General features: G+C 44.3%; 2 protein-coding genes across 2 annotated transcripts; one reads left to right on the top strand and one right to left on the bottom strand.

Annotated features, from left to right (window-relative positions):
* Positions 1 to 162: 162 nt before the first annotated feature.
* Positions 163 to 663, top strand: LOC123162004 (uncharacterized; the record flags this gene model as incomplete). The annotated part of the gene is made up of 1 exon (XM_044579810.1): positions 163 to 663. A coding segment is annotated over one exon (501 nt), but the record flags the coding sequence as incomplete, so codon positions are not given.
* A 32,363-nt stretch (positions 664 to 33,026) lies between these two features.
* Positions 33,027 to 37,246, bottom strand: LOC123161263 (OVARIAN TUMOR DOMAIN-containing deubiquitinating enzyme 1). The gene is made up of 10 exons (XM_044579115.1): positions 36,749 to 37,246; positions 34,755 to 34,838; positions 34,624 to 34,677; positions 34,462 to 34,521; positions 34,287 to 34,370; positions 34,075 to 34,191; positions 33,924 to 33,979; positions 33,799 to 33,854; positions 33,624 to 33,715; positions 33,027 to 33,386 (listed from the first exon to the last, which is right to left on the bottom strand). The coding sequence occupies exons 1-10, from the start codon at positions 37,178 to 37,180 to the stop codon at positions 33,162 to 33,164; spliced, it is 1,260 nt and encodes a 419-aa protein (XP_044435050.1). The 5' UTR covers positions 37,181 to 37,246; the 3' UTR covers positions 33,027 to 33,161.
* Between the last annotated feature and the right edge of the window lie 29,319 nt (positions 37,247 to 66,565).

The raw sequence follows: 66,565 nt of genomic DNA on the forward strand, positions 1-66,565 counted from the left end.
GATGAACCCCGCCAACAGAGCGCCGGAAAACAAAAGACTTTCCCAAAAGAAGTCAAAACAGTAAACTCACTTCATGTGATAATACGGAACAACAGTGCGGCACCCGCCAAAGTAGGTGTCGCACGGTCCACCCCGGCGGAACCTCGAGATTGGATGTCAAAACCAATTACTTTCGACCACCTGGACTATTCCAGAAGTATTCGAAACGCAGGATGGACTGTCCTAATATTGGATCCTACAATCGACGGACTACAATTTACACAAGTCCTAATGGATGGCGGCAGTGATTTAAACCTGCTATATCCAGACACAATCCACAAGTTGGGGATAGACCGTACTAAAATTCGCCATAGCCACACTTCCTTCAAAGGAGTGGTGCCAGGCCCTTGCGCCAAGTGCACGGGCTCCTTACAACTAGAAGTTGTGTTCGGGCCACCCGGCAACTTCCGACGCGAAAAGCTAATCTTTCACGTCGCCCCATTCAAAAGCAGCCATCAAGCGCTATTGGGACGTGAAGCTTTTGTCCGCTTTAATGCAATACCACACTACGCGTCTCTTACACTTAAAATGCCCGGTCCACGTGGCATCATCTTATTAAAAGGTCGTTCAAGACCCCGGACACGGCTAGACGAGTCCGGCATAAATAAGCTAGGGGCTCCCTAGCCGCACACCCCTTTACAAGGGGCTGTGCGTATGAGCAATAATGAGCCAATATAAGCTCAACTTTATTCATTCATTCATATTTCGATTTTTAATACATTTTTTTGCACGATTTCCTTTCAAGCTAAGTTCCTCTCTTTTTACAGATGAACAACGTGCACAGCCGTCCAGGATACGGCACAATGGAGACACAGGCGCACACGTGCAGCAGGGACCCGTCACAAGGATTCTTTTCAGATTAAGTCTCTGCGTAAACCTTTCTTACTGTCTTTTGTTGATTCACATCCCATGGTTTTTCACCATAACCAACGAGGAGGCTGGCGTTTTGGCATCGGCCGCGCCAGAAATTTTCGCCTGTACCTGGACACTAGGGGCTTAGGGCATTGTTCTGCCTGTTATTATAAAGACCGAATACCTTAGGGAGTGTTCGGCGTCTCGAGTTAGGCCTTATATGCATCAGCTCCGAGTCATGTCTTTGGTCAAATGTTGGGTTTGCCCGGCTCCTGTGTTTTGCTGCCTTACGTTCTGTATCATCGGCTAACGTGGCACCAGGAGAACTACTGCGATTGTACCCCGGTTCGGCTGGGTGAGCACCTCAGTAGAGAAAGCCGAAAACTGACTGTCATGATATAGCGAGAGACTGGTCAACCACTCGATCGACTATCGGAATGTTTAGAATTCCTCCGCTTTGACGAAGCACCGTTTCCCGGTCAGGCACATACGCGCCCCGAATTCGGAGAGTGCGGTGCCCCTAGGGGCTATATCGTAGCCCCACCTTCGAACTCCTATGGCTAAGTGAAAGTGATAAAGCATTATAGTCCGGTTGCCTCGTTTGCTACGCTATCACCTCCTTCACAGGACCAAGACGTTGGATTAAGTGTGAAAATGTGCTATTTCACAAACACCCCCGCACCATGTGCGTGGGGGCTGAAGCCGAAGACTGCCATCTTTCAGGTTATACACAAGTATACATTAAACGGCCGCACAGGAGATATTTCAGTACTGGAACGCACAAGTACAAAAAGCGCTTATATTATAAACATCATTTTACAAACCATAAAGTTCATTTGAACACGACATTTTTTGAGCACTGCGACTCTATTACATGAGCACCACGCATAACTTCCCCAAAATAGTGCTCGATGGGTAACCGGCTCTCATCCGAACCCTGGGTCGCAACAGCAGTGGCATCCATCTCCATCCAGTATGTCTTCACACGGGCGAGGGCCATCCATGCACCCTCTATGCAGGCCGACCGCTTCATCGCCTTAATATGCGGCACCGCCCCAAGAAATTGCTGCAATAAGCCAAAATAACTCTTTGGCTTGGGCCTATCCAGACAGACATGAGCCACGATATCTGTCATGGCAAATCCAGACAACCTATTCAGCTCAGCCCACTCAGCCAACCGATCGGTCAGCGGAAGTGAACGCTCCGGACTATGGAATTGAAACCAAAGAAAGCTCTTCCGTCTCGTGATCCTTCTGACTTCGGAAGTGCACAACGGCATCTGCCGCACTCGCCGCTAAATCCATACAAGGATCCTCCAGACCCCACAGCTGGCCAAGCTGAGCATACTTTGGATCTGTAAACCTCCGGCGTAGCAGAAAGGGCTTGCCAGCCACAATATCTCCGGCCTGGCGCAGCTCCTCCTTTATAGCCCGCATTGCAGAACGGGCATCCTTGGCTTCGGCGGTGGCCTTCTTCAGGTCTTCTTGTTCCGCCCGGCATTCTTTTTCAAGAACCTCATAGCGGTCGGTAGCATCTTTCAACTTCACGGCCATTTTGGCCATCTCCTCCCTGCTTCGGCAGTGTGCAGCCCTTTCGGCTTCTAGCTCTTCGGCCGCCCTCGAGGCAACCGCATCACTCCTTCTGGCTTGCTCCTTGGCTTGAGCAAGTTCGGCCCGAAGGCTCTCCACAGCAGCGGCACCATCTGCATTGAGCACACATGTTGTAAGGAGTGGGCTTCGGCTCCCTTATTAGGTGACCACGGAGAAGAAACCTACCTTGCGACTCGTCAAGTCGCCTGTTGACTAGCGCGATGTCTGCATCCGCAACGTCGAGTTGCCGCTTTAGTTCGGCAACTCCATCAGTCCGGCTAGCCACCGAACTATCCGCCACCTGCATAGGAAAGGCGAAAATCAATACCTGGGATTTTGATCCTCGGCACGCTGTCGTTCTCGACACCCTACCGAGTCTCAGGGGCTACTATCTATACAGGGCGCACTTTATGTGTAAAACTGTCAAAAGGTATGTCATTTTTACGTACCTCAAACCCCGCCAGCAAACTCCTGACGGCATCACGCAACCCGCCTTCGACGGATGAAATTCTTTCAATCACTGTACTCATCAGTGTACGGTGACCTTCTGAGATAGACACCCTCTCAAGCAGATCCTTCAGCTCCCCCGGCCGCACACTAGTTGGTGCCGAACTATTCGGCCCTGCCGGACTCAGGGATACCCTCCATGATGACACTTCAGGCTCGTCCGCCCTATCCGATGGTGCGGCAGATGGAGGCGTCTCGCTCTCCATCATCTCCGGACGAAGTTCCCCCGAAGACGAGCTCATCTGAGAAGGACGGAGATCCGAACTACAAGGTAAAAACTTAAGTTATCCTCAGAAGCACAAATAGGGATGTCCCTTATTACAAAACTCCCCTTTTTCTACTTACGGCTCGCTGGAGGGCTGATTCTTTAGGGGAGACTGTGCGGCCGGAGCCTTTTCGGACGCAGGACCCTCTGGTGAAGATCTCTTCCCCTGCTTCGGGGCTTTGGCCTCCAGGTTTTCAGAAGCGGTCCTCTTCTCCCCTTGGAAGGAGGGATTCTCGATCCCCCCTTCCTCAAAAGCCTCCTTGGTTGAGGCGGTAGTTCCTCTGTTCTCCCCTTCGCCTTCCTCTAAAGGCGCAACCTCCAGCATCCTGACCAGCACGGGATCCGGCGCGGTCTCTGGGAGGGGGACCGTATCAGTTTTGCTTGCGCTATCCACTCCTGTTTAGAGGATAGTTGGTCAAAAGGCGAATCATAGAAAGGCAAACAAACGGCATGTCCGGACACAGAGCTACTTACTTGTGTATCCGGGCGATTGCAGCTTAGGCCGGCGTCCTCGGTCAATTCCGGACACGCCTCTCGTGATCCGAAGAACAATTCGTACATCTCCGCGGGTGTAGTACCCATGAAGTGTTGGAGAATTCGTGGTACCTCCGGATTAAACTCCCACAGCCGGAGAGGACGGCGTTTGCAGGGCAGGAGACGCCTAATCAGCATGACCTGCATCACCACGACCAGATCGATCTCCCTCGATTGGAGGTCTCGAATCCGGCCCTGCAATAGGGGCACGTCCTTTGACGGCCCCCAGTTGAGCCCTTGGCTGACCCATGACATCGGCCGCTGCGGAGGGCCCGAACGGAAGATGAGCGGCGGCTTCTGCCTGCTGCCCCTGGGAGCGGTTATGTAGAACCACTCCTGCTGCCACAAGCCGAGCTCCTCCTGGAAAGAGCCCTCGGGCCATGGAGCGTCGACCCTTCTGCTCACAACTGCCCCGCCGCACTCCTCTTGACGGCCCTTGATCATCTTCGGCTCCACGTCGAAGGTCTTAAGCCACAAGCCGAAGTGAGGGGTAACGCGGAGGAAGGCTTCGCAGACGACAATGAATGAAGAGATGTGGAGGATGGACTCCGGAGCCAAGTCGTGGAATTCCAACCCATAGTAAAACATGAGCCCTCTCACAAAAGGATCCATCGGGAATCCTAAACCCCGACGGAGGTGGGATACAAACACGACATACTCGCCAGGCTCGGGGGTGGGAATGGCTTGCCCTTTGGCAGGCAACCTATGTGAAATCTCGTAAGTCAGGTACTTGGCCTCTCGCAGCTTTAGCACGTCCTCTTCCGTGACGGAGGAGGGCATCCACCGGCCTTGTAGGTTGGAGCCAGACATTGTTGAAGGTCCAAAGCGCTCGAATCTGGGGCTCTGGGTGTTGGAACTCAGGGCAAAGAGTAGATTCGATTGAGGATTGAAGAAAAGAAACGAGCCTTGGTCCCATTATAAAGAAGGAGAATACCAAGAGCCGTCCCCGTGACCGTTTGGGACTCGCCTCCGATAGAGGGGGCATGGCAACGGACACGGTTGGGTTACCCACGTCCGTATCAACGGGAATCCCGGAATAAGGGGAACACGATCTCTGCTTCGACAAGACGTGCCAAGGAAACCGCTTCACTACGCGCTGAGGTGGTATAATAAAAAACGATTCAAGTAAAGGCTTGGTAGTGGCGTGATGTCATGCCACAAAATACGTCAGCAGATTGAACTTCTGTACATATTATTCTCTCTACGGTGGAATGTGGAATTTATTTTGCAGAGCCGGACACTATCCTGTTGTTCACAATCTTCTATGAATATTTGAAGGAGGAACCCGCCTTGCAATGCCGAACAATATGCGCGCCGGACTCATCGTCATTGAAGCCTGGTTCAGGGGCTACTGAGGGAGTCCTGGACTAGGGGGTGTCCGGATAGCCGGACTATCATCATCGGCCAGACTCCAAGACTATGAAGATACAAGATTGAAGACTTCGTCCCATGTCCGGATGGGACTTTCCTTGGCGTGGAAGGCAAGCTTGGCGATACGGATATGTAGATCTCCTACCATTGTAATCGACTCTGTGTAACCCTAGCCCTCTCCGGTGTCTATATAAACCGGAGGGTTTTAGTCCGTAGGACGAACAACCATTACAACAATCATACCATAGGCTAGCTTCTAGGGTTTAGCCTCCTTGATCTCATGGTAGATCCACTCTTGTACTACCCATAACATCAATATCAATCAAGCAGGAGTAGGGTTTTACCTCCATCGAGAGGGCCCGAACCTGGGTAAAAACATCGTGTCCCTTGTCTCCTGTTACCATCCGCCTAGACGCACAGTTCGGGACCCCCTACCCGAGATCCGCCGGTTTTGACACCGACAGGTCTATGCCCATCTTTCGCACTGTGTTCTGATAAAGCAGGTTCAGGTTGCTGCCGCCGTCCATCAGGACTCTGGTGAGGTGAAATCCATCGACGATTGGGTCTAAAACCAATGCGGCGAATCCGCCATGGCAGATGCTAGTGGGGTGGTCCCTTCGATCAAAAGTGATCGGGCAGGAGGATCATGGGTTGAACTTCAGGGCGACTGGCTCCATCGCGTATACGTCCCTGAGTGCATGCTTCCGCTCCCTCTTGGGTATGTGGGTTGCGTATATCATGTTCACCGTCCGCACTTGTGGGGGGAAACCCTTCTGTCCTCTATTGTTCGGCGGTCGGGTCTCTTCCTCGTCATCGCTATGCAGCCCCTTGTCATTGTTTTTGGCAATTAGCTTGCCTGCCTGCTTGAATACCCAACAATCCCTGTTGGTGTGATTAGCTGGATTTTCGGGGGTACCATGTATCTGGCACGAGCGGTCGAGTATTCGGTCCAAATTGGACGGACCCGGAGTAGTTCTCTTGAATGGCTTTTTCCGTTGAGCGGATTTGGAGCCTCTGAATCCAGCGTTGACTGCCGTATCCTCGGTGTTATCGCCGTTAAAGCGGCATTTGTTCTTGTTGCGACGCGACCTGCCATTGCTGTCCTTATTATCCGGACTGCCAAAATTTTTGCTGAGGTTGTTACTGCGGGCTAGCCAGCTGCCCTCTCCCGCGCAGAAGTGGGTCATGAGTGATGTGAGGGCTGCCATGGATTTCGGCTTTTCCTGTCCTAGGTGCCGGGCAAGCCACTCGTCACGGATGTTATGCTTGAAGGTTGCGAGAGCCTCTGCATCCGGACAGTCGATGATTTGATTTTTCTTTGTTAAGAACCGTGTCCAGAATTGTCTGGCCGATTCGTCTGGCTGCTGAATTATGTGGCTTAGGTCATCAGCGTCTGGTGGTCGCACGTATGTGCCCTGGAAGTTATCAAGGAATGCGGCTTCCAGGTCCTCCCAGCACCCAATTGATTCTGCTGGCAAGCTATTAAGCCAATGCCGAGCTGGGCCTTTAAGCTTGAGTGGAAGGTATTTGATGGCGTGAAGATCATCGCCGCGGGCCACGTGGATATGAAGGAGATAGTCTTCGATCCAAACCGCGGGGTCTGTTGTGCCATCGTATGATTCAATGTTCACGGGTTTGAACCCTTCGAGGATTTGATGATCCATTACTTCATCTGTGAAGCATAGTGGGTGTGCGGTGCCTCTGTATTGGGCTATATCACGACGTAGCTCAAGCGAGCTTTGTCTACTGTGTTCGGCCCGGCCGGACTTGCTGTATCCGGCGCGACGATCATCGTCGCGAATCATGGGGCGCCCACGCGATCCGTAGATCGATCTTGATTGTCTTGCCTTATCCTCCAATATGTCTCGCAAGTCCGGCGCATTCCCCCGTGGCTTTATACTTTTCGAGCGATGCCGGGGTACGGTTTTAGTGGAGGGCCTAGAGGCCTCTCTGTCGCGGCCACGGGGTGGTCGGTCAGCCGTATTGTGCGCTGGTGATGCAGGTTTATATGCCTCCTCCTCTAATCGGGGGACCAGCTTGTGTTTGGGATAACTTTTGGAGGGGCGTTCGAGTTCATGCTCTTCGGCCGCAAGGACTTCAGTCCATCTGTCGGCTAGCAGGTCCTGATCAGCTCTAAGCTGCTGCTGCTTTTTCTTGAGGCTTCTTGCCGTGGCCATAAGCCTGCGTTTAAAACACTCTGGTTCGACGGGATCCTCTGGCACGACGAATTCGTCGTCGTCGTGGCTTGCCTCGTCTCCGGAGGGGGGCATGTAATTATCGTCCTCTACCTCTTTGTCTGCCGCTCTCTCGCGAGGGCTGGCTGCTTCGTCCTCCTGTGCTGAATCTTGCTGGAGGGGGTTGTCTTTGGCACTGTCAGGGGTGTTGTTGTCTCCGGTGCCGGAATCTCCATTCTTGTTGTGGCGGGATTTAGAGCAGCACCGCTGACGCCGGCACTTAGGCTGTTTCTTGGAGGGATCCTCCTCCGCTGTTCCATCGCCATTCCCGTCCTTTGGGGTGTCCACCATGTATATGTCGTATGACGAGGTGGCTTTCCAGTGCCCAGTAGGCGCTGGTTCTTGGTCGTCTCCGGCATCGTCGTCCATACCGTCGACGTCTTCGGATTCGAATTCTAGCATGTCGGTTAGATTGTCGACAGTGGCTATTAAGTGGGTGGTGGGTGGGCTTTGAATTTCTTCATCGTCCGCATCCCAACCATCCTGACCGTAGTCCGGCCAGGGCTCTCCTGATAACGAGACATACTTTAGCGAATTCAGGATGTCGCCGAAAGGTGAGTGTTGAAAGATGTCCGCAGCGGTGAACTCCATGATCGGCGCCCAATCGGATTCGATTGGAAGGGGCGCGGGAGGTTCGGAGTCCGGCGAGGAGTCCGGCACCTCGGAGTCACAAGCTTCACAAGGGACAAGGTCAGTATTCGGCTCCATCGCCATAGAGGTTGCAGCCCCCGAGGCGGTGTCTAGCCACCCATCCTCGATCTGCGCAGCCGGCTCCGAATTAAGGGTCGGAGCGGACTCGTGTGCGGCCTCCAGGGCACTGTCCGGCAGCAGAGCTAAATCATGCCCATCGTGACAGTGCGGCGCGCTCGGCTGTGGCTCGAATCCATCGAAGATCAAGTTTCCGCGGATGTCCGCCGTGAAGTTCAGACTTCCAAATCTGACCTCATGACCAGGGGCGTAGCTTTCGATCTGCTCCAGATGGCCAAGCGAATTGGCCCGCAGTGCGAAGCCGCCGAATACGAAGATCTGTCCGGGGAGAAAAGTCTCACCCTGGACTGCGTCGTTGTTGTTGACGATCGAAGGAGCCATCGAGCCTATCGGTGACGACACAGAGGAACTCTCAATGAAAGCACCAATGTCGGTGTCAAAACCGGTGGATCTTGGGTAGGGGGTCCCGAACTGTGCGTTTAGGCGGATGGTAACAGGAGACAAGGGACACGATGTTTTTACCCAGGTTCGGGCCCTCTCGATGGAGGTAGAACCCTACTCTTGCTTGATTGATATTGATGATATGGGTAGTACAAGAGTGGATCTACCACGAGATCAAGGAGGCCAAACCCTAGAAGCTAGCCTATGGTATGATTGTTGTTGTGTCCTACGGACTAAAACCCTCCGGTTTATATAGACACTGGAGAGGGCTAGGGTTACACAGAGTCGGTTACAATGGTAGGATATCTACATATCCGTATCGCCAAGCTTGCCTTCCACGCCAAGGAGAGTCCCCTCCGGACACGGGACGAAGTCTTCAATCTTGTATCTTCATAGTCTTGGAGTCCGGCCGATGATGATAGTTCGGCTATCCGGACACCCCCTAGTCCAGGACTCCCTCAAACACCTACACCATCCACGAGGGAAGCATGGAATAGAAGACGGAAGGAAATGGAGCTGCTACATGCTACAGCCACCGGTACCTGACACAGCCCAGACGGCCAGAAGAACTGCAAGTGACGAGTGCTACAGTGGCCGAACGACCGACGAACGCCGGACGTCTGACAAGTCCCAGTGCCCGGACGATCGACGCCCTCCGGACGTCCGGTGCCACCTTCATAGAATGATATTTACGGAAGTCCGAAGACTTCCGGACCATCCCGAGCCTCCGGACGTCCGACACTGACCGAACGTCCGACGCTTGTGTGCGCAGCCGCGGGCCTTTGGCCTTGTATCCCTCTCCCACTTACCCCTTCGTGGCTTACACTATGAATAGACCAACTCCACCTCCTATCTAGGGTTTGCAAATAGGATAGCTCATTCTTAGGTGAGCTTTTCTCCTACCTCCTCCTCTTGAGAGAGAGAGACCACTCCCATGGAGTTCAAGACCTCCATGTGAGAAGATCCTGCGGGATATCATCAAGACCCCCTCGTGGGAAGATCCGTCTAGGATACCATCAAGACCTCCTCTTGGAGATGAACCTTACCTTGTATATTTCCCTTCGGTGTTCATGTACCTTGTGATCTTGTGTGTTCGATTGTCTAGTAGATGTGTGATTGGACTTGTTCTTGAGTGTTTCCCCCTGTGATTTTTCTCCGTTCTTCCCCATGTTCTTCGTGTTCTTCGAGGGATCCCACTCCAAACATGAAAGATTGGCCTACACCGGGTTAGCCCCGTATCATATGGTATCAGAGCCACGTTGATCACGTATTTGGAGTCCCTCCCACCGTGTTTTCTAGCCTAATTTTGTTTTGTTCTTCCCAAAATCCGAAAATCCCCACCAAAAATAGCCCCAATTTTTTTTGTGATTTGTTGGTTTCATGATGTTTTGTTGATTTTGATCCATGGATTTGCTTGGTTTCAAGTGGATCTAGCATCTCCCCAAGTTTCCCCATCTTTCCTCCACAAAATCTCATCAATTTTGAGCTCGAAATCTCCATTTTGCGCCAAAATCGCGCCCCGGAACTCGCATCTCGCGTTGACCCCGACCACTGGACGATCGGCGTTTTACAGACGTCCGGACCCCCCTCAAAGCCCCGGACGTCCGCAACTCTCAGGACGACCGGAACCACCATTCCAGAACAGTTTTTACGGATTTCTGAGCCTTCTCGGGCGTCCGACGACCGGACATCCGTCCATTTACGGACGTTCGTAACGTGTAGTTTCAGACTTCGGCTGATGTTTGTTTTGTCCATAACTAATTCATCCGAACTCCGAGTTTGACGTTCTTTAGCTCGTTTTGAAGCTCTTGACATACCCCATCCTGCAAAAATACTACCAAAACCATTTGACTCCATCAAATGTTCCAAAATTTGACAAGTTTGCCTAGGACTTCCACCATATCATCTGCATAGCCACCACCGACTTCCGCAACCTAACCCATTTTGTTCACCATAGCATTAGTGGTTGCTTGAGTAGTGATTCGAGTCTCCTAAGGTGTTTCGGCTACTTAGGGGTGGTTGCTTCTTCTTCAACCACCACCACCACTTCCGCGTAACCTTTCCCACCATACACTTACCACCACCCCAACTTAACCCAATTGTTGTTTGAGCTTGTGTCTCCTAAGGTGTTTCGGCTACTTAGGGATGGGAACTTCAACTCCGACACGTGTATAGCCCATCATTCCACTTCCGCATTGCCAAGTGCAAACCAACACCGCCTTTCCGCTACCACCATTTGACATTTGCCTTTGGAGATTTTGAGTTTGCGGTTTTTCCGTTTCCTAGGGTGTTTCGGCTAACTAGGAACTGGCCGACATCGGTAACACCGCCTCTCATCATCGCCAAAGACGGTAACCTCGACGACGCCATTGTATATTACCCTTGCAATTGCATTGATAACCTCTAACCCATTTTGCGTCACTTGCCTATCGATACTAGCCATTTGAGTATTGCCGGCAACGTTACTTGTGCACATTAGTGATCATACTTCCCATAGCATACCTACCATATCATCGTGGTGCATATATTGGTATCATATCTTGTGTCACAAGTTTGTTCTCGCATATACACAATTGCTATCTTGGTTTGTGCATTGTGCAAAAGTGGCCATACAAAAAAAGAAATAAAGCTTTTAAGCAAAAGAGAAAGAGAGCAAAGAAGCTTGTAAGCAAGTGCCGTAGCATCATACCACATTGCACATAAGATTGTCATATTCGATCATCTTGGATCATCTTGAGAGAAACACCGGGAACCATACATACATAGCATACTTGGGATAGGAAGTTGCTATATTTTGCATCTTATAGGTTGTGCACAAGTGTCGTATCCGCCTATTGAGCAATCGTGCTAGCGTCTCTCTTGAGTTGTGCAACACGAGCGTTTTCCATGGATTCCACATTTTGTGCTCATTCCTTGGTTGCACGACCCCATACATCCTAAACTTTGGGAAAAGGTAACTTGGTATTGTTTATCTCATTTCCTACACACCTCTACTCGAGTCTTGTGATCGATAGGCAAGGCATTTCACCTTCGGTCTACAACAACAACGATGAGTTCGATGCCACGAATAACAACTCCGACGGAAAGATGCAAGCTCAAATGGAGGATATCAAAGCCCTCATCAAGTACTACAAGCGATCTTCCTCATCTTCGAGAAGACGCTCAAGAGCACATGCTTCCGAGCTACCATCTCCGGCAAGATCACATCGGCATCGACACCATCACCAACAAGAACATGAAGGTCAAGAGCTCTACACCAACAACTGCTCAAAGACTTCACCATCTCCCTTGGCATCTTCGCCAAGCGACTTCCTGGCATCTTCGCCTTCGGACATACGGCATGTTCACCAACAAGCACCCCAAGACTACGCTCAAGAGAAGCTCCCCAAGCTCAAGTCCGCGACTTCCACGAGCTATTATACAACCTCGACATCGACCATGCGATTCCTTTCTATGGGACTCAAGAACCCGAGGAGTACCTCGAGTGGGAGTGTTTGATGGACGACTACCTCAAGCTACATCAAGTCCCTTCCGAAGATCAAGTGAAGTGCTCCACAAGAAACTTCCATGACTACACCTCGACATGGTGGCTTCACACACCTTCGGAGAGCTACGAGATGAGTTGGCCCAAGACGAAGAGAGCTTTGTGGCGAGAGTTCGTGCCTCCAACCTACACGGAACAACTTCGACGCCAATTGGAGAACACCATCCAAGGATCCAAGTCCATCGACAAGTGCTTCAAGGAGATGAAGATTGCCTTGCGACGAGCCGGCGTGGACGACCCCATTTCGACGAAGTTCCACTTCATGATGGGATTGAACAACGACATCTCCAAGACTATCTTCCTCGAGAACTACAAGTCCCTCGACGACTACTACATTGGTGCTCTCAAGGCGGAACAAGAACTCATGAAGGCCAAGGCTTCTCCACCCCAAGCACACTTCATGGTGACCAAGCTCTACGACAAGCATGAGGCTAGTACCACCACAATGTCCAAGCCCGATGAGCTCCAAGACTATGCTCCCAAGTTCGACTTCACCGCCATCCCTCTTTGTGGCATTGATGGTGCCGAGTCTACTTCGACTCTTTCTCAAGACGGTGCGGCGATGAGTACGACTACGGAGACCCTCAAGGACCAAGCTTTGGAGGTGAGTGACAAGGTGGCGAGCAAGGATGATGCTTCCATCTTTGGAGGAGAGAGTGATGATGCTCCATCTTCGGCCTTCATCCACGGCGACGGTGACGAGATGATCGAGCATGGGTTTTCCCTTCGGTCATGGAGGATAGTGTTGATGTGCCATCTTCGGCCTTCATCCACGGCGACGACGATGAGATGGTTGAGCATGGGATTTTCCCTTCGACCACGGTGACGTATGATGACTTGAGTGACTTGTGCCACCATATGGAGAGTGAGAGTGACTTCACCACTAGCCCCATATATGTTGTGTTGCCACAAATTCCATGTGAGTAGAGCCACAACCCCCACCACTTGAGTGAGATGAGTGACTCCACCACATGTGACTTTGAGTGCACCTATTTTGAGGGAGTGAGTGAACCACCACATAGAGAGAGTGTGCTAGTTGATAGGTCTCATGAGGCCATTTGCAATTCTAACAACTCGACCTCTACCTCTATTGTGTCTTCTCATTTGGTTCTAGGTCCCATTTATGATGATGCGTCGATCCTCGACGACTTCGTCTTCCCTTTGGACAAGACGATTGCCATGGTGGTATATGATGCACCCCTCACATGGTTCCATCAATATGATGATGACCACTATTTGGTCTTTGCCACCTCACCTACACCACTTGAGTGGAATGAAAAAGGTAACATAGGTGAAGGCGATGCTCTAGTCCCACTAGTGGACATTCTTGACATTGATTGCTTGCATGATGTTGATCCACCTAGTACCATGCTTCATGCTAGTATGATTTCCCCATGCGATGATTTGCCCATTTATGAAGAATATAATGATTCTCATGTGGAGTCTATTAGCAGTTATGCCATGTTACATATGATTTCTTGTGACAATTCTTTAGGTCACATCATGTTTGATAATCCGCATGACTTGTCATATGCTATGCATGAGATCAACCATATGTCTTATTTGCAATCTCTTCATAGTGACTATGCATATGCCATTAAAATGAACCCAATTTGCGCATATGGCATAGATGACAAGCCCATGGTTATTGGCATTTGTTTTTCTTGTGATGATATTGATATGCTCCCTTTGCATCATTTGTCTCATATGCCATGCCATGCCAACCTAGCTTCGGATATGCATTGTTTTGGATGTTGTCCATTTTCTCCATATGATGTTTCCGATATTGCTCATGAGGAGACCCCCATAGTTTCCTCATACATGTTAGGAGAATTTGATCCATCCCATTCATTGCATGATCCCAATACCTGTGTACACCATATGCTCCCCATGAATAAACATGTTATTGATGTGCCATATACTTGCATTCTCAATTTGTGTCCCCATCGTTTCATACACAATAACTATTCTTTTATGATGGATGACATGTTCTTATACCATGCATCAAATTTCTTTGAGCGATGCTTATCCTGTGCTAACTCACACGTGCACATACACATCATGATGGATGATGTGTACATTTACCACACGCACAATTTCTTTGGTTTGTGTCTCTTTTGTTTAGGTACCCATGAATACTTGTCAACCTCGCAATCCCACGAGTTGACAAAACGAGTTCTAGAGAGCAACGATGACTTGGGATCACATGGATTGTCATTCCCACCGCTTTCTTCGCGCAAAAACTTTGCGCATTTCTTCTACATGGCCCTCACTTTGCTATGGGTTATTGTCCATTATATATCCTTTACCCATCTTTCCATGTTCACTTTGCATGATATGCTTATTCCTATGCCTTTGCCATGCATTTGTGACCCATGCTTTGTTTTACACATGATGATTGATTCTCATACTTTTATGTGTATTTGCAAGCTTGGTGGAGATATTGCTTGTTGTTGCCATGTTCCATTTGTGACCCACCCCTATGATGATACTATGATCTTGCTTTGTGTTCGTGCTTGTGATATGTCATGTGCATTGTCTATGCCTATTATTTTATCACATGACATGATTGCCATGATTTACTCTAGTGTGTTGCATCTTCGCTCCACTAGTTTGCACGACTTGATTGAGATGCTTGCTTATGTTGCATCACCAATGACTCATACTTTCTCATTTCTTGCGGTTGATGACAACCATCTATATGCTTTGCACATGATTCATATTGCTTCTTGTCATATATCTCCATGTGTTGCCTCACTCATGCTAAATGACTTGCCATGTAGTGAGTGCAACAATGCTTATAGTCTTGCTCATGAGATTACCCCCATAGCATTCTCACATATGTTTGGAGATTTTGACATATTCCTTGTGAAGCATGCTTTTATTACTTCTTTGCACCATATACCTAGTGCCATGAATATCGCCATTGTTGCATCATATTATTCATGCACCTTTGCTTCTAATGGTTATGTGTAAAAGATGAGAACCATCATGATGGATGATGTGTTTATCTTCCATGTGCATACATTCTTTGTTTTGTTGTGTGCATGTGTAGGATACTTGGACTTTGTGTCGACTTCCACTTCACGTGAGTTGACCATTCGAGCTCTTGAGAGCGAGCCTCATATATTCTACCACGACTCGCTTCTACACCGCATTTCCTACCACTTCGGCATTGTGAAGAATGCACAAGGACACGCTTTCAAGGTGACATCTTTCTTAAGAATGGATATTGAGGATCATACTACTTGTGTTGCTTGCACCATGAAGCTTATTGGTCATCTTGGACCACTTGATTGTGCACATGTTAGAGATCTTGCCTCGACTTGCCATTTTTGCATTTCCATGCCTCATGACATATATACCTTGTGTGTTGCATCCAATTCTTAGACTACTTGCTACTATCATATGGTCGGTTGCACCAATATCATTTCTTCACATAGGCCATTTCCCTTTACTTGTCACATGATTCACTTGATTGCCTCACACATGATGAAAAATTGCTCTTTCTGTTGTGTTGAGTGCCACACTATATTCACTACATCATATGCACATTATTCTTGGATTGTCTTGCTCTTGACCCATGTGTTTAGACACTTCATTTTATTTAGTGTTGTGAATGATTCTTATGCCTACCATAGACCTTTCATTGAGCAATTTGTGAATGCTTGCTATGACCTCGAGGATGCTTGTTCTCTTGTCACACATATTTGCATCAGTACCTCACAATTGCATGCTTGTCCCCATGATATCTTTGTTTGTGCTCAATTTATGTGCTTACATGCCATGTCACAATCCTTTGTCAAACCATATGGTATGCTTGATGATGACACTTGTTGGGTGAATCACCTCTTGAATGCTTGGTTTTGCACTAACGCTAACCACATTTGTTTTTCCAAGTGTTTGTTATACTTGCTCCTCTTGAAGGAATCACTAGACGGTGCGACATTGGAGAGTGCCCATTTCGAGCTTCCAGATGATGAGTGCTTGGTGTTCGACCACTTCGACACGGCGACGCCATCTCTTTCCCATGGTGATTTGGCTTTCGATCTATGGTTGGATCTTTTCCAAGGGGGAGGGGATGATGCGGAGCATCCTACGGACATCACCATGTCAACAGTTCATTTGGCAAGTGACACGTGCAACATCTACTTCTCATACATAAAGGTGAATCTTATCCTTTACACGTGTTCACTTGACCCCTTCGAGGATGGCATACTACTTGACACTCCACTCATGTGCATGCATAGGTATTGCTAGAGCTTCACGGACGACGAGGACGAGTGCAAGCGCCAAGGAACACCTACACCATCCACGAGGGAAGCATGGAATAGAAGACGAAAGAAAATGGAGCTGCTACATGCTATAGCCACTGGTACCTGACACAGCCCAGACGGCCAGAAGAACTCCAAACGACGAGTGCTACAGCGGCCGAACGACCGACGAACGCCGGACGTCCGACAAGTCCCAGCGCCCGGACGACCGACGCCCTCCGGACGTCCGGTGCCACCTTCACAGAACAATATTTACAGAAGTCCGAAGACTTCCGGACTGTCCCGAGCCTCCGGACGTCCGACACCGACCAGACGTCCGACGCCTGTGTGCGCAGCCGCGGGCCTTTGGCCTTGTATCCCTCTCCCACTTACCCCTTCGTGGCTTAGACTATAAATAGACCACCTCCACCTCCTATCTAGGGTTAGCAAATAGGATAGCTCATTCTTAGGTGAGCTTTGCTCCTAGCTCCTCCTCTTGAGAGAGAGAGAAAGAGACCACTCCCATGGAGTTAAAGACCTCCATGTGAGAATACCCTATGGGATATCATCAAGACCCCCTCGTGGGAAGATCCGTCTAGGATACCATCAAGACCTCCTCTTGGAGATGAACCTTACCTTGTATCATTCCCTTTGTTGTTCATGTACCTTGTGATCTTGTGTGTTTGATTGTCTAGTGGATGTGTGATTGGACTTGTTCTTGAGTGTTTCCCCCTGTGATTTCTCTCCATTCTTCCCCGTGTTCTTCGTGTTCTTCGAGGGATGCCACTCCAAACATGAAAGATTGGCCTACACCGGGTTAGCCCCGTATCACCCGGTATCGTACCACCATCACTCCTATCTTTACCGTTTTTCTTAGTTCGTTCCTTTTAGTAATATCTTGATCTAGTATAATAAATTTTTGGTATGATTTAGTTTTGAGTTTTGCCTTATGATCCCTCTATGTAATCGAGTCCGTGAGCTATATATAATAAAGATTAGTGTTGAGTCAAGGGATTTGCTATCTTACTATGATCTTGAGGGAATAAAAGAAAGAATAGAAAGAAATAAAAGAGATCATATTGATCTTATGGAGAGTAATGACTTCACATATAAAGAGTATGATGAATAAAAGTTGATGAGAGTTGACAAACATAGTTTTGGTCATTGCTGCAATTAATAGGAAGTAATAAAGAAAGAGAGGTTTTCACATATAAATATACTATCTTGGACATCTTTTATGATTATGAGCACTCATTAAAATATGACATGCTAAAGAGTTGATGTTGGACAAGGAAGACAACATAATGGGTTATGTTTTCTTATATCCAAAATAAAGTATATTGTCATGGATCATCCAACATGTTGACCTTGCCTTTCCCCCTCATGCTAGCCAAATTCCTTGCACCAAGTAGAGATACTACTTGTGCTTCCAAATATCCTTAAACCTAGTTTTGCCATGAGAGTCCACCATATCTACCTATGGATTGAGTAAGATCCTTCAAGTAAGTTGTCATGTTGCATGCAATAAAAATTGCTTCCTAAATATTTATGACTTATTAGTGTGGAGAAAATAAGCTTTATATGATCTTGTGATATGGAAGTAATAAAAGCGACGGGCTGCATAATAAAGGTTCATATCACAAGTGGCAATATAAAGTGACGTTCTTTTGCATTAAGATTTCATGCATCCAACCATAAAAGGACATGACAACCTCTGCTTCCCTCTGCGAAGGGACTATCTTTTATTCTTGTCTAATACTTTATGCAAGAGTCATGGTGATCTTCACCTTTCTTTTTTACATTTTATCCTTTGGCAAGCGCCTCGTGTTGGAAAGCTCCTGATACATTATTGTAAGTTAGCATGAACTATTATTGTTGACATTACCCTTGAGGTAAACGGTTGGGAGGCAACACTATAAGCCCCTATCTTTCTCTGTGTTTGATTAAAACTTCATACCCATAAGTATTGCGTGAGTGTTAGCAATTGTGAAAGATTAAATGATATTGAGTATGTGGACTTGCTGAAAAGCTCTTATATTGACTCTTTCCGATGTTATGATAAATTGCAATTGCTTCAATGACCAAGATCATAGTTTGTTGGTTTTCAATGAAGTTTCTGATTCATACTTGACATTGTGAATAGATTGTTACTTTGTCATAAGAAATCATATGACAATATCTATAAATGTTGCTGTTATAAGAATGATCATGATGCCCTCATATCCGTATTTTATTATATCGACACCTCTATCTCTAAACATGTGGACATATTTTTCAATATCGGCTTCCGCTTGAGGACAAGCGAGGTCTAAGTTTGGGGGAGTTGATACGTCCATTTTGCATCATGCTTTTATATCGATATTTATTGCATTATGGGTTGTTATTACATGTTATGTCACAATACTTATGCCTATTCTCTCTTATTTTACAAGGTTTACATGAAGAGGGAGAATGCCCGCAGCTAGGATTCTGGGCTGGAAAAGGAGCAAATATTAGAGACCTATTCTGCACAACTCCAAAAGTCCTGAAACTCCACGAAAGTCATTTTTGGAATTAATAAAAAATATTGAGCGGAAGAAATATCCGAGGGGGGCCACCCACCGTCCACGAGGGTGGGGGGGTGCGCCCTACCCCCCTGGGCGCGCCCCCTGCCTCGTGGGCCCCCTGGCAGCCCTCCGGTGACTATCTTCTGCTATATGAAGGTTTTTACCCTGGAAAAAATCATAAGCAAGCTTACAGGACGAAACACCGCCGCCACGAGGCGGAACCTTGGTGGAACCAATCTAGGGCTCCGGCGAAGCTGTTCTGCCGGGGAAACATCCCTCCGGGAGGGGGAAATCATCACCAACGATCCTCTCGTTGGGAGGGGGTCAATCTCCATCAACATTTTCACCAGCACCATCTCCTCTCAAACCCTAGTTCATCTCTTGTATCCAATCTTTGTACCAAAACCTCAGATTGGTACCTGTGGGTTGCTAGTAGTGTTGATTACTCCTTGTGGTTGATGCTAGTTGGTTTATTTGATGGAAGATCATATGTTCAGATCCTTAATGCATATTAATACCCCTCTGATTATGAACATGTATATGATTTGTGAGTAGTTATGTTTGTTCCTGAGGACATGGGAGAAGTCTTGCTATTGGTAGTCATGTGAATTTGGTATTCATTCGATATTTTGATGAGATGTATGTTGTCTCTCCTCTAGTGGTGTTATGTGAACGTCGACTACATGACACTTCACCATTATTTGGGCCTAGAGGAAGGCATTGGGAATTAATAAGTAGATGATGGGTTGCTAGAGTGACAGAAGCTTAAACCCTATTTTAGGTGTTGCTTCGTAAGGGGCTGATTTGGATCCACATGTTTCATGCTATGGTTAGGTTTACCTTAATACTTCTTTTGTAGTTGCGGATGCTTGTAATAGGGGTTAATCATAAGTGGGATGCTTGTCCAAGAAAGGGCAGTACCCAAGCACCGGTCCACCCACATATAAAATTATCAAAGTAACGAACGTGAATCATGAGTGTGATGAAAACTAGCTTGACGATAATTCCCATGTGTCCTCGTTAGCGCTTTTCTCTATATAAGAACTTGTCCAGGCTTGTCCTTTACTACAAAAAGGATTGGGCCACCTTGATGCACCTTATTTACTTTCATTGCTTATTACCCGTTACAAATTACCTTATCACAAAACTATCTGTTACTGATAATTTCAGTGCTTGCAGAGAAAACCTTACTGAAAACCGCTTGTCATTTCCTTCTGCTCCTCCTTGGGTTCGACACTCCTACTTATCGAAATGACTACGATAGATCCCTTACACTTGTGGGCCATCAATGACTCGAGACTCTTCTGGCCCAACTCTTTTTCTTTGGGGGCTTCTTCTGGTCCATAAAAAATCTCCGTAAATTGGCAGGTCAATTGGACTCCGTTTGGTATTCTTTTTCTGTAAAACTCGAAAACAAGGAAAAAACAGAAACTGGCACTAGGCTCTAGGTTAATAGGTTAGTCCCAAGAATCATATAAAATAGCATATAAATGCATATAAAACATCCAAGATGGATAATATAATAGCATGGAACAATCAAAAATTATAGATACATTGGAGATGTATCACACTCTGGTGCGGATCATGCTCTGGTTGACCTACGAGGTTTTGTAGTAACTTAATCTGAAGTTTCATGATCATTATCATTAGTTTCCTCTCCAGTTGGTGTAGACGTCACGGGAACGGATTTCTCGGATGGGCTACTTTCCAAATTGAGAGAAGGTACAATTACCTCATCAAGTTCTACTTTCCTCGCACTCACTTCTTTCAAGAGAAACTCCTTCTCTAGAAAGGTTCCATTCTTGGCAACAAAGATCTTGCCTTTGGATCTGTGGTAGAAGGTGTACCCAATTGTTTCCTTAGGGTATCCTATGAAGACACACTTCTCCGATTTGTGTTCGAGCTTATTAGGCTGAAGCCTTTTGACATAAGCATCGCATCCCCAAACTTTAAGAAATGACAACTTAGGTTTACTGCCAAACCATAGTTTATACGGTGTCATCTCAACGGACTTTGATGGTGCCCTGTTTAACGTGAATGCAGCTGTATCTAATGCATAACCCCAAAACGATAGTGGTAAATCAGTAAGAGACATCATAGATCGCACCATATCTAGTAAAGAGCGGTTACAATGTTCGGACACACCATTAGATTGTGGTGTTCCAGGTGGCGTGAGTCGTGAGACTATTCCACATTGTTTTAAATGAAGGCCAAACTCGTAACTCAAATATTCACCTCCACGATCAAATCGTAGAAACTTTATTTTCTTGTTACGATGATTCTCCACTTCACTCTGAAATTCTTTGAACTTTTCAAGTGTTTCAGACTTGTGTTTCATTAAGTAGATATACCCATATCTGCTCAGATCATCTGTGAAGGTTAGAAAATAATGATACCCGCCACGAGCCTCAACATTCATCGGACCTTATACATCGGTATGTATTATTTCCAATAAGTCATTAGCTCGTTCCATTGTTCCGGAGAACAGAGTTTTAGTCATCTTGCCCATAAGGCACGGTCCGCAAGTATCAAATGATTCATAATCAAGTGATTCCAAAAGTCCATATGCATGGAGTTTCTTCATGCGCTTTACACCAATATGACCTAAACGGCAGTGCCATTGCACTATCATTATCAACTTTGCATCTTTTGGCAACAATATTATGAATATGTGTATCACTACGATCGAGATTCAATAAACCGTTAACGTTGTGTGTGTATGACCATAGAAGGTTTTATTCATGTAAACAGAATAACAATTATTATCTATCTTAAATGAATAATCATATTGCAATAAACACGATCCTATCTTGTTCATGATCAACGCAAACACCAAATAACATTTATTAGGTTCAACACTAATCCCGAAAGTATAGGGAGTGTGCGATGATGATCATATCAATCTTGGAACCACTTCCAACACACATCATCACTTCATCCTCAACTAGTCTCTATTTATTCTGCAACTCATGTTTCGAGTTACTAATAGCAACGTAATAGGTATGAAATAGCCAGGGGCTACTATGAGCACTAGTAAGGTACACATCAATAACATGTATATCAAATATACCTTTGTTCACTTTGCCATCCTTCTTATCCACCAAATATTTGGGGTAGTTCCGCTTCTAGTGACCATTTCCTTTGCAGTAGAAGAACTCAGTTTCAGGCTTAGGTCCTGCTTTGGGCTTCTTTACGGGAGTGACAACTTGCTTGCCATTCTTCTTGAAGTTCCCTTTCTTTCCCTTTGCCCTCTTCTTGAAACTAGTGGTCTTGTTTAATCATCAACATTTGATGCTTTTTCTTGATTTCTACCTTTGTTGATTTCTGCATCACGAAGAGCTCGGGAATCGCTTTTGTCATCCTTGTATATTATAGTTCATCACGAAGTTCCAGTAACTTGGTGATGGTGACTAGAGAACTCTGTCAATCACCATCTTATCTGGAAGATTACCTCCCACTTGATTCAAGCGATTGTAGTACCCAGACATTCTAAGCACATGCTCACTAGCTGAGCTATTCTCCTGCATATTTTAGGCGAAGTACTTGTCAGAGGTCTCATACCTCTCGACACGGGCATGAGTCTGAAATACCAATTTCAACTCTTGGAACATCTCATATTCTCCGGTGTTCAAAACATTTTTGAAGTCCTGGTTCTAAGCCGTAAAGCATGGTGCACTAAACTATCAAGTAGTCATCATATTGAGCTAGCCAAACATTCATAACGTCTGCATCTGCTCCTACAATAGGTTTGTCACCTAGTGGTGCATCAAGGACATAGTTCTTCTATGCAGCAATGAGGATAAACTTCATATCACGGACCCAGTCCGCATCATTGCTACTATCATCTTTCAACTTTGTTTTCTCTAGGAACATATCAAAAAACATAGGGGAGCTACAACACGAGCTATTGATCTCCAACATAATTTGCAAATACTATCAAGACTAAGTTCATGATAAATTAAAGTTTAATTAATCATATTACTTAAGAACTCCCACTTTGATTAACATCCATCAAGTTATCTAAATGATACGTGATCCAAATCAACTAAACCATGTTTGATCATCACATGAGATGGAGTAGTCATCAATGGTGAACATCTCTATGTTGATCATATCTACTATATGATTCACGTTTGACCTTTCGGTCTCCAGTGTTCCGATGCCATGTCTGTGCATGCTAGGCTTGTCAAGTTTAACCCGAGCATTCTGCATGTGCAAAACTGGCTTGGACCCGTTGTATTTGAACGTAGAGCCTATCACACCCGATCATCACGTGGCTTCTCAGCACGAAGAACTTTCACAACGGTGCATACTCGGGGAGAACACTTATACCTTGAAATTTAGTTAAGAGATCATCTTATAATGCTACCTCCGTACTAAGCAAAATAAGATGCAAAAAGATAAACATCACATGCAATCAAAATATGTGACATGATATGGCCATCATCATCTTGTGCTTTTGATCTCCATCACCAAAGCAACATCATGATCTCCATCGTCACCAGCTTGACACCTTGATCTCCATCGTAGCATCGTGGTCGTCTCGCCAACTATTGCTTCTACGACTATCGCTACCGCTTAGTGATAAAGTAAAGCCTTACATGGCGTTTTTATTTCATACAATAAAGCGACAACCATAAGGCTCCTGCCAGTTGCCGACAACTTTTACAAAACATGATCATCTCATACAACAATGTATATCACATCATGTCTTGACCATATCACATCACAACATGCCATGCAAAAACAAGTTAGATGTCCTCTACTTTGTTGTTGCAAGTTTTACGTGGCTGCTACGGGCTTCTAGCAAGAACCGTTCTTACCTACGGCACAAAACCACAACGATGATTTATCAAGTTTGATGTTTTAACCTTCACAAGGACCGGCCGCAGTCAAATTCGATTCAACTAAAGTAGGAGAAACAGACACCTGCCAACCACCTTTATGCAAAACTAGTTGCATGTCAGTCGATGGAACCGGTCTCATGAACGTGGTCATGTAAGGTTGGTCCAGGCCGCTTCATCCAACAACACCACAGAATCAAAATAAGACATTGGTGGTAAGCAGTATGACGATCACCGCCCACAACTCTTTGTGTTCTACTTGTGCATATCATCTACGCATAGACCTGGCTTGGAAGCCACTATTGGGAAATGTAGCATGCAATTTTCATACGCCCACACAAGATCTATCCAGGAGAAGCATAGCAACGAGAGGGGGAGAGTGTGTCCACGTACCCTCGTAGACCAAAAACGGAAGCGTTTGCTTAACGTAGTTGATGTAGTTGAACGTCTTCTCGTTCCGACCGATCAAGTATTGGACGTATGGCACCTCCGAGTTCTGCACACGTTCAGCGCGATGACGTCGAAGGAGTAGATGAGTTCCGTCAACACGACGGCGTGGTGACGATGATGATGATGTGATCCGCACAGGGCTTCGCCTAAGCACCGCGAGAATATGACCGGAGGCATAAACTGTGGAGAGGGGCGCCGCACATGGCTTGGAACAATTGGTGTGTCCTCTAGGGGCGCCCCCCTATATAAAGGAGGGAGGGAGAGGAGGCCGGCTATAAGGGCATATTTATCCCTTAGTAGTTTTGGTGATTGATGACAATGCTTTTGCGGACTAATCGTGTGCATTGAGCATTTCAGATATATCATGTCTAAACACAAGACGATTTGGTGCCCCTCAAAGACTATTGAAGACGACGTTTCTCTATGTTTCTTTTCGGTGGATTTGAGTCGTAGGAAAGCCTTACTATTAAGAGGGGGTCCGCGTTGGAAAGGTTTGGGTGGAATCTCACGTACACATATGTTCCTTTTGCACCACCTTTCCTTTGGCTCTTTGGAGCATCCTCCGTCTTTCCATGTCTAGGCAAAATGAAGGACTCCTAATGTTGTTGTACTGAGGCAGACGTTAGTACTGCTCCCCAGAGCGGTACTAATGCATGCCTTTGCGGTAGTACCGGCATCCAGCATGGTAGTACCGTGAGTGCTCACGGTAGTACCGCTCCGTGGGAGCGGTAGTACCGTAGGCTTCAGGACAAACGCTGCTGCCCGAGCGGTAGTAGGGCGGATGTATTTTTTTACATCCGCGCCCAATGCGGTAGTACCGCGGCCTCGGCGCGGTAGTACTGTGAGCTCTGTCTTGGCACACCAGCATGAACGGAAGTAGGGGAGGATGTAATTTTTTACATCCGCGCCCTACACGGTAGTACCGCACCGGGCTTGCGGTAGTACCATGTCGGATTTTTGCATAGACCTAAACTCAGCGGAAGTAGTCACGGATGTAATTTTTTATGTCCGTGCCTTCTCTGGCTTGACTATCCCTGCCTTGCGGTAGTACCGCAAGGTGGCGCGGTAGTACCGCACCAGCGGTTCTACTGCTCCCTGTCTTAGCACAGCAGGTCTAGTCCTGGCCCCTGCCGTGCCAGCGGTAGTACCGCGGTCCCCCGCGGTAATACCACAAGCTCGTGCGGTAGTACCGCTTGTTTGGTGCGGTAGTACCGCATGTCGCAGGCTGAGTTGGTGGATAACGTTGGATTTGTTCTTCCACTATAAAAGGGGTGTCTTCTTCTCCGAGTTGACTATCTCTTCCATCCCCAAGCTCCGTTGATGCACTAAGCTCCATTCTCGCCCGATCTCTCTCCCTAGCCAATCAAACTTGTTGGTTCTCTAGGGATTGGTTGAGAAGGCCTCGATCTACGCTTCCACCAAGAGAAATTTGATTCCCCCCACTAATCCCTTGCGTATCTTGTTACTCTTGGGTGTTTGAGCACCCTAGACGGTTGAGGTCACCGCGGAGCCATAGTCCATTGTGGTGAAGCTTCGTGGTGTCATTGGGAGCCTCCAATTAAGTTGTGGAGATTGCCCCAACCTTATTTGTAAAGGTTCGGTCGCCGCCTTCAAGGGCACCAATAGTGGAATCACGGTATCTCGCATTGTGTGAGGGCGTGAGGAGAATACGGTGGCCCTAGTGGCTTCTTGGGGAGCATTGTGCCTCCACACCGCTCCAACGGAGACGTACTTCCCCTCAAAGGGAAGGAACTTCGGTAACACATCCTCGTCTCCAACAGTTACACTCTTGGTTATCTCTTACCTTTACTTGTGCAAGTTATATTGTGTTCTATCCTTCACTTGCTTGTGTGCTTATTGTTGTTGCATCATATAGGTTGCTCACCTAGTTGCATATCTAGACAACCTACTTTGATGCAAAGTTTAATTTGGTAAAGAAAAGCTAAAAATTGTTAGTTGCCTATTCACCACCCCCCTCTAGTCAACTATATCGATACTTTCACCGGCCTAGGCGCGCCCCAAGTGGGAAGGAGTCCCACTTGGACTCCTAGTTGGATTCAGCCCCCCTTTCCTTTTACTGGAGGGGGAAGGGGGAAGGAGAGGGAGTAGGACAAGGAAAGGGGTGTGGCGCCCCCTTCCCTAGTCCAATTCAGCCTCCTCCCTTGTGGGGGGTGCGCCAGCCCCTTGTGGGCTGGTTAGCCTCCCTATTATGGCCAATATGGCCCATATCTTTCCCCGAGGGGTTCTGGTAACCCCTTCGGTTCTCCGGTATGTACCCGATACACTCCGGAACCCTTCCGGTGTCTGAATACTACCTTCCAATATATTGATCCTTACCTCTCGACCATTTTGAGACTCCTCGTCATGTCCATGATCTCATCCGGGACTACGAACAACCTTTGGTCACCAAAACACATAACTCATATAATACATATCGTCATCGAACGTTAAGCATGCGGACCCTACGGGTTCGAGAACTAAGTAGACATGACCGAGACACCTCTCCGTTCAATAACCAATACCGGACCTGGATGCTCATATTGGTTCCCACATATTCTACGAAGATCTTTATGGGTCGAACCGCAATGTCAACATATGTTATTCCCTTTGTCATCGGTATGTTACTTGCCCGAGATTCGACCGTAGGTATCTTCATACCTAGTTCAATCTCGTTACCGGCAAGTCTCTTTACTCGTTCCGTAGTGCATCATCCCGCAGCTAACTCATTAGTACCATTGCTTGCAAGGCTTCTTATGATGTGCATTACCGAGAGGGCCCAGAGATACCTCTCCCATACTCAGAGTGACAAATCCTAATCTCGATCTATGCCAACCCAACAAACACCTTTGGAGATACCTGTAGAGCATCTTTATAATCACCCAGTTACGTTGTGACGTTTGATAGCACACAAGGCATTCCTCCGGTATCTGGGAGTTGCATAATCTCATAGTCGGAGGAATATGTATTTGACATGAAGAAATTAGTAGCAATAAAACTGAACGATCATTATGCTAAGCTAACGGATGGGTCTTTTTCATCACATCATTCTCCTAATGATGTGATCCCGTTCATCAAATGACAACACATGTCTATGGCTAGGAAACTTAACGATCTTTGATTAACGAGCTAGTCAAGTAGAGGCATACTAGGGACACGGTGTTTTGTCTATGTATCCACACATGTATCAAGTTTCCGATTAATACAATTCTAGCATGAATAATAAACATTTATCATGATATAAGTAAATATAAAATAACAACTTTATTGTTGCCTCTAGGGCATATTTCCTTCACGTGCCACATGTCACTTTTTCATAGGCCCGTGTCGTCCATTGGATGAATGACATCTGTCTCGACGTCGAGCTGACACATGATACCTCTGGCCAATGACAATTTTACACGTGGGAAATCCCCATTGGTCTGGGCTATTAACGGGTTATCGGATCCAAACTGGAAGCCGATAACTTAACGACGACCTGTTATGGTGGATGCCACATGTCGGTTACCCTTGACGAAATCAATTCCATGACACATCATTTATCTTCATGGAAGTGGACACTTCCTTGATGATAATTTGAGTATTGCCATGGAACACTTCTACGACAACACAAGTATGACTATCTTGATTCTGTCATAAAATCTTCATGGATGTATAGGCATGACAAAAAACATGACCTACTATGACAAACATGTATCGTCACGGAAGTGTTTTTTCTAGTGTATAAGCGAACGTATGACACCCTCGACCAGAAGAAGAAAAAGATTAAAATGTTCAACGGCGTTCCATACGGGTGCTGCCAGTCGTTTTAGCGATCGCATGAGGTAGGCACAGACGCAGCTAAGCTATCCGGGTGAACGACGACCTTTCATATGGGCGCTCCTGCTCGCATGGCTGGTCATATGGAACCCTGGAGGCCACAAAGAGCCCGAGGAATGAGGTATTTCGCAGCTCCCCCCATCTCTCTCTTTTCTTCTTCTTCTTCTTTCTCAAAATCTCTTCACACCCTAGCAAACATTTGCCGAATCTCCCTACTCGCTCGATTTCAGCTCAAATCCTTCTGTGTGACCGATCTACGGTACGTTTCTCCTCTGATCCCCAACTTATTTTTCACAAATCCATGTTCTACATGCCTAGCATTGTCGTCGTTGGTCGCCTCCTCCATTGGGGCGTCCGCAGTAACACTAGCCTCCATCTGCTTGTCGGCTGCAATGGCAACGATCTCTTTCTGCTCGGACGAGAGGCTGTCCCAAATGGCTTTGGAGTTCGAGAAGGCCATGGTAGGCGTAGTGTCGAGAGGAGAAAGGGAGCGGAGGAGGTTGGATGCGGCTATGGCCGGGACTAGAGTTTAAATAGCGGACTGATGGCACGACAACCGATGACATGGTTACTAGTGGGCAGCAGACGAACAAACAGGTGGCACTGAAGCATGTTCCTCGGCATCCGCATAAGTTTAATGTAGGTAGACGGATGAACGAGTTACCGTTTGAACATGGAGAAATTGCATGCACCGGGAAGCGGCACTCTCAATCGGCGAGCCGCTTCAATGTCGAAGCGACGTGAGAGGTCGCGTCCGCCCTGGGCGACACTGACCGCTTCGGGCGAAAAAAGGCGTGGGCGAGGGAGAGGGGTTTAGGTGGGCGGGTTTGTTGGACGCTTGCGTGGCAGCGGTCTGAACACCCGCAAGGCCCCCCCTCCTATTGGGCGCGCACCCACTCCCCTCCCGCGCGCCCCTCATGGGCCGACCCATAGACGGGGTTGGGCGCCCTAGTTTTTTTATTCTGTATTTTTTGTTTTTTTTCTATTTATTCTTCTTTAAAACAATTAGGAATATAAAGAATGTTCAAAATTTAAAGAAAACAACGAATTTTGGGAAAATGTTCTAGAAATCATAACATGTTCGTGGTTAAAAAAATGCTCAGTCCACGTATTGAAAAAATATTCATAATTTCAGAAAAATGTTCGCTAATTCAAATTCGGATGAATATTTTTTGAACTTGATGAAATTTTTTTATTCAAGAGCATTGTCTTTTGAAAAATGGATGAACATTTTTTGCAAAAGCAGTGAACCAATTTTGAATTTGATGCACACTTTTTGATAAAAAGTTGAACATTTTTTGAATTTGATGAACAAAATTTGAATTCAATGAACATTTTTTTTACATTTTTTGAATTTGATGAACAAAAATATATTCATGAATTTAAAATTTTTAATGATTTATTAAAATGTCCATGATTTAATAAAAATTAAGGAACTAAAATATTTTTGCAAATTGAAAATACAAAGAGTAAAAATAAAAAAGGAAAATCAGAAAAGAAAATAAAATCAAAAAACAGAAAAGGAAATATAAAGAAAAACAAAAAATAACAAGGAAGAAAAACCCGAAAGAAAAAAATGAAGAAAAACAAATATAACTAGCTCAAAGAATGTTCTAGAACCTTCCCAAAACCGGATTGGTTGAAAGCCGAAAAACTAGGCTGGCCCATACAAAAACCAGCTCCTAGGGTGTACGTGCTACCTCGCTAGCGCGCCAAATAGGAATCCCCTCCCCCGATTTGCGGGGAAAATGACGTCCGAACCGCTGAGCAGATCGATATAAAACTTTGTTGGATCTCAAAATATGTCCAGACCGCACGACACAAACGATTGCGGACGGTTTGAGGGTCAGGCGTTGGAAGCACAGTACTTCCTCCGTTCGTGAATAAGTGTACATCTAGCTTTTGTCTTAAGTCAAAATTTTAAAATTTTGACTAATTTTACAGAAAAGAGTAGTATCATAATATGACATCGAATTGATACATTATAAAACTACATTTCAAAACGAATCTGGTGATACTAATTTAGTGTCATAAATACTGCTATTTTTTTTATAAAATTGGTCAAAATTTTAAAGCTTTGACTTAAGGCAAATCTAGATGTACACGTATTCAGGGACGGAGGGAGTACTACTTTTCTTTTTTTATTATTACCAGACTAACCCTCGTACTATGCCGTATCAGTGTAAGATACTAGCATCTGACAGGACAAAGGACGTGGAAAATTAAATCCGAGTCGCACGTGGCCCCCCGAACCCGATCTGAATTGGAATTGGGCGCCGCCTAGCGATGGAATCCATCAACATAAATAGCAACGACGTGCCATACAAAAAAAATCGCACAAACAAGACTCACGACTTGTCGACTAGACGAGACGCATCGATGGCAGATCAAGCCATCACAGCGATGTCCGGTGAGGCGAAGCGAGCGGAATTCGAGTCTGACACGGCGGCCGACCCGGGGAACGGCGAGCTGTGGCGCCGCTTCGTCAGGTTCGAGCTGGAGGAGGGCGGCGGAATCGAGGCCGCCCGCGCCGTCTACGAGCGACTTCTCGCCGCACTTCCCGATGGAGAGACATACATGTGGGACTGGTTCTGGAGGGAGCGCGAGTTCGGCGACGTCGACAGCCAGCGGCGCGCGCTCCAGAGGTGGGCGCGGTGGGCGCAGGCCCAGGGAGGCGGCTTCCTCAGGTCCAAGTCAGGCTGGAGTACTTACTTGAAGTTCGAGATCGACAACGGCGGCGGGGTGGAGCGCGTCCGGGCCGTCGGCGAGGCGCTCCTCGCGACCTTTCCCATGGATCCGCATGCGTACGCGATCTACATCAGGGCTCTGGCCGCTCTGTCCCGACACGTTGAAGCCCAAGCCCTGGCACGCCGTGGCGTCAAGGAGCTGTCCGCCTTCTGTCGCGGGCATGATGAGTTCATTTGGAGGTTTATGGCCGTGTATCTGAAGAGGCTCAGGGAAGGGCGGAGCACCGCGTGGGACGAAAATATGTTCAACGATTAGCTGTTTTTTGTTGAGATATGTTCAATGATTAGTCTTTTTTCAGGGAACTCTTGAATGATTAGCTGTTATGAGTATATATATATACTATATATGCACAAGTAGTAATAGATTGTCGCAGTGTTTACTGTTTGTCGCTTTTTTTCTCCTTTGCGATCTCATTGTATCTCTATATATTGACAGACTGAAGCTAACGGAGTCAAGAGAACATTTTATTTTCCTCAACCTTTCACACCATGAGACATAACTCGATTTGATGCCATGTTTTGATCAATATTGGCAAGCAAACTTAACTCTTGAGTAATAAGCTGTACAATGGAAAATGATGTTGTACCTACTTGCTGCTCATTCCAGCAGAAGTTTTAGCAGCATTTTAGCATATTTACGACATATGTTTCAACAACGATTAAACGGCAAGATAACAAAGCAGAATTACCGCCACAATTTTTTTTCGAAACGGAGGCAAAAGATTTGCCTCGTCGATTAATTACGGAGAAGAGAGTTGCCCAGTTAATTAATGGAAAATTGAGTGAAAACCGATACAAACCTACCACACGAGGACTACTGACATAACATGTAACCCTATAAGCACACAATCAGCCCGACAATCATATCCAACACATAACGACCACCAACCTCCACACAGCTACATCGCATAGACACCCCTAACGAGAGTACCTCGGCCGGAGACTGTTAGAGTTGTGTCGAATATAGTGTACAAGGTAGGTTACAGTTGGACTTGTGGTTGTATTGTGTTTAGATAGGATCTGGAGTCGTGTCCTAATAGGACACTTGTATCCTAGGCCTCTCATATATAGCGGGAATAGACACACGATGTAACCTATGCCAACATAATAGCACTGGAACGCAGGGGAAGCCGGCGGCATGTGCCGGTGTCCAGGACGACCGGGTGCGGTATTGTAGCGGTGTCATCGGGAGGAGCACCCATAGTTAGGCCCCGGGGATGTAGCCATATCGGTGAACCTCGTTAACAAATCTCGGTGTCGTGCTCATGTGATTGCTTGGTCCTCGGATGATCGACGGTATGGCTCGGATTTATTCTAACAGAGACCACGAGCACCACCAAGACCACAGAGACAAGTTAGGTCATATGGACAACTGAAGAGACTGATGACCATACATCAAGCAGCTGCAGACGCCTTTCCTGCGCCACCACTCTTCTTACTTTTGCTCTTGATGAGAGCCTCCTCCACAATCACCTTGCCGGATCCAGGACAAGCCGCCTCCAAACGCTTGAACCTCTAACTCGAAGAGAATCCCATCGACCTTGTCACGCACAGACACCACCTTCCCGACGGCCACCTCCGAGTGGGTGACCGCAACGTCGGAATCTCCGCGGTCCACAAAGGCGAGCGGCTGGCTGGGCTCCCAAGAGTCAGGCGCCAACATATAGACCGCTTCAACATCATCAGCCACAGAAACCACCGGCACGACAACATCGCCCACAGGAACCACTGACACTGACTCAGGCACCTCCAGTTGCTCACATGACATACGCCTCCACGCGCTCCACAGACAAAGGCGAAACAGGGCACAGACATAGCTCTTGTAGGTCGGGCATAATCTGCAGAACTGGAGCCTCGGGCACAGCGATGGGCTCACCCTCACTAGTACGCAACACAGGAGACAAGGTCAACAGTGCCGATGAGATATCTCCAACACGAGGAGAGAAACACCCACCATATTACCGCCACAATTAGTTTGCTACAAGGATCAGACTTCCATAAACAACCCATGGATAGTGGATCCATGTCCAGAGTTGACTAGCACAATGAGTTGAAAACAAATGTAAGTGTTTTTTTGGGGAATATTAGAGAACTGAGTGGCATTCTCGAAAGAGGTCATTTGCTAGTGATATTTTTAGAGAATATTGAAAAAAACAGTGGTACACCAGTACCAATGCATATGTGCAGCTGATGTAACATTTTTTCACCACACATATACAAGGAAGGAAAACAGTAATAGTGCATATGTGCAGCTGATGTAACATTTTTTCACCACACATACATAAGGAAGGAAAACAGTAATAGTGCATATGTGCAGCTGATGTACACAACAAGAGTTATTTACATGTATAGAGTATATCGCAACGCGGCCAGCAACTCTCCCGCGACATGTCATATGATATCTGTTACTACAATCTACAGCTATGACTTCTCGTAGATGATATCATAATGCCCTGGTCTATACAGTAGTGTCACAGTAGGAACCGAGGAATCTGGTGACTCGTAGATGATGTGGATGTTAGGCTCCTCAATCAGTGAAACGTCAATGTTAACAACTCGGAGTGGCACCTGTAGGACATTGGTGAGCACAGTGAGATTCACTTGTTGTGCATCTTTCTTCACTGAGAGAACCTCCTCCAGGCAGTACTGCAATTCAAAAACACATAAGGCGTCTGACAGTGAGGACTTCACATCATTTTTTTGACATACAGTTCCAGTTGCTGGTACAAGTATTATGATGAAATTTTGCTCCAACTATGCAGTTCCATCACACAGACAGATCATAACTAGCAGACAAGAAAGGCAATACCATTTGCTTCTAATGTACATATGACACTCAATTATGCATAGAAGATTACTGCACTATCTAAAGGAAATACTCACCCCTATTGCATCAGGTTCGGTTATGTATGGCTTAAAAGTTTCAACCTCAGTGCATATCTCAATAGCTGTCACAAGTCGAAGATACAAAAGTACTAAACACAAAACAAAAATAGTTGGAGTCAGAAAATTAGAGTAAGTTGGCAAGATAACTAAGAAAATTGTTGTATATTCTCACCGTTCGCAAACTTCTGCTCATTTTGACTCTCCTGGAAAAGCCACTCTTGATAGCCACTGCAACAAAATTTATAACATAAGTACGCAACACAGTTTATTCTTGCGAAAATGTTAATGCAAACCCACCTTACTGACAGTTTTTGTTTTTGTTCCATACATTCCAGTATGAAGCCTGCAAAAGCCTGGACGAATTACAATATTATTAATATATAACTTAAGTGCACTTGGCGGTTCAAAACTAAAAAATTGGTGGATGAAACAATGCAGGAAGCCTTACATCATGGAGATCTGAATATGAACCAGGCAAATGAAGCCTTTGGAATTTCTCCCACATAGGTTCAAGTGCACCAAGTAAACGTAGCTCCTCCTCGTGAGATACTTTCACAAGCTGCTCCTACAGACCCAAAGGACAAAATGTAAGCATCACCAAGCACCAAGAACTTTAAGGTGCAGAACTGGAAGAAATTTAGCAACAAGATACTAGTGTACCAGGTATGAGTATATGAACGATCTGTAAAAGCAACTCCCGTCTCCAGGTACTTTCCGATATTCAGAGTAATTAGCCGAAAGTTTCTGCAGAATCGCACACAATAGATGAGAATATATAACAAACAAGTGAGGACACAAATCAAGTAGAAATATAACAGCTCACAAGTCATATTACTTTTGCCTTATCTTTCATAATTTCATTTTCAAACTCATGCGGTAGAGATGATAAAGGTTCCTGCACCGAAACAAGATTTCAATTAGTAAAACAAATGTTATTTACCAAATTGAAATCTCTAGCCTCAATGATAAAATCAGAGAATATCCTATTAAAGTTAACCTTTTGAAGAATTTTTTTGCAGCCATTTTGTGATGTCTGCAAAACCATAGAAAACTGAAGGTGCAGAGAGGTTAAGAAAGGAATGTTGAAGCATAGTAAATTAAACTAAGCATTTGAAAAGCAACCCTTACATCATCACAAGCCTCGTACTCGTCTCTCCAAGAAGCCTTCACAGCATCAGATGCCTCGTGACTCCAGAAAGGAGCTTCCAGAATCTGAAAACAAAACAAACGTAAACTTTTGTTTTATTTACAGAAGAATTGTGTACAGTTTGCAGGATGCCTAGTTTCAATCTGAGTTGGATTGTAGTCACTGTTTACATTTGCGGCCTTGGCTGTAGGAGACCCAACACTTCTATAAGAAAAGCGGAAACTTCAGAAAGCGAAGAACTGTAAATATTGGTGTGCTACAAACTTATGTTTGAGCAAAGCGAAACTATTCATTAATAACACACAACTCGACAGATAGAAGTACACACATTTCAATATGGAATATACTGGGGTGCAGAAGCAAGACAATTTTTTTAATTTTTTTCCACCTTATGCCTGAAAGAGGCGATCATGTGGGACTTTAACAGCCCTAAGATTTTACAAGCCTTGAAGTTGAAGCAAAGAAGACTGGTCATGTAAATGAAGAGGCACCATTGACATCCCCAATGGACTAAGCAAGAAATTACAGAAACCACCAAGCGTAGCTGAACTTATAATATCTGGTGTGGACTCACATTTTGTTTAGACATCTACAAGATGGTGAATTTTATACAGCCAACAAAAAAATTCACCTTATACCTGAAACTGAAAGAGCCAAACATATGGGACTTCAAGAGCACTAAGTATTTCAAGCATAGAAGAGGGTTCACCAAGAAAGTAAGCAAACCATTGTAGAGTAGCTTATCTTATAACAGTATCTGTTATTGATTCAGATTTCGTGCTGGTGACCTAAGAATCGACTGTAAACATCGGCTTTGTAAAAATGCAACAAAAAATAAGTAGCCATTGCATAACTGGGAAAGACATGTAATATTTAACAAAGAAATTGGTTGTACAATTCATATTATTCATATGGTATAATTTTTTTGGATAATAAATATCTGACATCTAAATTAGCAAGATTTGTGACAAACAAAATTCTCAGCTAGCGAGTCTAAGAAACCTTCACAGGTACAACATTTTCATGGGGCCGGGGAATTGCCCCCTTTTTGAAAAGAAAAAGGTGCAGACTATTCATGTTTCTGCTGCTGCCTATCTATGCCAATATTCTATTTTTCTACACTTGGCTAATTTATAATGCTAAAATTCATATAAAGCCAATAACATGGACTGCTAAATGTGAAATTCATAAAAGAAGTGACTATGAACAAATGCCATTTAGCATTAGTACAACTGCTACACTCTAAAGACGACCCGGGCTATGTACACTTCCAAGAAAAAGGATGCAGAGATAGAAGTCATGGGTTTGCTCGAGCAAAGCCAAAACTTTTCATGGATAACACAACTCCACACACAGAAGCACGCAAATTTCAATATGGAATTTTTTCGTTGGAAATTTCAATATGGAATATAATGAGGTGCAGAAGCAAGATTTACTCCCTCCGTCCCACAATATAGCTTGGAAAACGATATTATATTTGGGATGGAGGGAGTAAATTTTAATTTATTTTCCAGCTTACGTCTGAAAGAGGCAATCATATAGGACTTTAACAGTGCTATGATTTTACAAGCCTTGCAGAAGACCGACCATGTAAATCATTGGCATCCCCAACAGAGTTAGCAAGAAAGTAGGGAAAGCATAATATTTGCTTTCAACTCTCACATTTCTTTTTGTTATCTAAGAGACAGTAGGTTGTATATTTGCAGGGTATTAGACAAGTATAAGGCGATGCAGAAAATCGAAATTGACGAATCTTTCTAAGCATGGACACCTACAACCTACAAGAACCTACATTCGTGAATCTTTCCAAGCCTGTGCACTGTTAAAATTGCAACCATAATCAAAGATTCAAACACACAAGTCCAAGATCAATCTTTCTTGGTCAAAACATCCACAGAAATGATTCCCAAATTGAGAACGTACTAGGTTTCTTGCAAATTCCCAAATCAAGAACGCATTGGATTTCTTGCAATACCTGATTATACATCCACTCAGAGGGTGGATCCCTGTAGAGATCCCTGTAGTTGGAGGCGTCCAGAGAGCTGGAGGTCGAGGCGCCGCCGCAAGTACGGTCGCTGCCGATCCAGCTGTCCGAGGAGAAGGAGGACGAGGAGGATGACGCTCCCATGGTGCTGCTCGACGGTCCCAAGAGGAAGGAAGCGGAGGCCGGGTTCTTGTATCTGTCTGCGGGCTCGTCGTCGTCATCAGATCCCCAGGCAGAGGACGAGGTGGAGCCCTCGTTGGCGACGACCGAAGTCCCCGGGGGCTGACCGGACGGGCGAGTACTGAGAGGGGAGGCGGGCGCGGAGTAGCGGTCGTCGGATTCTTGAGGAGTGCTGCAGGGCTCAGCCCCATCTCCGCCGCAATTGGGATCGTCGGCGTCGGGAGAGCCGCCGGAGCCGGCCATTCTATGCGGTTGGGGGAGGCGGGAAGCGGAAAGGGCAAGGGGACGGGAAGGTAGGTGAACGGGAAAACAGCGCGAGATTTTGTGAGGGTGGCAAGGGGGGAGGCCCTATATGACGCTCTCAGCGTCCCAACAGAGCCCCAACGCACCAACGGCTGGGCCGGCCCATTTACAAAGGACTGTACCAACGGGGTCCGTTCTGTAGCACCGATTCACTGTAGCGGTTTGCGCTTGCTGTACCAGCGGTTTTCCTAAAAAAATCGTTCGTTTTCTTGAAGGAACATCGATTCCATTTTTTATGAAAAAAGATAAAATCAGCTTTAAAAAAAAGAGAACATCTTCAAAACTTCAACTTTTTTTAAGAAACATGGAGAAGTTTTCAAAACACAAACATTTTTTGAAATTCTTGAATGTTTTTCAAAAAATGAGATTATTTTTTATTTGTGAACAAAATTTGGTAATGAAACGAAAATTTGAAATTCCAAACAATATTTTAAAGACACGAACATGTTTTAAAATTCCCAAACATTTTTCGGAAACGTGAACATATTTTTAACTTGTGAAAAAAAATTAAAACAGAACATTTTTTGACATCTGAACATTTTTTGAAAAACAACATCTCTGCACTGTCACTTCGTCAAGCTAATGTCAACCACGTTGCATCATCACCTCGGCTGGCCGGCTTGGAATTCACATCACCATGCCAACATCGTTGCCTCATGGATTTCGACGTGTGCCTGCGTCGTCGCGCTATCACTTGTTTGGACCAATACCGACAACACCACATCATCACCTTGTCGGGTTGACCTCCTCGCCCGCCACCCGACTTGCTTTGTCACGTTGCCTGGCCTGGAGGCTCCGACATTATCGCCTCGCGGATTCTGGCCAAGCATCACTGCGCCATCACCTCATTGAGCCAACCTCCTGGCTCTGCCACGCCGGCGTGCTCCGTCACGTCGGCTGGATCTGGGGCTCCGGTGTCATCACATCGACCTTCTCCGGAAGTTCCACCTCGCCACGTCGACTTGCTTCACATATTCTGACCTGCGCCGACATCAACGCATCGTCGCTTTATCGAGACGGCATCGCCATACGGAACTGACTTGGAGCTGGGACCTTGTCCCTCCACGGTCCCGGACTAGGCACTAACGCCTGGAGCATAAAACCAGCAAAGTCGCTTTCATTCTTACACTTCTTCAGTTTTAATTTTTTTGTTTGGTTCGATCAAACATTATATGTGCGTTGAATAAAGATCTTTTGCCTTCGTTCCCTTTTGATCTTTCTATGCCAAGTCTAGTTTCACGCCTAGTAGTTTGATTTTGGTCCCCCAGGCCAGACTTGGGGGCTGTAAAAGCCTCTACTTTAACATGTGCCGCTAGCGGACCTATGTGTTCTTTCTTAGTCATTTTGCTATATTGTTCTTTGCTATGGTCTTCGGCTTGTGTCTTTGGTCAATATCTGGGTTGTCTAGATTCTTTGTTTGTCTCTTAGTTTCTGCTAGTTCGGCTAAGATTAGCCTTTGAAGCACTCCTCATTTGCCTTATGGCCGAGGAGGTTGAAGCCGAAAGCTGGCTAAGGCATGTGAAATTGGATGCAAGCAAATTTAAAGCACGATGGAAGCACTAATCATAGTTTTAAGACCAGCTTGGTTAGCACATAAAAAGGCTTGACTTAGTTGAAGCATGATATTTGTTACTTAAGCTTTTCGGTATTTCCGAGCTCACGATACTTCTAACCTGCTCTATGATTTAATCTAGGATGCAGGACTGCTTCACCAAGTTGGATGGCTTGAGGGATCAATCTCGTGTGTCCAGCCTGGTGCTCCGTTTTGCCATGTTAGACAGCTTGAGGGCTCAACCTCGCTATGTCTGGCTTGGGGGCTATTATATCCGCGTCACTGATCGGCTAAATTATTTTCGAAACCGACATCTGGCAGGTTGATCGACGGACCCCGTGGAACCGGCATGGGAGCTATTTCCCCGTGCCACTGGTCGGCTAAATTATTTTCCAGGTCGGCATCTCACCAGGTTGATCGATGGATCCCAGAGAACCGACCTGGGGGCTACTGCACCCGTGTCATTGGCCGACTAAATTATTTCTAGGTTGTCGTCTGGCAGATTGATCGATGGATCACACAGAAACGGCCTCGGGGCTATTGCGCCCATGCCGTTAACCGACTAAATTATTTTCCAGGTTGGTGTCTCGCAAGTTGATTGACGGATCCCGTAGAACCGGCCTAGGGGCTATTGTGCTAGCGCCGCTGGTCGACTAAATTATTTTCTAGGCTGGCATCTCGCAGGTTGATCGACAGATCCCCTATATTTGGACAAGGAGTTTGATCCGCCCAAATGCAGCTACTCGGTTGAGCGAGTGCCCGACAAGTTCCGATCCTCAGGTCGGTCATTTCTACCCGACCTGATTCTCCGGGGCTACTGCATACCAATTTTGATTTATTCAAGTCCCGCAAGGAAGATTGCGATCTTCACGCCAGTCGTGATGCCCAGCCTAAGTCTTGAAGGCTACTGCATTGATGTTTCTCATGAAGGGTTTTAAGTGCAATATGGGTTTTTGAGGAGGATTTCGATCCTCACGTCGGCCCGCCAGTGGTAGTCCATAAGCAGTGGCGGACGGATTGGGCTGCTCGCCAAAGCAGTTTTGTGTAGCAATGGCAAGCTTTCTCCACTGCTCGCCACTGTTACTAACCAATGCATAATTGATTCTATTACAACATATTTCGCCTGGATCAGATCATGAGATTAAATTCTTTTTTAAGATTGATCCACATACACGCACCACATTACAATGATGGCTGATTAATGAAAAGTAGTTACAAAGAAAATATCACAAGTGCATTATAATGATAAACATATATATGTCGCTCATCACACATAATTAATGGTTTCACGAGTTGTTTAGGAGTGAAAAGAGTGTCGGGCGATGTTCAACACATACAACGTCAGTAGAAACCGCATATACTGCATGAATTACTATTGGACGGAACGAACGGGGACCAACGGGCCGCTTGCTCTGGAATCAGAGATTTGGCCTCTCGAAAAGCCCATTGAACTACCTCACCCGGCGTGCGTATAGTGGTTGGACTCATACCCGGCCAGATCCTCAGCCTCTCATTCGGGGTCGCCTCCATCAGGATGCACACCGCGAGGTCATTGAACCGCCTCTCTGCTATCTTCTCCATCTCTCGGAGAGAACACTGGGCCATTGTAACATTCCAAACTTTCAATTTGGAATGTTTTACAATTATTAGCTAAGCATCTATGCATTTTGTTTGAACTGAGTGGCATTTCAAAATTTCAGAGGCATTTGAGTTTTATTTGAATTTGGATTCAAATTGGCATTTGAAATTTATTTCACAAATACCTGACAAATACTTTGTTCAAAAGTATGAGAGGAGCTAACATGACACTCCACAAATGTCAGATGAAAACAATGCCAAACGAAATGGAATCCAAATTTGGTTTTAATTGGATTTTATCAAAAACATGTTTTTATTAAAGTTTGAATTTTTCTCTGAAAAATAGTTCATATTATAGGTTTTATTTTTCTGGGTATTTTTGTAACGACCCGACCTCAGACGGTTAAGTCTCTGTGCTTAAGTGTCATCCCTGGATCAGTATGCTGACACACACAGTACTCGAGGATTTATAACAGAGGTAAATCACATGTATAAAATAATATAAATACTATTACCTCAATCCAAATAGCGAAAGTAACAAGGTTGTGGATTCCCATCAACACCAATGGCAAAGTTGATTATAGGAATCGTAACCCTAACGTATCACTTACTCGTCGTAAGATCCTGCAACATGAGACGTTGCAGCCACAAAGGGTCAGTACATTGAATGTACTGGCAAATTCACACCATAGGATAATGATGAATAATAATTATCACTACATGCATATTTGGCTGGTGGAAAGCTTTATGGTTATAGTTTTTGCGAAAAGCCAATTTTTCCCTACTGCAAAGGAATATAATTTTAATTTAACTATCATGATGGTTGAAACATCATTTGAGAAGGTAACCCCAACTCAATGATCCCAATTAAAATAGTTAACATCCCAGCAATATTAATTTAGAGTGTTGAGATACATGTGAATACTCAAGTACTAGATACTCAGAATTGTCCATGACCGGGGACACAGCTAACCATGATTAGATTGTACACTCTGCAGAGGTTTGCGCACTTTTCCCCACAAGACTCGATTGCCTCCGTTGGTTTCTCGCACTGCATGGTGTTTGAGAGACGGATGACCGAGACACAGTCTTTCAGAAACATTAACTCTCTACTCCGGGCAGACCATACCAAACCTACAAAACCCACTACCTGCTGATCCACCTCTTCAAGAGCTTCATGTAACTTACTCAACTATGCTAGAGCCCATAATAGCTTGTGGCTGCACACGGAAGTTTCTAGCATGAATAATCTCAGTTCCCTTTGAGCCTGGGTGGCGGTCCATAGGAGAATCACACGGTAACCCCGGGATTTCCAAAAATAAAAGAGGCAATCACTGGATACCCCAAGTGCCTCAATCCACCCAGATGTGTATTAAAGTTGCCACCTTAAGTAAATCATTAATTAACAATCTCACATCTGTCATGGAAATTCACTCACCCAATCCACGTCTACTAGCATAGCATGGCATAATAAGCAAACATAGAAGTAACTCCCAAGGGTTTGAAAATAAAACAGGTAATAGGTGCTACCTCAATCTACTTCCCAAAACCCACAATTTAATTCAGATCCTAATCATGCAATTGTTTGAGGATCGAAACTAATGCATAAAAACTGGGTATGAGAAGGGATATGATCAAAGTGTGAACTTGCCTGCAATGTTGATGAAGAGGATTCACACTCAAAACCCTTGATAGTTCTACGCGTCACACTCCGGTCAATCTATCGTAAGCAATCAATAGTAACCACACTTAAGCAATCACTCAAAAGACCAGAAAGAACGAAGAAGACGATTCGGAAAACATCAAAACCAAGCAAATAACTCTTGCAACATAAAACAATTTCTAACAGTACCAAAATTATGTGAATTTGGCCTTATCAGAAAGTTTAGGTCAAGAGCTTTGATTTGCAAAAAGAATCAACTAAATCGGAGTTACGAAACTCAAATTAGGATCAAACGAAGTTCAAATTCAAATCTGATCTAATTCAAATTATAAACTTTCAAAAACATGTTTGAGTTGTTTTATTGGATAGAGGAGATCATAACGAAGAAGTGGGCGTTGGTTTCGTTGGATTTGGACTAACGAGTAAAAAGTTGTGGTCATTTGAAAAACAGGGACTAATCTGTGAAGAAAATAACTGCAAATAGGTCCCTGGACACGTGGCAGATTTATACAGGACGAAACCATTCGTTACAGAGCTTATCGAGCGAACTTTTACTATATAATGAATACCGTATTGGAAAAAACGCGATCTAATCACGGCCGTCGGATGTGGATCAAACGGGCGAGCGACTCACCGCGGCGGTGATCCTCGCTGTCGCCGGAGAAGACAGCGGCGGCGGCGGCTTCGAGCGGGCGGCGGCTCCGGTGGTCAGGGGTGACGGCGGAGCGGTCGGGGAGGGGCGGCACGGAGCTTCGGTTTTGTCGGTGGGGCCGTCGGAGGTCGAGGGCCACAGAGCGGAGCGGGCGACGGCGGCGGATCTCGTCGGAGTTTGCAACTCCGGTGAGGGGGTGCGGGGCATCGACGGCTGCGGCTTGAGGGGAAAACAGGGCCGGGGCCTCGGTATTTAAAGAAGGAGCGAGGCATTGGCTTGGGCGACGGGCAGAGCGAGGGGGGAGTCCGGGTCGAGCTCGGCAGTGGCCGGTGACGGCGTGCAGGAGCGAGACTCCTGCTGCCTTGTGGGAGGAGGAAGAAGACGCGGGGCCCACCTGTCGGCGTCCGCGGGAGAGAGAGGGAGGGAACGGGCGACCGGGGCGGAGGCGGTTAGCGTGAGGGAGAGAGGCCATGGGCCGATTCGGCTTGCTGGGCCGTGAGGCAGAGAGAGAGAGAGAGCAGTGTTGGGCTGTGGCCTGGCCTGGGAGCTGGGTCGTCCCAGTCGGCGAAGAGAGTTTTTTTTATAAACATTTTTTCCCAGACAAGCGAAAATAATAAAACCAAATAAATAATAAACTTATATAGGCATATTATATATCAAAATCTTCAGAAAAAGATTTCCTACAAGATGAACATTATTATAGTTTCAAATAAAGTCCTCAATAATTCAAATAAAGCAATGAGTGCTACAGCTCTAGTAAAATCCAATAAAAGTCATTTTAAAAATACCAAAATTAATTCAAATTTATTTCTCTCCAATTTTCTGATGTAGGGAATCATGTTACCCTATTTTCTATATATTTTATTTTTGGAGAAAAATAATTTGAATAAAACTCAAATAACTCCAAATTGAAAATAAATTCAAAAGAACTTTGAATTTAATTCTTTGAAACTCCCAACTCATATTTCATGTGTTTTGAAGAAGTCATTTTATCTTCTCTCGTGAAAATCATTGAGTTGCATAAAGTTTCAGAATTGAAAATATTTTCCAAATGAAATTCAAATATTTTCAACACCCCTTGTCATTTAAATAAATGGAAGAAGTCATGTCATCTTCTCTCCAGGGTTTTGTGGTGAAAAGAATTTGAATTCATGGAGATCACGAATGCAAAATGAAAGTTTGGGAAAGTCCTTTTATTCCCTCTCATTTAACTTTCAAAAAGTTTCGAATTTCTCTCAATTTCAGTCAATCAATCAAACAATCAATCAAATCTATCTATTTGTTTATAACATTCCAAAATTTAGAATTTTGGGATGTTACAAACCTACCACCCTTAAAATGAATCTCGTCCTCGAGATTCGGAGAGGCTAGCAAGAAATAGGTTAGGTTTGGGGTCTTCTAAAAAATCCATCGATCGTCTCCGGGGTCTCGGGTGCTACCACCCTTAGAAGCATGGTTACGGTTCCATCAAAACTCATATATTCCATCCTTATTGTTGATAGTGTCGGTCTTTCCAGATCTCGGGAAATTCCATCTCTGGGCTCTTTTGGTGGTGGCATAACCTTTACCGCAATTTTCTGTCCTTTCATCTTGGTAAGGTTATTCCATGACTGGTTCTTCTTAGCTGACGGGCCTGGCGCCAATACTAATTAGCTATCGATATCTCCTGGTGGTCAACAATTTATGGTTTCTCCTGCAGAAAATCGGTCTGGGTTGAACCTCACCGTATGACCTACGATTGGCAACAACTGCCTTGTACAAGGAAAGAATGCTTATACCATTCTAAGGTTCAAACAAGGTTTTGATCGTCGTCTCTCTACTATAGGTAAGTCACTCAGATTTACCATCCCGTATAGCAAGGCGAATAATAAGAGTAAGTCGGTATGGTGATCAATCCATCCCGCACCCAAATCATTACCGTGTATATGGTTTAGTGAATCTCGCATTCTAACACTCGGTCATCCTCACAAGCATTGCAGAATTTCTCTTGTTGACGAACCAAGTTCGGATAAATCCATTGATTCTGCAAGCCAAACAAACATCTATCGTTCCTTAACAACTCTCAGGTTTTGCGTAAACTCCTATAGAATCGTCGGTTGATAAAATCGTAACTTCTTCCAGGGTTTCCTTCAACAAGAGTGTGCTTGCTTCTTGGCAGGTCCTGGGGCCTGTGGGTTATGGCCCATCTCATCACTTATAAACCTTGAACTCATCATCGCGGGCAACTGATCGTTATTCCAACATTCAACTTCCAGCTTCCTTAAATCCATCCAATTGTAATGTCTTCCTTCCTTCTATTGGCACCAAACTAGGACATGATTACTCAGACTCATCATGGAATTTCCATTGATCCATATTTCCAACATCATACCTCCTTTATATCCAATAATACTTTTTTTCCTTCATGCTCTTGGGGGTATCCAACATATCAAGATGAAACTCATGCTTGTTTAGTCCAAAATCCACTCCGTGGAATATCATTATCCTTTCCAGGGGTCAAATCTCCTCACAGGGTACTACCACCCTTAAAATGCTCCAATCTCATCCATAGACCATATTTCTCATATCCTCGAAAATGGTCAGAATCTTTCTTCATAGAGTAACAACTCATAGAATCCAAATCAATTCCAACGATGATAACTTTATTGATTCTCAAATGATTACAATCTCTTGCCTTTCATACATGCCTCAACTCAACATCTCAATATAGAGGAGATGTTCTCACTACTACTACTACATTTACATTGCTGCTAACTCAAATATTTAGCACAAGTCTCGTTCCTCTTGGGACAATCCCTGGCAAAGTGCCCTGCTTCATTACAACGAAAACATAACACTTCTGACAAGTCTCGAGGTTTCCTCATGATCACATAGCCTCCTTGGGTTCTCGGCTTCCTTTTTGGGCAACTGCTGAAGTAGTGCCCTGACTCCTTGCACCTAAGACAGGTGATATGACTCAGGTCCTTCCTGGTATCCCATCTATTTCTCTTCCTGGATTTTTCCGTTCCAATTAGGGCTTCTATTTCCTGTGGGTCATACTCTACTTCCTCTGTCGGGAATTCTACTAGATCTCCATTCAGACAATCTTGGGAGATGTGTCCTTCTTATCCACATGAATAGCATGACTTGGTGCAGGCTTTAATTCTGTTTCCTTTGTGTGTGTGTCCTTGGCATCTTCCTTGATCACCGGTTCTTCTAAAATTTCCATGAGGGCTCCTTTAATTGCTTCTTTCTTCTGCTGGATGGTTCTCTGTACCATAGGGTAAATGTGACACTGAGCAGGGTAGTGGGTAGTTCCTTCACACAAGAAATAAGTAATCTGCCTAGTTGGGCATTCTTCAGCTGGGTGACTTCCTTCACAATTAGGGCATTCATCCTTGTGCTCCTTATGGTTGTGTCCTATTTCTCCACAAAGCTTGTATGCACAAGGTTTCTTCATATCCTTTCCATAAGGCTTCAACTTTTGGGACACAAGACGAGATCTTTGTAGAGTCAACTTAAATTCATTCCAAGTGGTTACTCCTTGCCATCCATGGATAGTTTGGTATATCCTCCATCAAGTTTGCAGCACCTCTTTCAAAGCATTGAAGAGCATGCTGGGCCATATCCTTTCTGGCTATAGGGTTATTCTCCATGTTCTGAATCCATCGGTCCGTATCCAATTGACTCATCGGTCCAAAAAATTACAAGCTCATCTTCATTCATCCTCTATTGGGTCCAGGGGTTTTGGGGTGGGATAAGAGAGAGAGAGAGAGAGGGATGCACACAATACAAACAATAGTTTTGAAAATACAGATTTTATTGTGGTTGTCAAAAAAACATCAAACAAATGACAGCTCACAAACGTCACATCTAACGTAGGTATAAAACAGGGGTTTGGTCTTCTAATGGTCTATAGATCTCAACGTCATCAAACTCTTCAAGTCTTGGTCATGTCTCCGATGGCTCCTTCTGATCATGTTGGACCTTCTCAAGTTCTTTTGCCAGATCATCTCTGTTGACGCAAAGTCTCTCGTGGCGTCTTTCAATATTTCTGGAGTTGCTTTCCAAAATTCTGGGTCTCAACATCCTTGGCATGAACCATGTCCTCCTCTCCTTCAGTTCCCGACGAATCTCCTGTATCTCGAGGTTTTGCTCCTCCAGTTTGGCTACTCTCATCTTTAGGGTCCTGAGTTCTTCATGAAATATTTCCTTGTCAAAATACTGCTTCTTGTAGGTCCATCTTAACTTCTTGATGTAACACTCCAGATCCTGGTGATAAACCAGCTAAGGTTAAAGCTACATCCTTTGCTGACAGATGCTCCATCAGCCTTCTACCATACAATCCTTCCATGCATCTGCATGCTTAACTCCACATGGTGACAATAGCATAACGGGTAAATACACCATGGTCAGTCGTGTCTATGCTCATGTTACAGCCATGAGCTTTCATTCCATAATTGATATCTCCTGTCTTCGGGTTTTCCTGACAAAACTTTGAGTTCTAATGCTCCATGTTCCGATCTTTCTCCGATACACCTTGATCTCGGGTATTGACAACTTCCATAGTCTGCCAAGTTCCATAAGGGTAGCCTTTCTAGGTTATACTAAATTTGGAAATTCTTCATAGCCTCCAATTCCTCATAGTCTTCGGAGTTTTAACTGTTGCAGTTTGCCAATTATAACAATTGCTCGGTAAAATACTCTTCATTCCAAAGTGGTCTTGGTTGTCCGATATCTTGTACTTCTTGGAGTGGTATCATCAGTCGAATCTTCGAGTGGTCAAAAGGAAAAAGGGGTATGGTCTCACTAAAAGGGAATATTTGAATAAGCTCAGAAGAGAGGAGAGGTAAAAGATTCTTTTGAAAAGAAACTTGTAGAGAAAAATCTTTCCTATGGGCTTGCCAGTTTCTAGGGTCACGTCCTACAGTCAACATGTGCTCTGATACCATCTTATAACGACCCGACCTCAGACGGTCAAGTCTCTGTGCTTAAGTGTCATCCTTGGATCGGTATGCTGACACACACAGTACTCGAGGATTTATAACAGAGGTAAATCACATGTATAAAATAACATAAATACTATTACCTCAATCCAAATAGTGGAAGTAACAACGTTGTGCATTCCCATCAACACCAATGGTAAAGTTGAGTATAGGAATCGTAACCCTAACGTATCACTTACTCGTCGTAAGATCCTGCAACATGAGACGTTGCAGCCACAAAGGGTCAGTACATTGAATGTACTGGCAAATTCATACCATAGGATAATGATGAATAATAACTATCACTACATGCATATTTGGCTGGTGGAAAGCTCTATGGTTATAGTTTTTGCGAAAAGCCAATTTTTCCCTACTGCAAAGGAATATAATTTTAATTTAACTATCATGGTGGTTGAAACATCATTTGAGAAGGTAACACCAACTCAATGATCCCAATTAAAATAGTTAACATCCCAGCAATATTAATTTAGAGTGTTGAGATACATGTGAATACTCAAGTACTAGATACTCAGAATTGTCCATGACCGGGGACACGGCTAACCATGATTAGATTGTACACTCTGCAAAGGTTTGCACACTTTTCCCCACAAGACTCGATCGCCTCCGTTGATTTCTCGCACTGCATGGTGTTTGAGAGACGGATGACCGAGACACAGTCTTTCAGAAACATTAACTCTCTACTCCGAGCAGACCATACCAAACCTACAAAACCCACTACATGCTGATCCACCTCTTCAAGAGCTTCACGTAACTTACTCAACTATGCTAGAGCCCATAATAGCTTGTGGCTGCACACGGAAGTTTCTAGCATGAATAATCTCAGTTCCCTTTGAGCCTGGGTGGCGGTCCATAGGAGAATCACACGGTAACCCCGGGATTTCCAAAAATAAAACAGGCAATCACTGGATACCCCAGGTGCCTCAATCCACCCAGATGTGTATTAAAGTTGCCACCTTAAGTAAACCATTAATTAACAATCTCACATCTATCATGGAAATTCACTCACCCAATCCACGTCTACTAGCATAGCATGGCATAATAAGCAAACATAGAAGTAACTCCCAAGGGTTTGAAAATAAAACAGGTAATTGGTGCTACCTCAATCTACTTCCCCAAACCCACAATTTAATTCAGATCCTAATCATGCAATTGTTTGAGGATCAAAACTAATGCATAAAAACTGGGTATGAGAAGGGATATGATCAAAGTGTGAACTTGCCTGCAATGTTGATGAAGATGATTCACACTCAAAACTCTTGATAGTTCTACGCGTGACACTCCGGTCAATCTATCGTAAGCAATCAATAGTAACCACACATAAGCAATCACTCAAAAGACCAGAAAGAATGAAGAAGACGATTCGGAAAACATCAAAACCAAGAAAATAACTCTTGCAACATAAAACAATTTCTGACAGTACCAAAATTATGTGAATTTGGCCTTATCAGAAAGTTTAGGTCAAGAGCTTTGATTTGCAAAAAGAATCAACTAAATCGGAGTTACGAAACTCAAATTAGGATCAAACAAAGTTCAAATTCAAATCTGATCTAATTCAAATTTTAAACTTTCAAAAACATGTTTGAGTTGTTTTATTGGATAGAGGAGACATAACGAAGAAGTGGGTGTTGGTTTCGTTGGATTTGGACTAACGAGTAAAAAGTTGTGGTCATTTGAAAAACAGGGACTAATCTGTGAAGAAAATAACTGCAAATAGGTCCTTGGACACGTGGCAGATTTATACAGGCCAAAACCATTCGTTACAGAGCTTATCGAGCGAACGTTCACTATATAACGAATACCGTATTGGAAAAAATCACGATCTAATGAAGGCCGTCGGATGTGGATCGAACGGGCGAGCGACTCACCGCGGCGGTGATCCTCGCTGTCGCCGGAGAAGACAGCGGCGGCGGTGGCTTCGAGCGGGCGGCGGCTCCGGTGGTCAGCGGCGACGGCGGAGCGGTCGGGGAGGGGCAGCACGGAGCTTCGATTTCGTCGGTGGGGCCGTCGGAGGTCGAGGGCCACAGAGCGGAGCGGGCGACGGCGGCGGATCTCGTCGGAGTTTGCAACTCCGGTGAGGGGGTGCGGGGCATCAACGGCTGCGGCTTGAGGGGAAAACGGGGCCGGGGCCTCGGTATTTAAAGAAGGAGCGAGGCGCTGGCTTGGGCGAGGGGCAGAGCGAGGGGGGAGTCCGGGTCGAGCTCGGCAGTGGCCGGCGACGGCGTGCAGGAGCGAGACTCCTGCTGCCTTGCGGGAGGAGGAAGAAGACGCGGGGCCCACCTATCGGCGTCCGCGGGAGAGAGAGGGAGGGAACGGGCGACCGGGGCGGAGGCGGTTAGCGCGAGGGAGAGAGGCCATGGGCCGATTCGGCTTGCTGGGCCGTGAGGCAGAGAGAGAGAGAGAGAGCAGTGCTGGGCTGTGGCCTGGCCTGGGAGCTGGGCCGGCCCAGTCGGCAAAGAGAGTTTTTTTATAAACATTTTTTCCAAGACAAGCGAAAATAATAAAACCAAATAAATAATAAACTTATATAGGCATATTATATATCAAAATCTTCAGAAAAAGATTTCATACAAGATGAACATTATTATAGTTTCAAATAGAGTCCTCAATAATTCAAATAAAGCAATGAGTGCTACAGCTCTAGTAAAATCCAATAAAAGTCATTTTAAAAATACCAAAATTAATTCAAATGTATTTCTCTCCAATTTTCTGATGTAGGGAATCATGTTATCCTATTTTCTATATATTTTATTTTTGGAGAAAAATAATTTGAATAAAACTCAAATAACTCCAAATTGAAAATAAATTCAAAAGAACTTTGAATTAATTCTTTGAAACTCCCAACTCATATTTCATGTGTTTTGAAGAAGTCATTTTATCTTCTCTCGTGAAAATCATTGAGTTGCATAAAGTTTCGGAATTGGAAATATTTTCCAAATGAAATTCAAATATTTTCAACACCCCTTGTCATTTAAATAAATGGAAGAAGTCATGTCATCTTCTCTCCAGGGTTTTGTGGTGAAAAGAATTTGAATTCATGGAGATCACGAATGCAAAATGAAAGTTTGGGAAAGTCCTTTTATTCCCTCTCATTTAACTTTCAAAAAGTTTTGAATTTCACTCAATTTCAGTCAATCAATCAAACAATCAATCAAAACTATCTATTTGTTTATAACATTCCAAAATTTAGAATTTTGGGATGTTACAATTTTGATATATATGTCCTATGTAAAAGTATTTTACTTTTCTCTATATTATTTATTTTCTTCTCTGTCTATTTCAAAGAAAAAGGCGCAAGGCCAGCAGCGCCGCGCCGGCCCAGCCACCCGCCACCGCAGCCTGCCCCAGCGGCGACTGCACCCGAAGCCCTCTCGCTCGATCGCCTGATCCCCCTCTCCTTATCTCCCCCGCTAACCAGGGGACCCCACCGTTTCTTCCTCCTCCGCAAGACGTGCGCCCGCGTATCTCGCCAGCCCGACGCCAGCCGCGTCCGCGCCTCCCCAAAACACTACCCAAAGCTTTCCCCTCGCCCAAGTTTGATGCCCTATATAAATCCCTACTCCTCCTCTCCCGAACCGCCTAAAAAAACCTACCCCAACTCCCACCGCAGCTCGCGCACTCACCGACCGCATCAAGTTTCTGCCACCGCAGGTCATCGCGTCCACCATCGCCGGTGAGACACCCCTGCCTCCAAGACTCGCCAGCCGCAACCACTCTCCATACCGCACCTTTCTGACATCTTCTCGTCGCCCAGGGACCACCGACGCTGCGCGTCGAGCATCGCCACCCATCACCGAAGCTGCAGCTCACGGGACTCTGTACCGCCTTGCCCTCGTCGTCTCTGCCGTCCCCGAGCCATCTCGACGTCACCACCGCCTCCACCTCGATCCACCGCGTCGCCTCGGACCACTGGAGCACCTCCACCACCGACGCCCGAGCCCACCTCGCTGTCGACCACTGCTGTAAGCCGCCGAACTCCCCTCCATCGTCCGATCTCCTATCTGCGGTCTAGATTAGATCACACGAAGAGTTCGGTTTTTTTATCAGATCGATTTATTTTCCGGTTTAGTTACAATTTTCTTTGGTTAGATCGAACCGGTAGGTTTTCTTTTATTAGATGTACGCGTTTAGTTATATAACGCCCGAGCGCAAAATAGTTGCAGATTGCACACCTTTCGGCCCAGTAGCACCCATTGTTCTTTTATTGTTATTTCTGTTCTGTTTTAAAAGTAGAAAAGTTTCAGTTTTGTAAATTCAGTATCTCTTAGGTTATTTAGATTTTTTGATTGATTCTTTTTGCATTCGGTTGGAAATTTTGTGAACTTCCTGTAGATACCTATTTTGGACATGTTTGAAGTTTTGAAAATTGTTTTGCATGAATTTTGTTCAAACTACTGTTTTTGCAATATCTAGAGCTAGGAGTAATATTTTAGGAGATTCTTTTTACTACGGTTTTTTTGTGACCTTAGCTACCAGTAGGTTTAGATTGGTTATTTTTAGAATTTATTAAAATTAATATATCTCAAAAACAGTACTGTTTTGCTTTTTATCACCTTTGTTACTATTTCTTTTCTTTTAAATAGTTTTAAAATTATTCTATTTTTTTTGTTCTTTTGATATGTTCAGATTGGTTCTGTAGATCAACGGTAGCAAATTCATTTTAATTTTATTTTTGTTTTCTCTAGTTTTATTAGGAAACTCGTTTTAAGCTTATTAGGAGTTTCGTACATGGTTTTAATGTGATTATTTTTGCATAAAATTTCTTTGTTCTTTTTCTTTTTGTTTTATAGCAAAAACTTTATTTTGGTTCTATTAAAAAATTATTAATGGAAGAAAGTTTATTTTAGTTTGTTTCACTTGTAGTAAAACTTTGCTTTGCCTTTCTTTGTTGGTTTTATTCATTGCTATATGTTGTAGTACTTTTGTTTGATGAATGCTTATTATATGTTATTTATTGATTCGTTAGACTATCCGGAGTGCGAGACTTGTGTCTATGAAGCGTTAGAGTTTCAGTATCGTCAACAAGGCAAGTTCACTTTGATCATGTATTTTCCATTATCCATGTTTTATTGCATTAGTAGTTTCTTTCTACCATGAATAGTAGGATATTGAGCATTGAACTCGAGGTAGTATCATGAGGTAGGAGAAACCCAACACCCTGTTACCATTGCCCTGGAAGGGACGCACTTGATATTTGCTACGCTTTAGTAGATGGGGTCTGGTTGTGAGATTAAATAATTCAAGACCTGCATGATGATCAAGACTTTAAGATTTCAAGGACTCAATATACCTCTGGGTGGAATGGAAAGCATCTGGTAGCCTGATATCTATCATGGTTATACCCGAGAATCCTGGTATCTACTTGTGATCATCCCGATGGAATGCCACCCAGGCTCAAAGAGATGGATGTATATTCAAGGCCAGAAAGCTTACGTGTGTAACCGCAAGCCATTATGGGCTCTGGCTTGGTTGACCTTAGTCGAGAGTCTGCTTGGTCAGATTGCTAGCAGATGTAGACAAACGGTAGGATTGGATGAGCACTGACTTTCAGCCGGAGGACCGCTTTGGAAGACCATGTTTTGATCGTCCCGTTCTCAAACACCAGGCAGTGCGAGGACATAATAGGAGGGATCGAATCTTGCGGGTAAAGTGTACAAGACTCTACAGAGTAACAATCTAATCGATTAGCTGTGTCCCCGGTTACAGACAACTTGAGCACGGGAGATGATACTATAAGCCAGTCTCAACACAATTAATAATAATGAGTGGGTTTATTAATAATTTTGGGATATGAGAATTGGTTGGCGGAACCATCTCATTAACAAAAAATATTTTGTAGTAATTTACAAGCAAGTCCTTTTGTTGTAGGGAAAAATTTTCTTTTCGCAAAAACTTAAACTTAGAGCCCCACAGCCAAAACTGCATATAATGATAGCATCTTATTATTGTTTTCCTCTTTGTGACTTGCCTGCATATTCAAAATGCTGACTTACACGGCTGCAACATCTTATGTTGCAGAGGTTTATTCTGACCAGGAGTGAGGCTACAATCTATGCTTGGTGATTGCCCTATGGAGTCGGATGGACTCGCTTATCATCTATTCTTTCCCAGTAGTTTATCTCATGAGTTCGCCTTCGGCCGAATTTATTCTATTTTAATAAAGACTCTATATGAGATTCGATGTAATAAAGCATGTGTGATTGCACTTTGATATATTCATTGATGTACTGTGTGTGCCAGCATGATCTTGGGATGGTACAAATACACTGAGACTTGACGGATTTCGGGTCGGGTCGCTAAAGAGATGGTATCCGAGCACACGCTAATCGTAGGACGTAACCCCTAGGATCAGAAAGCCATAGGAAAAAAAACTATTTTACAATTTTCCTATATATATCCTTTGGTCTATACTCTTCTCTATTCATTTCTATCTCTTCTCTGATTCACTAAAATAATTGTTGACCCCATCACCGAGTCTGCTCAATCTGACGAGACCTTTCCCTATGAATACGACACTGACGAAGAAGAAGTTGGAGCCGACGTTGATCTGCTGAAGTCTTCCACCGATGAGAACTAGCTTCAGACCACCATGTAAACATTAGAAATTCGTTAGACGGTTGGATTCTTGATTAGTTCATTACGATCGATGTGTGAAACTTGATTGAAGTGATTGGTGTGTTATTGATTGTTGCATACATGTGGGTAGTGTTATTTCTCTTTAGACCCTTATTCTATTCTAATTTCTCATCCACTCCAAAACATCAGATGCCTCCGAGACATGACCCCGAATTCACTTTCCCATCAGAAATCACCCAGCTGATCCAACAGCAGAATGCCTTGATGCATATGATCATCCAAAACCAAGGCAACAACAACAACAACAATCCACCGCCACCACCCCCTGTCGACAAACTGACCTGTTTCTTAAGGCTCCGCCGGTGTTCTCTAGCAGCACCGAGCCGATTGTCGCTGATGATTGGCTCTACAAGATCGGAAGGGAGCTAGACACTGTTGGATGCACAGATACTAAGAAGGTGCATTTTGCCGCACATCAACTGGATGGACCCGCAACATCATGGAGGGAAAACTACACTGCCACCTACCCCATGGCCACAGTTACATGGGGTCAGTTTCAGCAGGCCTTCCGCATCGCTCATGTCTCAGGTGGAGCCATGAGTCTGAAGAAGCTTGAGTTCTGCAACTTACGCCAGGGGAATCGTACTGTGGGGCAATACGTGGATGAGTTCAACCAGTTAGCTCGCTATGCCCCGGGTGATGTGGTGATATGTCTCCAACGTATCTATAATTTTTAATTGTTCCATGTTGTTATATTATCATTCTTGGATGTTTTACAATCAGTTTATAGTCATTTTATATCATTTTTTGTACTAACCTATTGACATAGCGCCCAGTGCCAGTTGCTGTTTTCTGCATGTTTTTTATATCGCAGGAAATTAATATCAAACGGAGTCCAAATGCAACAAAACTTCTTGAGGACATTTTTTGGTCCAGAAGACATCCAGTGGGCCAAGGCTGCACCTGGGGGTGCCTAGAGGAGGGCAGCACCCACCAGGGCACGCAAGGAGGCCTAGGTGCGCCCTGGTGGGTTGTGCCCACCTTGGGTGCCCCTTGAACCGCCTCTTTGCTCTATAAATACCCCAATATTCCAGAAACCCTAGGGGAGTCAACAAAAATCAATTATAGCCGCTGCAGAGTCCAGAACCACCAGATCCAATCTAGACACAATCACTGAGTGGTTCACCACTTCCATTGATGCCTCTCCGATGATGCGTGGGTAGTTCTTTGTAGACCTACGGGTCCGTAGTTAGTAGCTAGATAGCTTCCTCTGTCTCTCTCTCTCTCTCTCTCTCTCGATTATCAATACAATGGTCTCTTGGAGATCCATATGATGTAAGCCTTTTTACTGTGTCTTTGTTGGGATTCGATGAACTTTGAGTTTATCATCAGATCTATGTTTTTAGCCATGAAAGTTATTTGAGTATTCTTTGATCTCTTGTATGCATGATTGCTTATAGCCTCATATTTCTTCTCCGATATTTAGGTTCTGTTTGGCCAACTTGATCTATTTATCTTGCGATGGGAAGAGGTGCTTTGTAGCGGGTTCGATCTTACGGTGCTTGATCCCAGTGACAGAAGGGGAACCGACACATATGTATCGTTGCTACAAAGGATAACAAGATGGGGTATATATATCTAAATAAATAGATAAATGGATCTTGTCTACATCATGTCATCATTCTTATTGCATTACTCCATTTTTCCATGAAGTTAATACACTAGATGCATGCTGGATAGCGGTCGATGTGTGGAGTAATAGTAGTAGATGCAGGCAGGAGTCGGTCTACTAATCTTGGACGTGATGCCTATATAATGATCATTGCCTGGATATCGTCATAATTATTTGAAGTTCTATCAATTGCCCAACAGTAATTGTTCTCCCACCGTTTGCTATTTTTCTCGAGAGAAGCCACTAGTGAAACCTACAGCCACCGGGTCTCTTTTCATCATATTTGCCTTTGTGATCTATCTGACTTTGCATTTATTTTCAGTTCTATTAAACCAAAAATACAAAAATACCTTGCTGCAATTTATTTATTCCGTGAACTATTTATCCTATCTACCACTTTTACCTCACGTTATTTGCCTATCTTGAGGCGCCGTACCCGAAAGGGATTGACAACCCCTTTAACACGTCGGGTTGCAAGTATTTGTTATTTGTGTGTAGGTGATGTTTACGTGGTGTGAGGAGGTTCTCCTACTGGTTAGATAACCTTGATCTCATCACTGAGGGAAATACCTTCCGTCGCTATACTGCATCATCCCTTCCTCTTTGGGGAAATACCAACGTAGTTCTAGCAGACATCAAAAGGAATTTCTGGTGCCGTTGCCATGGAGGATCTTCAACATCAACCAGGTTCCTAATCAAAAGTCTCATCTCCTTGCAATTTAAATTATTTGCCATTTACCTCTCGTTTTCCTCTCCCCCACTTCACAAAAAATTTGCCATTTTATTCGCCCCTTTTTTTCGTTCGCCTTTTTCTTGTCTGATTTGTTTTTCGTGTGCAATCCTTTTTATCAATTTTTGTTATTAAGGATTTTTCTTCTTCTATTGCATGCACCCCCGAGAATGAGGTTCTCAACTTTAAACAAGGGGGGGGGGAGAAAATTTAAAATATGCTTGGTATAGGATTTGCAATGCTCATAATAGATCTATCTGTAAGGAATCTACCGTTGTTCTTCTTCGTTGTTTTTATGTGGGCATTGCCACTTGGTACAGATTCGTCCTTGATACGATTACCGGTGGGAATTTCTTGATGTGTCCTTCTCTTGATGCTTTTAGTGCTTTCGAAAAATTAGTGGGTTCACCACCACTCGTGATCTATGAAAAAATATTGATTCTCGAGCATATTATGGAAAGAACTTACTGTAGAACATATTGAAAACTTGGATAGAAAAATGCAAAGTTATGCTACTAAGGTTGGTTCAAAAGCAGGAGACGTTTTTAAGTTGCTAAAAGAAAAGGGAACTATAATTCAGGAAAGAATCGAAGAAAGCCCGTCTAGGATTGATAAACTAGAAGAAATCTTTTCTAATCTAGGAATGGCTTTTGCTTCCGCTAAAACTCCGGTGAAAATTAGCAAGACTACTCAAGTCACTAAAAACAAAGGTACAACTTCTACCAATGATAAAGGAGAACTTAAGATGATTAGTATCCATCCCAACTTTATTGAAGTCATAAGAGACCCTTTTTGCCAAAATAAGTTTCTCAATCTCATGCCTAGAAGTATTGTCGCCGAGAATTTATATGCAAAATCCTTGAAAAATCCCAAGTGTTCGATCAAATAATTGGACAATGATGACAAAACTTAGATCCTACGCATTATGCCTGGCTAGGGGCGTAAAACGATAGCGCTAGTTGGGAGGCAACCCAATGAATAAAATTTATTTTTGCTTTTTTGCTTTCTGTTTTGCGTGTTAGCACAATTATGCTACTATTATGATTGTGTTTATTGTGTTTTAGTTAGTGTTTATGCCAAGCAAGGCCTTTGGGATGATTTCGGTGAAAGTTGATTTGATCTTGCCGAAAAACAGAAACTTTTTCACTCACGAGATTATTTTTAATTTTTAATAGAATTATGATTTTGAGTTGATGCTTTTTGCGTAAGATTAATAGACAAATTTCTACGACCACCAATTTATTTCAGAATTTTTGGACTTACAGAAGTATTCAAAATATTCAGATTGCTATAGACTATTCTATTTTTGACAGATTCTATTTTATTTGCGTTGCGTGCTTGTTTTGATGATTCTATGATTTTTGTTGATGAGTTTTTGCCATAGAAAAGTTGGAATACTGTATATACAATGCAAAAACAAAATATGAATATGTTTTCTACAGTAATTATAGTAGTAGTTTGCTTTTTATACTAACGGATGTCACGAAGGTTTTGTTTGGGTCTTGTGTGATTGAAGTTTTCAAATTTTGGGTTATCTTACGATTGATGAAGGAATAAGGATTAGCAAAAGGCTAAGCTTGGGAATTTCCAAGGCACCCCAAGATAATATTCAAAGAAGTATTAAGCAACTAAGCTTGGGGATGCCCCCGAGTGGCATCCCCGCTTTCTTGTAACAACCATTGGTATTTTACTTCAAACTATATTTTTATTTGTCACATACTATGAGTTTTGCTTGAAGTGTCTTCTATGATATGAGTCTTTGCTTGTTTTTTTTGTGTGTCTTAAGTGTTGAGTCCTTGCTGGACACACCCTTTTGAGAGAGCCAAAAATTATGCTATGCTTGCTCCTATGCTTCACTTAAATTTTTAGAGCCATGGATTTGCTCGAGTGCTTCACTTATATCTTTTGAGCACGGTGTGCTTTGTTATTTTTGAAGAAATGTTCTCATGCTTCACTTAGATTTATGTAGGAGTTAGTAAAGTTTTAGGAAATTCTCTCTTGCTTCACCTAGATTATTTTGAGAGAAATAAAAAAAATTATGCTCATGATCTTCACGTATATTTGTTTGAGCTTATCCAAAGCAACATATGAAAATAGTCCCAAAGTGATAGATATCCAAGGAGGATATAATAAAAACTTTCATAAAGATCATTGGACAAAATAAACTTGATTCTTAGTAATGGTTTTGAGATATGACGATATGATATGTGAGTCATGTTGATGAGTAATTATGCTTTAGTAAGAATATTGATGTTAATTAAGGTTTGTGATTCCCTATGCAAGCACGAAAGTCAATAGTTATGCAATGAAATTTATATCCTACTTATGGTGCATTATTCGGTGTTACTTATGCTTAATGATTGGGTACAAGATTTTTCGCTTTTTGGTTGGTCGCTTCTCAATCTTTTTGCTAGCCTTCATTTTGCACTAAGTATGATCACTACTTGTGCATCCAAAACCCTTTAAACCAGTTTTGCCATATGAGTCCACTATACCTACCTATATGCAGTATTTCCTTGCCGTTCTAAGCAAATTTGCATGTTCCATCTCTAATTTTCAAAATAAATTTCTCTTTTGTGTTCTCTACCGCTCGCGAGGCGGTGAAGGGTGACCAATATTTTCCATGCTAGATGTGTTATTCTCACGATGAGTGTCTATTCACTTGTCATTGCACGAGAGTACGTCAAAGGTATTAGGGATGCCCAGTCCCGAAATGAATAATGAATTTACTTTATGTTGTCAAATAATCAATTCCTTGGAAAGTGTTGGTATGGAGGGCAACCGTGGATTCAGTTAGCCATGGAAAGTGAAAGTAATGGTGGAAAAAGGAATAAACTTTATTTTTTGTTTGGGAACGGCCTATGATGTATCTAGCATGGAAAGTGCTGAGATCTCTAAGTCGTTTTCATTGGTGGGAAAGGTATGCCTCCCAAAATATTTTTTATCTCTCAATTTAAGTTTTGAGCTCTGGCAACTCTACAAATCCCTACTTCCCTCCGCGAAGGGCCTTTATTTTACTTATGCAATTTTTATTTTGAATTCGAGTCTACATCTTCTCTTATGAAGCACCAACTAAGGAGCACTATGATCGTATTTGAGCATTGGGTGTAGCTAATATTCGAGTGTGTTTCATGAATGGATCAATGATTAAGCATAATGGGCCAGGGATAACTTGCTCTAGTGTTGATATTTTGAAAGACACGGTTGCTTGTTGGTATGCTTGAGTATTAAAGCCTTCATGTCAAAACTAGACTATTGATTTGAATCATATAAAAGTCCATATGCCCATGCTATAAAGAAAAGAAATGTGATGAACATGTTAGGCAACATTCCACATCAAAAATTATATTTTTATCATTTATCTACTCGAGGACGAGTAGGAATTAAGCTTGGGGATGCTGATACGTCTCCAATGTATCATAATTTTTGATTGTTCCATGTTGTTATATTATCATTCTTGGATGTTTTACAATAACTTTATAGTCATTTTAGATCATTTTTTGGTACTAACCTATTGGCATAGTGCCCAGTGCCAGTTGCTGTTTTCTGCATGTTTTTTACATCGCAGGAAATCAATATCAAACGGAGTCCAAACGCAGCGAAACTTCTTGAGGATTTTTTTGGGCCAAAAGACATCCAGTGGGACAAGGCTGCACCTGGGGGTGCCTCGAGGAGGGCAGCACCCACCAGGGCGCGCAAGGAGGCCCAGACGCGCCCTGGTGGGTTGTGCCCACCTCGGGTGCCCCCTGAACCGCCTCTTTGCTCTATAAATACCCCAATATTTCAGAAACCCTAGGGAGTCGACAAAAATCAATTCCAGCCGCCACAGAGTCCAGAACCACCAGATCCAATCTAGACACCATCACGGAGGGGTTCACCACTTCCATTGGTGCCTCTCTGATGATGCATGAGTAGTTCTTTGTAGACCTATGGGTTCATAGTTAGTAGCTAGATGGCTTCCTCTCTCTCTCTCTCTCTCTCTCTCTCTCTCTCTCTCTCTTTCTTGATTATCAATACAATGGTCTCTTGGAGATCCATATGATGTAAGCCTTTTTGTGGTGTGTTTGTTGGGATCCGATGAACTTTGAGTTTATGATCAGATCTATGTATTTATCCATGAAAGTTATTTGAGTCTTCTTTGATCTCTTATATGGATGATTGTTTATAGTCTCGCATTTCTTCTCTGATATTTGGGTTTTGTTTGGCCAACTTGATCTATTTATCTTGCAATGGGAAGAGGTGCTTTGTAGTGGGTTCGATCTTATGGTGCTTGATCCCAGTGACAGAAGGGGAACCGACACGTATGCATCATTGCTACTAAGGATAACAAGATGGGGTCTATATCTTAATAAATAGATATATGGATCTTTTCTACATCATGTCATCGTTCTTATTGCATAGATTGATAGCATAGCAGAAGCACTACTACACCCCATACTCAGGAGGACACAACCGCATACCCATGGAGGCCATACTCACGGAGGACATACCCACTCCAACACCAACAACCAGAAGAATGGCGATGGAGGAAATGGTACTCAGCATCATTCCGCTCCAGTGATGAGGGACCTGAGCACCGTCACCTATTTTAGGTGCAAGCAGACTGGACATTATGCCAACAAATGTCCTGATGCTAAGCCGAACAATGGCAATGGAAATGGAAACGGTAATGGAAACTCTGGAATCAGGAAGCCAAACCATTTCCCCAAGCTCAAGTGAACCACATTGATGTGGAGGATGTCTATGATCAGCAGGATACCGTAATCGGTAAGTTTTTATTAAATTTACATCCAGTATTGGTACTTTTTGATTCTGGGCCACACATTCATTCATATCAAGGGTAGTTGTGGAAAATTATGGGTTACCCACTAGGACTCTTAGAAAACCCCTCGGGGTTAGTTCCCTAGGAGCCGAGATGATGGCAGGATTAGGATGTCACCTGATGAACCTCAGTATCGGGAATCATGAATTCCCCACAAACCTTATCGTATTAGAGTCACAAGGATTGGATGTAATCCTAGGCATGGATTGGCTGACCAAGTATGAAGGAAACATTGATTGTGCCCGCAAGACGATTTTGCTCACAACCCCGGAGCAGAAGAGGATCAAGTATGTATCCAAGCACACAATGAAGAATACTCGGGTAAATTCCCTCATGGGAATTGTTCAGGAGGAAGTACCAGTAGTGCAAGATTTCCCCAATGTATTCCCAGAGGAATTACCAGGAATGCCACCGGACAGAGAAATATAATTTTTGATTGAGTTATTACCCGTCACAACCCCAATATCCAAGAGACCTTATCGGATGCCCTCGGATAATTTGGAAGAGATTAAGAAGCAGATCAAGGAATTATTGGAGAAAGGATATATTCGCCCAAGTTCGTCACCTTGGGGAGCCCCGGTTCTTTTGGTAGAGAAGAAGGATGGAACCCTGAGAATGGTTGTGGATTATCGTTCGTTGAACGACGTGACCATCAAGAACAAGTACCCTCTGCTGATGATTAATGATCTATTTGATCAGCTAGTTGGAGCCAAAGTATTCTCCAAGATCGATCTTCGATGAGGGTATCATCAGTTGAAGATTCGTGAACAGGATATACCCAAAACAGCTGTCACCACTAGGTATGGTTTATATGAGTATACTGTCATGTCATTTGAACTAACTAATTCCCCTGCGTATTTTATGAGCATGATGAACAAGGTATTTATGGAGTATCTGGACAAATTTGTAGTGGTGTTCATCAATGACATATTGGTTTTATCCAAGAGCGAGGAAGAGCATAAGGAATATTTGCGTCTAGTTCTGGAGAAACTCCATGAACATCAGTTATATGCCAAGTTCAGCAAATGTGAATTTTGGCTGAAGGAAGTCAGATTCCTCGGACATGTTATTTCAAGAGAAGGAATAGTAGTCGACCCCACCAAGGTTGAATCGATCACTAAATGATAGTCCCCCACCTCAGTCAAGGAGATCCGCAGTTTTCTCGGACTTACATGATATTATCGGAGATTTATTGAGAATTTCTCCAAGATTGCTAAACCCATGACCGAGCTATTGAAGAAGGAAACCAAGTACATTTGGACTGACAAGTGTGAAGCCAGTTTTCAGGAGTTGAAGAAACGTTTGGTTACAACCCTAGTGCTAATTTTGCCAGACATAGACAAGGATTACCAGATGTATTGTGACGCTTCTCGTCAAGGACCTGGAGGAGTGCTCATGCAGGAAGGAAACGTGGTAGCTTATACCACCGGATAGCTATGACCTCACGAGATGAATTATGCCACACACGATTTGGAGTTAGCAGCCGTAGTGCACGCACTCAAGACTTGGAGGCATTTCCTTGTCGGAAATAGCTATGATGTTTACATGGATCATAAGAGCTTAAAGTATATTTTCATGCAGAAGGAATTGAACCTCAGGTAGTGGAGATGGCTTGAGTTAATCAAGGACTATGACATGAGATTGCATTATCACCCAGGGAAGGCAAATGTTGTAGCAGATGCCTTGAGCCATAACTGCTATGCGAAGACCCTCATAACTGGAGGATTACCTCAGGAATTAGCCGACGATCTCAAAGAGCTCCAACTAGAGATAATACCCAGAGGATTTGTCACCGCCTTGGATATTCAATCCACTTTGACCGAAAGAATTTGAGAAGCCCATACGACAGACAAGGAAGTTGCAGAGATAAAGGAAAGGATGAGTAACGGAAAGGCTAAAGGTTTCCGTGAGGATGAGCATGGAACGTTATTGTTTGAGGATCGTATCTATGTGCCCAATGACCCAGAGGTTAGGAAGTTAATTCTTTAGGAGGCCCATGATTCACCGTACTCGATTCACCCAGGCAACACCAAGATGTATCTGGATTTGAAGGAAAGTTTCTGGTGGACTGGTACGAAGAAGGATATTGCCGAGTACGTAGCAGTATGCGATGTTTGTCAGCGAGTAAAGGCGGAACATCAGAAGTCAGCAGGGTTATCTTCAACCTCTTCCAATACCCAAGTGGAAATGGGAAAAACTTGGAATGGATTTTGTCACAGGATTACCCAGAACCCGTTCAGGTTATGATTCCATCTGGGTAGTGGTTGATCACTTGACCAAGGTAGCTCATTTTATTCCCGTGAAGACCACATATACCAGCGCTAAGTTAGCCAAGATATACATGGCCAGGATCGTATGTCTGCATGGTGTTCCGAGGAGTATCATGTCCGATAGAGGAACACAATTTACCTCAAAGTTTTGGAATCAGTTGCATGAAACTTTGGGTACGAGGTTGGAGTTTAGTACAACTTTTCATCCGCAGATAGATGGACAGACCGAGAGAGTCAACCAGATTCTAGAGGACATGTTGAGAGCCTGTGCGCTAGACTATGGATCTAGATGGGGTGATAATTTACCCTACGCAGAGTTCTCGTACAACAACAGCTACCAGACCAGTTTGAAGATGGCCCCTTTCGAGGCCTATACGAAAGGAGGTGCAGAACACCATTGTTGTGGGATGGTGTTGGAGACCAAATTTTTTTTGGTCCCGATCTTATCAGAGATTCTGAAGAGAAGGTCAAGCTGATTCGAGATAGACTCAAGATACCCCAGTTGAGACAGAAGAGTTATGCCGACAGTAAACGCAAGGAGATAACGTATGAAGTGGGAGATCGAGCATACCTCCGTGTGTCCCCACTTCGAGGAATTAAGAGGTATGGTGTTAAAGGAAAGTTAGTGCCCCACTTCATAGGCCCATACAAAATCCTCGAACGCAGAGGAGAAGTTGCATACAAGTTGGAATTACAGGAAGGATTGTCCGGAGTTCACGACGTCTTTCACGTTTTCCCAGCTGATGAAATGCCATGCTGAGATGGCCGATATTCCTCTGAGAGACACAGTGCTCCTAGAGGCCATACAACTTGAAAGTGATCTGACCTATGAGGAGAAACCCATCAGAATTCTCAAAATTGTGAACCGAGTTACCCGTAGCAAGATCATCAAGTTTTGCAAGGTTCTGTGGAGCCACCATTCCGAGGAGGAAGCCACCTGGGAGCAAGAAGAAGATCTCCGTCGAGACCACCCCACCTATTTGCTAGCCTACCCAAATCTCGAGGGCGAGATTCATCTTAAGGTGGGTAGGTTGTAACATCCCAAATTTTCAATTTGGAATGTTTTACAATTATTAGATAAGCATCTATGCATTTTGTTTGAACTAAGTGGCATTTAGAAATTTCAGAGGCATTTGAGTTTTATTTGAATTTGGGTTCAAATTGGCATTTCAAATTTATTTCACTAATACCTGACAAATACTTTGTTCAAAAGTATGAGAGGAGCTAACATGATACTCCACAAATGTCAGATGAAAACAATGCCAAAAGAAATGAAATCCAAATTTGGTATTAATTTGATTTTATGAAAAAAATGTTTTTTTATTAAAGTTTGAATTTTGCCTCTGAAAAATAGTTCATCTTATAGGTTTTATTTTTCTGAGTATTTTGGTATATATATGTGTCCTATGTAAAAGTATTTTACTTTTCTCTATATTATTTATTTTCTTCTCTGTCTATTTAAAAAAAAATAGGTGCCAGGCCAGCAGTGCCACGCTGGCCTAGCCACCCACCGTCGCGGCCTGCCCCAGCAGCAACCGCACCTGAAGCCCTCTCGCTCGGTCGCCCGATCCCCTCTCCCTTCTCTCCCTCGCTGACCAGGGGGCCCACTGTTTCTTCCTCCTCTGCAAGACGCGCGCCCGCGTATCTCGCTAGCCCGACGCCGGCCGCGTCCGCGCCTCCCCAAAACCCTACCCCAAGATTTCCCCTCGCCCAAGTTTGATGCCCTATATAAAGCCCTACTCCTCCTCTCCAGAACCCCCTGAAAAACCCTACCCAAACTCCTACCACAGCTCGCGCACTCGCCGATCGCATCTAGTTTCTGCCGCCGCAGTTCATCGCCTCCACCATCGCTGGTGAGCCACCCCTGCCTCCAAGACTCACCAGCCGCAAACCCTCTCCATCCCGCACCTTTCTGACATCTTCTCGTCACCTAGGGACCACCGATGCCGTCGCCTCGAGCATCGCCGCCCATCACTTGAGCTGCAGCTCACGGGACTCTGCACCGCCTTGCCCTTGTCATCTCCGCCGTCCCCAAGCCACCTTGACGTCACTACCGCCTCCACCTCGATCCACCGCGTCGCCCCGATATCACCGCTGTTGCCCCGGACCACCGGAGCACCTCCGGCACCGATGTCCGAGCCCATCTCACCGTCGACCGCCGCTGTAAGCTGCCGGAATCCCCTCCACCATCTGATCTCCCATCTGCGGTCTAGATTAGATCACGCGAAGAGTTAGGTTTCTTTATTAGATCGATTTATTTTCCGGTTTAGTTATGATTTTCTTTGGTTAGATCGAACTGGTAGGTTTTCTTTTATTAGACACATGCGTTTAGTTATATAAACGCCCGAGCGCAAAATAGTTGCAGATCGCACACCTTTCAACCCAGTAGCACCTGCTGTTTTTTATTGTTATATCTGTTCTGTTTTAAAAACAGAAAAGTTTTAATTTTGTAAATTCAATATCTCTTAGGTTATTTAGATTTTTTGATTGATTCTTTTTGCATTGGGTTGGAAATTTTATGAACTTCCTGTAGATACCTATTTTGAACTTGTTTGAAGTTTTGAAAATTGTTTTGCTTGAATTTTGTTCAAGCTACTATTTTTGCAATATCTAGAGCTAGGAGTAGTATTTTTAGGAGATTCTTTTTGCTACGGTTTTTTGTGACCTGAGCTACCAGTAGGTTTAGATTGGTTATTTTTAGAATTTATTAAAATTAATATATCATGAAAACAGTACTGTTTTGCTTTTTATCACCTTTGTTACAATTTCCTTTCTTTTAAATAGTTTTAAAATTATTTTATTTTTTGTTCTTTTGATATGTTCAGATT

The sequence above is a fragment of the Triticum aestivum genome, chromosome 7B (genome assembly GCF_018294505.1).
Source record: "Triticum aestivum cultivar Chinese Spring chromosome 7B, IWGSC CS RefSeq v2.1, whole genome shotgun sequence".
Lineage (NCBI taxonomy): Eukaryota > Viridiplantae > Streptophyta > Magnoliopsida > Poales > Poaceae > Triticum > Triticum aestivum.

Excerpts from the sequence above, each read along its gene's own strand:
- LOC123161263 (XM_044579115.1), bottom strand. The coding sequence starts at position 37,180 with ATGGCCGGCTCCGGCGGCTCTCCCGACGCCGACGATCCCAATTGCGGC. Across the intron at positions 34,839-36,748 it reads CTGAGTGGATGTATAATCAG|ATTCTGGAAGCTCCTTTCTG; the intron begins GTATTGCAAGAA and ends TTTTGTTTTCAG. Across the intron at positions 34,371-34,461 it reads TTATGAAAGATAAGGCAAAA|AAACTTTCGGCTAATTACTC; the intron begins GTAATATGACTT and ends GCGATTCTGCAG.